The sequence below is a fragment of the Gossypium arboreum genome, chromosome 11 (genome assembly GCF_025698485.1).
Source record: "Gossypium arboreum isolate Shixiya-1 chromosome 11, ASM2569848v2, whole genome shotgun sequence".
Lineage (NCBI taxonomy): Eukaryota > Viridiplantae > Streptophyta > Magnoliopsida > Malvales > Malvaceae > Gossypium > Gossypium arboreum.
Window position 1 is genome coordinate 52857407 of NC_069080.1, and position 72089 is coordinate 52929495.

At 36.8% G+C, this 72089-nt stretch overlaps 2 protein-coding genes across 3 annotated transcripts; both read left to right on the forward strand.

Annotated features, from left to right (window-relative positions):
• The first annotated feature begins 9655 nt into the window (after window positions 1-9655).
• On the forward strand, window positions 9656-10228 carry LOC108485317 (uncharacterized). The gene is made up of 3 exons (XM_017789136.1): window positions 9656-9769; window positions 9881-9976; window positions 10058-10228. Exons 1-3 carry the CDS (start codon window positions 9656-9658, stop codon window positions 10226-10228), a joined length of 381 nt encoding a protein of 126 aa, XP_017644625.1.
• A 3467-nt stretch (window positions 10229-13695) lies between these two features.
• LOC108486473 (uncharacterized) lies at window positions 13696-18769 on the forward strand. Of its 2 annotated transcripts, none has more exons than XM_053021999.1 (8): window positions 13696-14104; window positions 14227-14396; window positions 14579-14805; window positions 14899-15110; window positions 15229-15331; window positions 15621-15991; window positions 16669-17170; window positions 17376-18769. In XM_053021999.1, exons 2-8 carry the CDS (start codon window positions 14363-14365, stop codon window positions 18522-18524), a joined length of 2598 nt encoding a protein of 865 aa, XP_052877959.1. In that variant the 5' UTR covers window positions 13696-14104; window positions 14227-14362; the 3' UTR covers window positions 18525-18769. The 2 variants fall into 2 exon arrangements, with proteins under 2 accessions (XP_052877959.1, XP_017646026.1); XM_017790537.2 differs by having other exon boundaries at window positions 13700-14170; window positions 14280-14396.
• Window positions 18770-72089: the final 53320 nt, after the last annotated feature.

Consider the following 72089-nt stretch of genomic DNA (forward strand, 5'->3'; position numbering starts at 1 on the left):
ATAAAATAATAGTCTAAAAATAAAAGGGCTCGAATATCACAAAGGATCTCTACCTACCCTAAGCTCTTCAATGATCCGCTCATTTCTCTTGTTTTTTTTATCCAACAAGCACTGGTGTTCCTGTTGTTCATAATTTTGAAAGCTGAGCCTCTAGTATTTTCATATTCTCTTGCATCTCAATGAAATTCTAGGAGCCATATTATGAGTTCTGAGAGGTTTGGTCAGCCGACGGGGCAATACCATTAGTATTTCCTTAGTGGGGTAAGGATAATACAATGGTGGTGGTAGGCACTGATTATATGTGGGATAGGCCTGTTGGTAGGCATGGGCATCTCGCGGAATACACGATGATGTTCTTAATGAAGGTGAGCGGTATTTTGGTTGTGTTGTAGTTGCTAACCAAGAATAGTGGGTAGATGAGTAACATGGGGAGGTTGTTGGGGTTATGTTTGGGTTTGATAAAGTTCTTAGTTATGATTTCATGAATGATAGTGAAAGAGTGAGCCATGGTGGTTCATTCCACGCTCATCATACCAATTATTGATATGAGTTATTGACATAAAGAAGACTGTGGTAGAGAGGAGTACCATTTCGCCTAAGCTTGACAGAAAGCTAGAGAAAATGAGGAGTAAAGATTTTGTATGGAGGAAGTAGAAGAAGCAGAAGGAAGCGATGATAGAGGAAGGAGAGAGGATCCTTGTACCCTTATGTATCCAAGCTTATGTAGTAGGTCACCCCTTGTCTCACAATGCCACATGGTAGAGAGTACAATGACCTGCTTGGTTGTGCGAGTTGGAAAAATGACAATGCCGTTTTAAGTCAGTTATTGTCATGGTGTGTATTGTGTGGTCTTTGATCTGCCATAATTTGATATGAGCAATTTAGATTTCTCGATATACGCAAAGAGATTATTCTCGAGCAAAATAGCATATTTTTCGTAATTTTGATGTAAGGACATGTTGGAGGTTGAAAACGAGTAAGAACGGTACAAAATGAGAGGGTATTGTGATATCCAAACCTTGGAATTATGATACCTCCAACAGAATTGAGATTGAAAACCACCATTCAGTGGTATCACGATATCCATCCTCCAAGAAAACCCTCAAGTTTGGAATTGTTTGAGGTATTGCGATATCCTCTTCATTGGTATCGCGAAATTGATATCATGTAGGAACAAAATTGCACAAAAAGGGTCGTCTTTGTCCACCTAAAGCACCAATCATTGAAGGCTCGTTCAAGGGTATTCTGGGCACACAAATGGGTCAAAATAGTTGCTATGTCAGCCAAACTTTGGCTGTGAGAGAAAGAGAGGTCACATTACCTTAGTTTAGGCTTAGTTTTCTTAGGTTTTCTTTTAACTTCTCTTCCTCTTTTTCTAACGTGTCTTATTTTTATTTCCTTAGCTATAGATTTTACATTTCCAGACAATTTTTTTTTGTTTTAGTTGTTTTTAGTGTTAGTTAAGTTAAGTATCATTGTAGCTTAGGTTTATTTGCTTTTTTAATCCTTATAACTTGGTTGTAAGACATTTTCATATTTAGTTTAATGTATTTCAGTTTCTTTTACTCTGCATTTGTTAAAGTTTGTTCCTTTTATGTTTATTGCTTTAGATTTTCTTGTTGAATGCTTTACGTTACATGCCTTTTAGATTTTCATGCATAAAAATCTCAACTTTTATATTTTTCTCAAGCTTTGCTTTAATGCAATCTTTGTTTTTCATTTTCATGATTGTTAATTTTATTTCCAGCATGAGTAGCTAAACCTTTAAGGGGATGGTTGATAGAGATATGGTCAACTGATTACTAAATCGTAATAAATTGGACTAATGTGAATGAACTTAAAAAGTTAGGATTAACGACACTAATAGAACATTTAGGCAAGTGAGACCAAGAGGAGATCTTGTTGGGCACCAATTCATTAGTCCCGAGTTAGCCGGTGAAATCAAGAGATAATCCGAATTAATTTGTCTAACTTGGTAAAATGGAGAACGAGAGGTAAAATGGAGCAATTTTAAGAGTTTAAGCGATTTGGATCCCTAGTTCAAAGAGTAGGGAACCACACTAATATCAACCAATCACCATTTGTTATTTAATTGTTAATTCTGTGACTTTTCATGTTTTACAATTTAGTCCTTACCAGTTAGATAGCAAAATAGATTAATTTATCTTGATTTCATGCTTTTCCATAATATATTTTTTTGTGATTATTTGGTTAGACTTTTATTTTACACGCATGTTATTTAGAAATTGTTCAATCCAAGATTCTCTTGAATTTGATCCTTGGAATACTCTAGTGTTCTATTGTAACACTACAAATATTATAACTGACCTATCATACTTGCAATAAAGCCTTGAATGTTATATTGTATTTTAATTCCCAAGTGTTGATTCTCATCTCTCTCTCGTCAATCGGGAGAGAGATAGTCAGTCTTGCAAATATCGTAGGTTGTCTTGCTTTGACATCTCTATCTTTAAAGTTGTATGGGATGTTTAAGCCTAAGTGGCTCTAGTGAGGGGTGTGCCAGAGAGCATTCATGGTCTAGTCCATTAATTTTATATAAAATTTATTATATTATAGAATGTACATTTAAAAGGATAATTTAAAGTGGAAATTTCCTTATAACATATATTTACACGTATTATAATCATGTATATGATTTGAGATCAATCTTGGATAATTTATTTTAGAAGTAATGATTTTGAAATATTATATTTGAATTAAGTATATATATTTTGTAGTTACAATTGTGATTATGTTTAATAAATTAAAAAAGGGGCTAAATTAACAATAGTAACTTGATTACTTTAGTATTTTTCTTTTCATTCAATTAGTAAATTTATTCATGAATTTAAAACAAAAAGCAAGTGATATAGTGAATTACAAAATCAAGCCATTCATATATCACTCATTAACAAAATGCAACAGCTAAGCATAAAAATATCAGAAGTAATACACCTTTTAAAGCAAAAAGAGTCTACAATTAAAGTAGCCTCCCAGAAGATAGAGATAAATTCAACCTTTTGAATGATGAAAACCATACTACCCACTTCGTTAAACACCTTCCAATGCTTCTAAGGTGAGTCAAGTAATAACTATAACCCCATCAAAATAGCCAAAAGATCATCAATGTTGCAATACAAACATCGCAATGGACCAAAGAATAGACCTCCCACAAGCCATTCAAATCTCACAATACTCCTCTATATAACTCAAAAAGCAATCTCTTTTCTCCATATTGAAACAAACTAAGATCAAACTAATTAGATATCTCCAAGCCTTCTATAACGCCCAGAAAAATATATTTTTGCTTTTGTGAATATTTGACACAAGTTTGTATTTGTTTCAATGGTTAAGTGTTTTGGGTGTGTGTGAAAGGTCTTGGGTTCAAGTCCCACCTTTGTTAATTTTATTATTTTTGGATCAAGCCTTATCCTTGATCAGTGGGCTTATATTAAATTGTCTAAATATCCGTATCAGAATGAGCCTGCTAGTTCGAGTGGTAAGGGTGTTGGTGTATTGAAAGTCTTGTGTTTGAATCCCTGCGTTAGCATGGGTATTTATTTTTGCCCAGTTGTTAGGCAAGTTTTGGTTGAGCTCAAATTTTGAGGGAGTTATCAGTTGTGGGTAAGTGGGAGAAAAATAAGGGATGTTGTTGACATATTGTGTGATTTCTCCTTTTTTTTAAAAATTTTTTTGAGTATTTTCCTCTTCTTCCAAAAAAGGTTTGACGTCAGTTTCTGTTCTCCCCCCACTTCCCTATCAATTTTGATTTCTGTTCCTTTTCATCTTATTCTTTTGTTCCTTTCAAATTTTTGGTTCACGTTCATTGTATTCGCGCGGTTTTGGTAAGTCTCTCAATTCTTTCATCGTAGTAGCGATATGCTTGTGGTTGGGAATCTAATTCTATGAATGGTTGCATAGGTAAATGCGGTGAATTAGTGGTTTTCGCCTCCACAGTTTAACTTTCATGTAGTTGTTTTGCGGTGATAAGTGTGGAACGTTGCTCGATTTAGTTTGTTAAGTTTGGTAAATCTTTTGCCAACAGAGCTTTCAAGATTCTATTTTTAGGTGTTGGTAGTCTCGGGAGCTTTTTTGCATCGAAACAATACCAGGTGTGCTCCTGAAATGCAGAAAAATGAGTTTTAGTGAAAGTCAAAAAACTATTCTGTCAACACCACACAGACGTGTGGCCGGCCATATGGATGGCTATGAGCGAGACACGACTGTGTGGTCAATGAAGGCATGGTCGTGGGCAGCACACGGCCATGTGGTGACATGAGTGTGGCAGTGTGGGTCATACGGGCTAAGCCAAGTTAGGCGTGTGGGTTTTCGGCCAAGCCATGTGGGCCACAAGGGTAAGGCCAAATCTTGGCTTGTGGGCCACACGGGTGTGTTGGCCCATAATTTTGAAATTTTCCCTAGGGTCACACGGGTCGCTCTAATCAACTATGGGCCTAATGTAAGGTCGGTAAGGGATATGTAAACCTATTTTAAATGCTATGATATTCTGTTAGACTGATCTAAGTAGGATACTAAATGTTTGCCTGACTGTACTGCCATATGTATATATGTTATTTATATAAAAGCATTTCGAGCATGTTTATACTAATAAATTTGTATCTCATTTTCTGTATTTGATTTGGGGTGGGATTTGTATATGACAAGGAAGTATTTTGTTCGGCGTTGAACGCCTATATTCTGGTAGCTTGGCTGCATATATCCTGATATGTGTCTTAATGACACAATGTGGTGTGTAGGGATGAATGAGTTTTCTCAACCCCAATGGTGTGATAGGATTGTCGAAGATGGTATGTAGAGGATGGTAGTAGGATTTATGCATATATGCTTCTAGATCTAATTCTGAATCTGAAACTGTATCTGTTTCTGACTGTGTTTGTAATTCTATATGTTTGCATGCTTAATTCAGTTGGGTTACACACTGAGTTTTCGTAAACTCACATCTGTTGTCTGTTTTGTCAGGTAAACAACAGACTTAGGCGGATCGGTGTGAAGGAGTCTCATGGTGACCACGAGTTTGTGAATTGACTTTAAATAATGGGTTTTTATTTAATTACGGATTATTTCTAAGAGTGTTGTAATTATTGGACTCTCTGGACTGTTTGAATTTTTATTTTGGTTTTGGTCATGTTTTAACTTTTATAGCAACGTTTGACTAAAATTACGGTTTTACGAAATGAAAAGTTTCTTTTTTCAAAAATACGAACTGGATTTCCAAAATATCAGTTTTAAAGACTTCCGCTGCAAATTATGTTTTGGGCAAATGAATTAATTAAATAATGTTTTCAGTAATAGTTATAAAACTTGGATAATTTATCAGAACAACATTATTTTCAAAACCCTTCCACGTAACACTCTCAGATTCGGCCATAACATCTAGGCCGGATTTGGAGTGTTACATTTAGTAGTATTAGAGCCAGGTTACAAAACTCGGGCTATGAATTTTAGGTTTCAAAATTATATTACGAAAAGAATATGTGTTCAAATATTTTTTGATAAATTGGGAAAATATGTGGTACAACGAGTCTCCGGCGTCGATCCTGTTAGTAATTCTAAATTTTTGTAGAAAACTTTGAAAACACTGTGGTTAGAACTTTCTGAAACAGTATTGAGTAGTTAGAGACTGAAACCTTTTGAAACAATTATGAACTTTTGATAATTTATGCATAAAACATTTGTTAATAAATACTGGAGGTGATGCATAAAATTTTATAATGTTGATTAAAGCCCAAAATTTACGATGAGCGTTTATAGAATATGCAGACATGGTATTCGAGGCTGTGGTAGGGACCGTAGGGGGTTCAAAGATGAGTCTTCCTCTCTAGGTAGTATGTCGCACTTAGATAAGAGTGAGACACCAGTTTCGCTCGCTACTGAGACTGGTTCTCAAAGTCGTTCGGCTAGGGACGACGCATTGTCTCAAGCTTTGCTGAGGATCTTGGAGAGGGTCGCTGGACCCCATTCTGGTGTTGGAGGCCGAGGGTCGGTAATTGAACGACTCTGGTCCAATGGTGCTAAATTACTTAGGAGTGTCACTAGAGTCGCCCCTAATGTGGCCGAGTATTAGTTGGAGGCCATCGAGAGGATCATGAATGATCTAGACTGTACTCTTGAGCAGAAACTGAAGGGTGTAGTCTCTTTGCTTTGCGATGAGGCTTATCAGTGGTGGTTGACAATTGAGAATGGTACTCAGCCTGATCGTTTGAATAGGAATTTTTTAAAACCATCTTTCAGAGTAAGTACGTGGGGGCGAGCTATGTGGATGCTCATAGGCGTGAGTTCATAAAGCTCATGCAAAGTGATAGATCTGTGGCTGAGTATGAGGCCAAGTTTCTAAGGCTGAGCCTCTACGCTCAAGGCATGGTGGCGTCTGAGTATGAGAGGTACGTCCGTTTTGAGGATGGTCTGAGGGATAACTTGAGGGTTTTAATTACTCTACAGAGAGAGTAGGAGTTCACAGTTTTGGTTGAGAAGGCAAAGATCGTCGAGGATGTTAAGTGCGTGGAGTGCCAGAATAGGGATCGAGAGAGGGGTAAGAACAAGAGGGAATCAGAGCCCTCTAGTTCTGTTTAGAGGCCTAAGAAAAAGGCCAGATCTGATGGGCCAGTTAGAGTAGGGGCTCCTGTTGCTCCTATTGGGATTCAGCTATGCGATAGTTGTGGTAGGCGCCATCTAGGCGAGTGTTGGAGGAGGATAGGGGCTTGTCTGAGGTATGGGTCATTGGAGCACCGTATTTGAGAATGTCCACAGAGGGCTGATCAGATGCAAGCTTCGAGACCAGGTTCTGCATAGCCTTAGAGGGCAGTTCGGCGGCCATCTGAGGGCTGTGGATAGGCTAGGGGTGGTAATGGTATGTGTCGTGGGGAGAGAGGATCGGGCAGAGGTACTGGTCAAACTGAGGTGAGGCAACCTGCACTGGTTTACACTACACTACACTGAGAGGATAGAGATGCTCCTGATATCATCATCGGTGCGTTCCTTATATTTGATATGCCTTATACTGCTTTGATAGACATAGGTTCTACTCACTCCTATATAGCTAGCACTGCATCTGAAAACTTAGGGGTTCTTGTTGAGAATACTACTAGTGAGGTTACTGTACTGAGTCTGATGGGGTAGCCTGTTCGGGTTAGTAAACTTTATAAAGATGTCCTGTTAGAGGTACAAGAGGCGATATTTCTAGCAGATCTGATGGAGCTTCCATTTGGGGAATTTAACTTGATCTTGGGGATGGATTGGTTGGTTAAGCATTGAGTTAGCTTGGATTGTACAACTAAGAAGGCCGTTCTGAGAACTGAGGATGATAATAAGGTAGTGGTGATCAGTGAGCACTGAGATTATCTGTCCAATGTGATCTTCGTGCTCGTGGTTGAGAAATTGGTTCGGAAAGGATGTGAGGCGTATTTGGCTTACCTCATTGATTCTGTTCTGAAAGACTCTTCTATTGGGGATATTAGAATAGTGAGGGACTTTCCGAATGTCTTTCTTGAGGAGTTATTAGGTTTACCTCCGAATCACGAAGTTGAGTTCAGAATTGAGCTTTTACTGAGTACAGCTCTGGTGTCTATTACTCTATATCGTATGGCACCGAAGGAGTTTACAGAACTTAAGGCTCAACTACAAGAGCTTTTGGATTGTGGCTTTATCCATCCTACTGTGTTTCTATGGGAAGTTTCAGTTTTGTTTGTTAAGAAGAAAGATGGGACCTGCGGATGTGCATCTATTATCGGTAGTTGAACAAGTTGACAGTAAAGAATAAATATTCGCTTTCAAAGATTGATGACTTGTTTGATCAGTTTTGAGGGGCGTTGGTGTTTTTGAAGATTGATATTTATTCTGGCTATCATCAGGTGAGGGTTAAGGAAAATGATGTTCATAAGACTGTATTTAGGACTCGTTATGGACATTACGAGCTCCTAGTTATGCCTTTAGGTCTAACGAATGTTCCGGCGGTATTCATGGATTTGATAAACTGAGTCTTTCATCTGTATTTGGATCAGTTTGTCGTAGTATTTATCAATGATATTCTGGTATACTCTAAGACTGAGGATGAACATGATGAGCATCTTAGAGTAGTGCTTCAGATTCTATGTGAGAAATAACTTTACGCTAAGTTGAGCAAGTGTGAGTTTTAGTTGCGTGAAGTGACTTTTCTTAGGCATGTGGTTTCTGCTGAGGGGATCCATATTAATCCGAGGAAGGTAGAGGTTGTGCTGGATTGGAAATAACCTAAGAACATATCTGAGATCCATAGTTTTCTAGGTTTAACAAGGTATTATCGGTGGTTTTTCGAGGGATTCTCTCTAATTGTAGCTCCTTTGACAAAGCTTCTGCGTAAGGGTGTTCTGTTTGTCTGGACGGATGTGCAACAATCGAGCTTCGAGAAGCTCAAGTCTATTCTGACTCAGGCTCCTATTTTGATACAGCCTGAATCTAATAAATAGTTTGTGGTCTACAGTGATGCATCGCATGTCAGTTTGGGATTTGTATTGATGCAATATGGAAAGGTTGTGGCTTATCCGACGCATGATTTTGAGCTGCCTGCAGGGATTTTTGCATTAAAAATCTGGGGGTACTATCTGTATGGTGAGAGGTGTATCATCTACACTGATCACAAGAGTCTTAAGTACCTCCTTACTCAGAAGGAGTTGAATCTTAGGCAGCGCTAATGGATTGAATTGCTCAAGGATTATGACTGCACGATAGAGTATCATTCTGGTAAGGCCAATGTGGTGGCCGATGAGCAATGACTGATCTGAGAACAATGTTCGTTCGCTTTAATTTGTTTGACGATGGGAGTCTGTTAACCGAGTTGCAAGTTAGGCCGACTTGGATTGATCAGATTTGAGATAAGCAGTTAAGGGATGAGTCTCTGGTTTTGCAGTTTCGTCAGGTTGAGAGTGGCAATACTTCTAACTTTGGGCTGAATAGCAAGGGAGTTCTGTGTTTTCAAGGTCAGATCTACGTGCCAAATGATTTTGATTTAAGGCGATCAATTCTGAGGGAGGCGCATAGTAGCCTTTATGCTATGCATCCTGGCAATAATAAGATGTATTGTGATCTTCGTAAGTTGTACTAGTTGCTGGGTTTGAAGCATGAGGTTGTGGATTTTGTTGCTCATTGTTGGACGTGCCAGTAAGTTAAAACTGAGCACCAGTTGCTTTCGGGTTTGCTCTAGCCTGTTAAGATTCCCTTATAGAAATGGAAACGAGTAACAATGGACTTCGTTAGTGGGTTGCCCTTAACACCCACTAAGAAGGATTCTGTTTGGGTCATCGTGGATCAATTGACCAAGTCTGCTTATTTCATTCCGATTCAGATGGACAATTCTCTACAGAAGTTAGCGAAACTCTACATTTCTGAGATCGTAAGACTACATGGCGTTCCAGTTTTGATTATTTCTGATAGAAATCCTTGTTTTACTTCTTGATTCTGGAAGAAATTGCATGAGGCTCTGGATTTGAGATTGGACTTCAGTACTGCGTTCCATCCTCAGACCGATGGTCAATCTGAGAGGGTAATTCAGATACTAGAGGATATGCTTCGGGGTTGTGTTATTAATTTCTGAGGAAGTTGAGAGGATTATCTGTCATTAGCTGAGTTTGCCTAAAATAACAGTTTCTAGTCTAGCATTTAGATGGCACCTTACGAGGCTTTATATGGATGTAAATGTCGTACTCCGCTCTATTGGATTGAGTTGGGTAAATGTCGGGTTTTGAGTCTTGAGTTGGTTTCTGAAACTGAAAACAAGGTTAGACAGATTCAGGATCGTCTGAAGGTGGCTTCTGATAGGCAAAAGTCTTATGCAGATCTAAAGAGGAGAGATATTGAGTACTCTGTGGGGGGCTTTGTGTTTCTCAAGGTTTCTCCATGGAAGGAAGTTCTAAGATTCGGTCGTAAGGGTAAGTTGAGCCCTAGGTTCATTGAGCCGTATCGGATTCTGAAACGTGTAGGACCGGTTGCTTATCAGTTGGAGCTACTTCCAGAGTTAGATTGTATTCACGATGTGTTTCACGTCTCGATGTTGAGACGGTATTAGTCTGATCCATCTCATGTTATCTCGGTTGAGGAGATTGAGGTCAGACCAGACTTGACTTTTGAGGAGAAGTCAGTTCATATTCTGGATCGTGGTGTTAATGTTTCGAGGAGGAAGTCCATACCGTTAATGAAGGTTCTGTGGCGAAATCATGGCACCGAGGAAGCCACATAGGAACTTGAGGACTCGATGCGTCAATAGTATCCTCATCTATTCTGATCAGGTAAATTTCGAGGTTAAAATTTCTTTTAGGGGGTAGAGTTGTAACGTCTTGAAAATATATTTTTGCTTCTGTGAATATCTGACACAAGTATGTATCTGCTTCAGTGGTTAAGTGTTCTGGGTATGTGTGAAAGATCTTGGGTTTAAGTCCCACCTTTGTTAATCTTATTATTTTTGGATCAAGCCTTATCCTTGATCAATTGACTTATATTAAATTGTCTAAATATCCGTATCAGAATGAGCCTGCTGGTTCGAGTGGTAAGGGTGTTGGTGTGTTGGAGGTCTTGTGTTTGAATCCATGTGTTAGCATGGGTATTTATTTTTGCTCGGTTGTTAGGCAGAGTTTTGGTTGAGCTCAAATTCTGAAGGAGTTATCAGTTATGGGTAAGTGGGAGAAACATAAGGGATATTGTTGACATATCTTGTGATTTCTCTTTCTTTTTGAAATTTTTGAGTATTTTCCTCTTCTTCCAAAAAGGATTTGACGTCGATTTCTGTTCTCCCTCCACTTCCCCATCAATTTCGATTTCTGTTCCTTTTCATCTTACCTTAATATTGGTTCTTTCGTTCCTTTCAAATTTTTGGTTCACGTTTATTGTATTCGCGCGGTTTTGGTAAGTCTCTTAATTCTTTCGTTGTAGTAGCGTTACGCTTGTGGTTGGGAATCTAATTCTATAAATGGTTGCGTAGGTGAAGGCGGTGAATCAGTAGTTTTTGCCTCAACGGTTTAACTTTCGTGTAGTCATTTTGCGGTGGTAAGTGTGGAACATTGCTCAGTTTAGTTTGTTAAGTTTGGTAAATAGTTTGCTTATAGGACTTTTGGGATTCTGTTTTTAGGTGCTGGTGGTCTTAGGAACGTTTTTGCATCGAAACGGTACCATGTGTGTTCCCGAAATGCAAAAAAACAAGTTTCGATAAAAGCCAAAAAATTGTTCTATCAACACCATAAGGACGTGTGGCCGGTTGTGTGGATGGCCGTGTGGTCAATGAAGGCATGGCCGTGCGCAGTACATAACCATATGGGCCACACGGGCTAGGCCAAGGTGGGCGTGTGGGTTTTAGGCCAATCCGAATAGGACACGAAGGTAAGGCCAAATCTGGGCGTGTGGGCCACACGGGCATGTGGGCCCATAATTCTGAAATTTTTCCTAGGATCACACGGGTCGCTCCGATCGACTATGGGCCTACTGTAGGGTCGGTAAGGGCTATGTAACCTATTTTGAATGCTATGATATTTTGTTAGACTGATCTAAGTAGGATACTAATGTTTGTCTGACTGTATTGCCATATGTATATCTGTTATTTATATAAAAACATGTCAAGCATGTTTAATCTGATAGATCTGTATCTGATTTTTTATATCTGATTTGGGGTGGGATTTGTATATGAGGAGGAAGTATTCTGTTTGGCGTTAAATGCCTATATTTTGGCAGCTTGGCTGCATATATTCTGATATGTGCCTTAATGACACAATGTGGTGTGTAGGATAGGTGGGTGTTCTTAACCCCACATGGTGTGATGGCATGGTCAGAGATGGTGTGTAGAGGATGGGGGTAGGATTTATGCATATCTGCTTCTCGATCTGATTCTGAATCTGAAACTGTATCTGTTTCTGGCTGTGTTTGTAATTTTGTATGTTTGCATGCTTAATTCGGCTAGGTTACGCACTGAGTTTTCGTAAACTCACATCTGTTATCTGTTTTGTTAGGTAATACATAGACTTAGGCGGATCGGTGCGATGGAGTCTCACGGTGACCACAAGTTTGTGAATTGACTTTAAATAATGGGTTTTTATTTAATTACGGATTATTTCTGGGAGTGTTGTAATTATTGGACTCTCTGGATTGTTTGAATTTTTATTTTGGTTTTGGTTATGTTTTAAATTTTAGAGTGACGTTTGATTAAAATTACGATTCTACGAAATCAAAGGTTTTTTTTCGAAAGTACGAACTGGATTTCCAAAATATAATAGTTTTAAAGATTTCCGCTGTAAATTATATTTTGGGTAAATGAATTAATTAAATAACGTTTTCACTAATAGTTATAAAATTTGGATGATTTATCGGAACAACACTGTTTTCAAAACTCTTCCATGTAACACTCTTTAATTCAACCATAACGTCTAGGCCGAGTTTGGAGTATTACACCTTTTATCAAAATTTATCAATTTCTTCATAGAAAATATAGTTTAGGTTAGCATATACAACCAATATTACTATTTGTTTGAAGAGTTGATTGATGAGAAAGAAACATTTAAAAACAATTTATTCAACAAATTCAGACACGAGAAAGAAAACAAAACAGATACAAAGGATTGGTATATACAAAAAATCTTACATAAGAAAGAAAACAAAGTATTGGTATACACAATATTAGAATTTAGCATGCCCTACAGTCCTTCCATTCTAACATGAGAAAGAAAACAAAACAATTTTTTTTGTTTGAACAGTGGTAGAAATCGGTGGACAAAATTGCTTATATAGGAAATTGAATACACAGTATATATTTAATGCATTTAATGCATTTTTCTAATTTGATTACAATTTTAAAAACAAATATTGAACTTTCAAATGCATAATGTGATTTTTGCTTGATTGAGTTATTCGTATTAGAGCATGATCAGATTATATTAAAAATTTTTGTATTGTGCTTCAATGCATAATTTAGGCAAATTACGACACGTATTTATTATGATTTTTTCATATAACATGAATTTTTCCTTAATTATTATGATTGAGTTTTTATATAAATATATAATCTAATAAAAATTTAACTATATTTATCTAGAATCGAATTAATAAAATTGTGACAATCGTCGCACATTTAACTTGGTAAAAGTAACTAAATAAGCTGTCGGCATAGATTCGGTTGATATTTGGGTAAGAAATAAAAAATAATAATTACTTATTTAACCATCTAACTTTAAAAAAATTTATTTTAACCTTTCATTTAATTTTTATCTCTTTTATCTTTTAAGTTTGTATTGTTTGTAAAAACAATAAAAATAGATAGAAAAATTAAAGTTTGTTAATTTTCTTGACATGACATACACGTGGTAAGTTTTAATTTTTAAAATTAAAAATTATAGAAAAATAAATTTTATATATTTTAACAATTTTAATTTTTTAAAAATAGAATTTTTTTGAATTTTAAATTTTTAAAATTAATTACGTATGTCGCACTCTACGTGTATGCTATATTAGCAAAATTAATAAATATGAATATTTTTTATCTATCTTAAAATGATTTAACAAATAATGTAAGTTTAAAGCTAAAATTTGAAAATTAAATAGAGGTTAAAATAAATTTTTAAAAGTTAGAAAACTAAATAAGTCTTTATACCTAAAAAAAAATAAACTGCTACTCCACCTTATGGGAAATAACTGCCATTCCCTCTTATACCGACTGCACCTAACGGTCATTTGAAGTTTGGTGGTTGAAGATCTAAACTTCCAGGAGAGAATAACACTGGAAAGAAGCATCACATTTGTTGAAAATGAAAGCTACTACAGAATGGTCCAAATAAAGTTGATCCTAATCATAGATAATTAGTTTTCTTATTCCACCTTCTCTTCAAATCTTCAACCTCCCCACCAATAATCACCTTGGTTTTTCAACCATGCTTTCTTTCGGCCCTTCGTTATTTCCTCTAATCTACTTACCACCACCATTACTCTCTGTCCCTTTCTATCCTATCACCTCGTTTTGCTCCTATGGAAAGGTTCAAATTCTTAAGGTTTTTCAGTTTCAGAACCCAGCTCGACTTCCTCCCTTCTTCCAACCCTGTTCGTGAGAATCTCATCAATGGGGCTACCACTGATACCAATGGTGAGCATCGGGATGGGTTCTTTTCGAATTTGGTTGACGGATTTCTCCGGCGTTTTAAGTCTGGAAGTAAGTTGTCGTCCCCTGTAAGGTCTAATAACTAGTTTAATTTGGTTTTCTGACAGTGTTTCTGAGAGGGGGTTTTTGTGATTTTTGGGTCTTTGTTTGAGATATTTAGAGAAGATTGATGGCGGTTCAAAGACAGAAGAAGAAGAGAAGGTTTATTCTTGGTTATATGCTTTGGCCAGATCAGAAATATACATGGCTTTTGAATATGTTCGATCCACAGAAAGAGGTTAGCTAGCTTTCTTTTCTCCTGATTTAGTTACCGTTGTTGATTGGAATAGAATTGAATCGATATGTCTGTTATCTGTTTGATGTTTTGAAAATGAGTAAATTAAGTAGCGTCCTTGATCAATTCACCAGCTTTTCTGGGGAATGGATATGCTTATTTTACTCAATTCTGTTTTTGAGTAGGCTTAAGCTTTACTGAAGCTGAGAAGAGATTGAAGGAAAATGGGCCAAATACTCCCCTTGAATACACATTTCCAAGCTCGTGGCATCTTCTGTGGAGCGCCTTCTTTCATCCTTTCAATATCATTCTTATTGTGTTGTCAGCACTCTCATACATAACCAGTGATAATCCAAATGGATGCATCATGCTTATATTGGTTTTCATTAGCGTCTCCCTTCGATTCTATCAGGTACTCGTTTTAAAATTTTCGATCGACTGAATTCTCTATGAATTCTGATTCAAACACAATTGTATGCAACTTTAAATTCTATGCACCAACCAGGAATATGGCAGTTCAAAAGCAGCCATGCAACTTTCAGAATATGTTAGATCTCCGGTTAAAGTTCAAAGATGTGCAGGGAGGGTGGTTCAGACAGAATTAATCGTTCAAGTTGATCAAAGAGATGTTGTTCCAGGAGACATTGTCATTTTCGAGCCTGGGGACCTTTTCCCTGGTGATGTGAGACTATTAACTTCGAAGCACCTTGTTGTAAGGTATACAGCTTCAAATCTTCCCTTTCTGTATCAGGGTTTGAAATTTCCCTTTATGACCTTTTCTTTTTGACTGGTAATCCGTGGAATCCCTTATTTTGCATTCTTGCTTCTTCAACAGTCAGTCCTCATTAACAGGAGAGTCATGGCCAACTGAAAAAACTGCTGATGCGAGAGAAGATAGAAGCACTCCGTTGCTAGAATTAAAGAATATTTGTTTCATGGTGGGTATAGTTGCTCCAATATTACTCTTTTGTTCCTTGTGGTAATAATCCTTCCGCAATTACAGAACCTAAGAGTCATGTAGGAAAAATATTATAATCAGGATTATGTTTTTCTCAAGTTATATTGTTAATGTATCATGCAATTCCTTTAGTCACTTGCATATTTGAATCTTAAGTATGGGAACTTCAGTGTAGCTAATATCCAACTGTTGTCTATTAGTATGTGTTTAGTCATAGACTATTACTACATAATACGCTGAGGTATATACCGTTACGATTAATATTTCAGGGGACAAATGTGGTATCAGGTACTGGAACTGGTTTAGTTGTCTCCACTGGATCCAAGACCTACATAAGTGCCGTGTTTTCAACTATTGGAAAGCACAAACCAGCGGATAGTTTTGAGAAGGGTATCCGGCATATATCGTACGTGCTTGTTGGTGTAATGCTTCTAGTAGTCACAATCATGATACTGGTAGAGTACTTTACCTTTTATGATTTGAGTGAGAGTACCCTTTTTGGGATCTCGGTTGCATGTGCCCTAACTCCTCAAATGCTTCCCCTCATCATCAACACAAGTCTTGCAAAGGGCGCACTTGCTATGGCGAGGGAGAGATGTATAGTGAAAAGCTTATCCGCCATTAGAGACATGGGATCCATGTAAGTCCAAAGTTTCTCCCTGAAATATAGGGCTGAAAGAATTAAATCATTGCATGTAGATCATTGTTTGAAGTGAATGGATATGAAGTTGGATAACTGACAGAAAATTGAGTTGATCATCAACAAAGATGCTAGATTTGAATAAATTGGAAAATTGCGAAAGACGACTATAATTAAAAGTACATAGAATTTAGTAATAATTTTGGATTCAAAAGCACCCTGAAAAACACAGGATGATAACATTAGTTTACCTGTAAATCAGGGTCAGAAACCTATGCTTGCTTCCACTCGTTTGAAATCTAAAACCAGGAGTTTTAGATATGGATCTACTTTGATTTTTAAGAAAGCACAATACCTCAGAAAAATGCACTCTGTTGTCAAAGACAAAGTTACTCAGACTTCAAATGATTGTTAAATAGGGCATGTATTTGGCATAGGTATACTAAATTTCTTTCCTATATTACGAAGATCATAAACCCATAACAATGTTTAAAATGTGGAAGACATGTTTTTGGCATGGATACTTTAAAAAAATTAAGGAGTTCAAGTAGCATAGATTAGCATGTGAGGAGTCCCAGCTCATGTTCTATGTTGTTGCATGCTAGGTTCATCAAGTTTTCCATTTTGAAAGTATAATGTTTTGGTACTTATACTTCTTTTGCTTTTTGATTTTGCAGGGATATTCTATGTATTGATAAAACTGGGACGCTAACCATGAACCGTGCAATCATGGTTAATCATCTGGATAGCTGGGGTGCTCCAAGAGAAAAGGTCTTACATTTTGCCTTCCTGAATTCTTACTTCAAGAGTGATCAGAAATATCCGCTAGATGATGCAATTCTGGCATTTGTGTACACAAACGGATACCGATTCCAACCATCCAAATGGAGAAAGACTGATGAAATCCCTTTTGATTTCATGAGAAGAAGAGTATCGGTTATTCTGGAAACAGAATCTAATCCAGAAGTCAGAAATATCCAACCCTTTTACAGATTCATAATAACCAAAGGAGCACTTGAAGATGTGCTCAAAGTTTGTTCTTATGTGGAGAATGTAGATATGGGTGAGATAACAGCTGTCTCAGCAGAACACCATCATAGGATCGTAAATGTGGTGGAAGAACTTAGAAATGAGGGATTAAGGATTATAGGAGTTGCAATAAAGAACCTGCAGCAAACAGTGAGTTCAAATATCCTCTAAACCATTACCTTTTCTCTTCCTGTATGGCTGTATCCCATTCTGTTCTACTTTTGTCATGCATGAATTTCAAGCCCCAAGCATCCTTGTATAACGGGACATGTATGCAAGAACAAACTTTCATTACTATTATAGAGAACCAATGCTTAAACCCCTGTAAGTAATACAGTTTTATGTCATGTTGCAGAAAATAAGTAAGCAAAACATGGAAAATGAAGATGATGTTGAATCAGACATGGTGTTCCTTGGTGTTATAGCATTCTTTGACCCACCAAAGGACTCAGCAAAGGAAGCTCTATGGCGATTGGCTGAAAAGGGAGTAAAAGCAAAAGTATTAACTGGTGATTCACTTTCTCTAGCAATAAAAATTTGCAAGGAAGTTGGCATCAGAACCACACATGTAACTACTGGACCAGAGCTGGAGCAACTGAACCAGGAAGCCTTTCACGAGAAAGTGAAAAAAGCTACAGTTCTGGCTCGGCTCACCCCTTCTCAGAAATTGAGAGTCGTGCAGTCGTTGCAGTCAGTAGGTAATCATGTTGTTGGGTTCTTGGGAGATGGAATAAATGACTCACTCGCATTGGATGCTGCTAATGTTGGTATATCAGTTGATTCAGCAGCATCAGTTGCAAAAGATTTGGCTGATATTATTTTACTTGAGAAAGACTTAAACGTGCTTGTGGCAGGGGTTGAGCAAGGCCGCCTGACATTCGGCAATACAATGAAATACATTAAATTGTCAGTTATTGCTAATCTGGGGAGCGTTATTTCACTCTTCATTGTAACTCTGGCACTCAGATTCGAGCCATTGACCCCAATTCAACTCCTTGTGCAGAACTTCTTGTATAGTGTGGGTCAGATTGCTATTCCATGGGACAGGATGGAAGAAGACTATGTCAAAATCCCACAAAAATGGTCTGTCAAAAGTTTGCCAATGTTCATATTATGGAATGGTCCTGTTTGCACTCTCTGTGATGTGGCCACTCTTTTGTTTGTTTGGTTTTATTACAGTTCTGGTGGGAAATTGGATGAATCTTTCTTCCGCTCTGCATATTTCATTCAAGGGCTTCTCATGCAGACTCTGATTTTCCACTTGATCCGTACGGAGAAAATTCCCTTCATCATGGAGATCGCTTCCTGGCCAGTACTTGCTTCAACAGTAGTGATTTCTGCCATCGGTATTGCAATACCCTTCTCAATAATTGGACATTTCATGGGATTCACTGACTTGCCACTCTCATATTTCGGCTTTCTGGTGGTGCTTTTCGTAGGGTATTTTACAGTTGGTCAAATAGTGAAGAGAGTATACATTATGGTGTACAAAAAATGGCTTTAGAGTTTAGATGTTGGGATGATTCAAGGCTTCCACAAAAAGAAGGCAAGGGAAGAAGAAATTTTTGTTCATTGTACATTATGCGGTGACAGTACATATATTGCCATTGTTTTGACGGGATTGAGTTGACTGTAATTTGAGGACTTCAGCACCTTAAACTGGTAAACAACATTGTTTTAAACCAAAATGAAGATGGGTTTAGATTGCTTTAGAACATTACTGAATTGGATATAATTGTTCCATTAAAATCACAGTGCTTTTGAGTTTCCAATAACATTCCACTCTTTTACCCATCACCTCAATCATAATCCAAATAAATAGTGTTAGTTAGCCGAGCTTGTTCTACTTGTGATCATTATCCCAATATCTAAACGGCCTTGCTATTGATATTTAAAGGTCCGGTTTTAAAGTCTTTTATTGATTTTCTAGTTTTTATGTGAAAAATTATGTTTATGGTCATGCATACGTGCTAAGGATACAATTTATTTTCGTAATTCGTGTCACATTAGATGATTCTTTAGTGCTTAACTCTTGTAAGTTGAGGATCCTCGTTAAAAATTCGTTAAAAATTCTTTAAGTTGTTGAAAATAAAAGAAAAGCAACTCAAAACTAAATAGAAATAAAACATCAGAAAAACCACATAAAACTAAAAGCACACAAAGTGTTTGAGTAAGTTCATTTAAAAGTATTCTATTACTCAAGAATGAATACAATGAATGAGATCATTAAAAAAACTTTTTATTTATAGTTGAGCTGATTCACATGATCCCCTAATATTACAAAATCAAATCTTATCAGATTACATATTTTCTAAGATTAGTTTCTTTATTTAACAATATAGTCTTAATTTTCTCTTAAGTGTTTCACTGGGCCATTAAGGCTTCAACTAAATGTGTTTCTTCACATGTTTTACGACTCGGACCAGTACAAGTAGGTTAAATGAAATTTATTTCATCAATTGACGTCAATGAGATGCTCTTTGCGTATTCTTAAGGGTCTCTGATTCGCACCCCACAACATATATACACAGAAGATTGTATGAAAGAGACTTATTTATTTGACATTATTAATCATTAAATATTTTAAAAGATATTTTTGATAATTAAATGGAAATTCAATTTTTTATATTGGGTGAGAAGTGTGTTAGACAAAACACGTTAGCGAACAAAAATAAATAATTAAAATAAACACATATAAAATAAAATATGAACATAATTATTTATAGTTAATTTATCAAATATGAAAATCAAATAAAATAATTGAAATAAAGGAGAATTGAGATTTTACGAAACATTGAGGCCTGTGAAATACAGTTTCCTTAAGACAGATTTAGCCGTTCCTACAGTACTTGAAGTAACATTGGTCGAAAGTCTCCCAGGATACAACAACATCAGTGGTCAAAGTAGTAGCATCTCTACCACGATCAATCGAACGAACAATACCTTTTTCTATCACCGGAATATTTAGAAAACACGAAAGATAGAAAAAGGAGATTTTTGAGAACAACAGAATTTTGGCAAGAGAATTCTTAAAGAGTATGAGAGTGTGCAGCAAAAAAACCCTTCAGAATCATGGCCTTTTATAGGCATGGAGAGTGTTGTAATTATGGAAAAATATCCCCAAAATTTGCTGAGGAAAATAAATTTGTGTTGGGCTAAAATATCCGTAGGCTCATTTTGGGCCTGACCGGTCCGGACATTTCGCGTCGCCCACGTTGTGCAGGTGCGCCTCAACCCCGTCGGGTTTGGACCTGTACCCCCCACGCGTGCGAGGTAAGATTACAAGCTTAGTTATTCAATTACCTTTTATTTTTCCTCAACAAATATTTCTAAGTAGCTTACTTTGAGCATCAATTTATCATTCATTACTCAACCATTTTGAGCATATGATATACCGTTGTAAAGGTCTCATGAATTAGATTATGAAACCATAAAATTATGATTTAACTCTTCACCTTTACCTATTGAGAATATGCTTCAAAATTCACATAAAATGCAATTTTTCCAACAAAGCATTCACACGGTTTGATATTAGATAATGATATGGTACATTAAGGAAACCTATATATGTGCTTAATAATATTTAAAATATAAAATTAAATAAATGAAACAGATCAAATAATAATCATTTATATTTTCATAGTATAAATTATTCCAACTATTTTATATGTATATTCAAAGTGATATAGAATTTAACATTGTTTAAAATAACATGAAAGTAAATGTAAAATTATAAAATGAAAACTTTCATGATACAAACTTTACATTTATTAACTAATCTAATTATATTTAATATTTAATTTTAAAAACATACCAAATTCACATCTAATTTTAACTCAAAACTCTAAAATTCTTAAATAATCAAATTACTCTGTAAACATACTCAATTAAATTCTCAAATATTAAAAATAATATATTTAATGAAAAACCTCATATAAGATTGAGCATCAGGAATCCAAAATTATTCAAAATTGAATAGTATTTGGATCCACCACCCAATAGTTTGAACATACAATATATTTAATAAATACAATAAATAATGTAATAGACTCTTGTTAATATTTAAAACTTTTAATTTTTTAGAATAAAACTTTAACTTAATTAATTATAAAATTAACTTAATTAACCATTCTATATTTATAGTTTACATCATGGTTTGATAAATTAATCTATAGGTTTGCTTTTTTTTAAATAATTTTTAGGGTATATAATAAAACTTGAAGGAAATGAAAATGACAGGATCAACATTTTTGTTAGACTCCTTTTTATGCAATTGACAGGAAAATAAGAGTGTTGGGTGGCAAGATTCTTTGCTTTCCCCTACTTTTCAACTTAGCCTAGCATTCGTAAAATAGAAAAGAAGAAAAGCTAGTCTACAGTAAAAAGCCCCCGTGAACTGTATTTTCCATGTTTGGCCCCTTTTATTTTTTTTCCTTTTTCCTTTTCTATTTTTTACATCCCTCTCTTAGGTTTTTCATTTTTATATCCATCTCTTAGATTCTATGGACAGATTTAAGTAGTCATCCTTGGTTTTTCATTTTTTATTGTAATTCTATATATTATTTATTAAATTGTGTGCCACCAAAAATTATTTCTTAGAATATTATTTTAACATACAATGGTATTGAGTTCAAGATGTCAAATCATCATATAAGTATGTGTCATACATATCATGAGAGAAATACTCCAAAGCGTAATATCTCGAAACCTTTAAAACATCGATTTCAAGTTCAACAGTTTGACCAGTAAATTCTTTTGGTTGGCTGAACCAACCTATTAAATATAATGGAAGTCACCAATCATGGGACTCAACTTCTTCCCCATAAATACCCTATTCGTTCTCTTTTCTTTCTCTCCAAAATCCTATTAAACTCTCTAAAAAACTTGTTGTTTTTTTACTTATTTTTGTGAAGAAATGATGAAATCAAGGTTTTAGGAAGAGCACATTGTCAAGTACTCCATTTGTATGGTGAAATTTTCAACTCGAATTTATAATTTTATAATTTTATAATTTTGCAAAAATATTTTTAAGATTTTTTAAATTTTAATTTATTTATTTTTGTGATTTTTTAACAGTAGGATGATTGAATTGTTAGTGTCAAAAATAATTTTAATTTCTTGAAGTCTGATGGGCGTATAGTAGAAGACTTTAAGAATGATGATTTATATTTGGCATCTACAATGACAAAGTATTTCACTTGCATTCTCGAGTTATTTGTTGCACTATTGGAAAGATAGAGGTTGAATTCCATTTCCTATATGCGAGGAAATGACTATTACACTCGAATATGTCACTTAAATAATTGGCCTTCCAAACGATGGGCACACAATAATCAAACCTAATAACATTGACATGGAGTATGTAACAGCCCATTTTTGGTGAGATCGGAACAGTAGTTTCAGGACCACAAATTCGAGCCAAAAAAATTATTTTATTTTTATTTTATGGTTGGCATCATGATAGGAAGGTCACATGAAAACTTTGATACGAAAATTTTACCGATTGTGTGTTTAATTAGGGAAAGGAATAAATTGCATAAAATGCAAAATGTGGGTTCTAATAGTTATAGGTATCAAATAGCTATGGAATCCAAAACTTGAGGTCCTTATATGGTAATTAAACCATTAAAGAGTAGTTAGTAGATATTTTAATGACTCAACCATGGAAAAATTAGAAAATGTTAGGGACTAAATTAGAAATCAATAAAATTAATAGATGATAATTAATTAAAAAAAATCATCTATTTTCATATGATCTTCCCCAATTTTTCTAGGGAAACCCTAGGAGAGAGGATGAAAACTTTTCAAGCTTAAAAAGGTATGAAATCAAGTCCCATTTTTAGTAATTTCTATATTTTTGGAATCGAGATAGTCTAATATTCTTATTTAAGGGATTTATTTGAAAAGTTTTCAAGGTATGAAATTTGGGTCATGGATGAATATGTTGAAAATTAGAAATTTATGGTAGAAAATGAAAAGTTATTCATAGATAAAACACCCCTAACCCGTATCCGTCGCCGGAATAGGGTTTCAGAGCATTACCGAAATTAATAGAATAATTACAAATAAATCATGCAAAAGTACTATTCATGTTCGGAAATAATCAACTTGTCCCTTAAATGGACCTTTGAGGCCCAATATGAATAGTAAAATCAAATCGGGACTAATTCGGAACTTTTGACAAATTTCTCGAAATTTCAAAATTTTTTTCAAAGTACAGGGCTCACATGCCCGTGTGGTCTAGGGATACGCCCGTGTGACCCTTAGACATGCTCGTGCTTCAGGCCATGTGGTTAATTTAATTTTCATAAATTAGGTGCAGTTTTCACACAGCCAAGTAACACATCCGTGTTCAAGGCCATGTCTCACACACAATTGAGACACATGCCCATGTGCTCAATTCTGAGCATTTTTTTTCTAATTTTTAAGATGCAGGGGACACACGGCTAGACCACACGCCTATATGCTAAGCTATGTGTCACACACGGTTAAGACACACGCCCGTGCGTTTATTGTATGGACAAAATAAAGCTATTTCCTAGCTTTATTTTTCACCCCTTTTAGCCTTGCATCTACACCAACGCTTATATACAATTTATTACATTCATCAACCACATTTTCATACCAATATTTAAGTCTTATACATGTCAATTTATACTCTTATTTATCTAGATACCATGCTCACATCTGTGCATATTGTATCAAATATGCTAATTTAATTCATTCATACACATCTCATTGTGATTTCTATTAATCAATCATTTTCAAACATATACAATGATATAGTCTTTTATACTTAAACACCAAAACATGCTCGTAACTAGCCATTCCAATAGCTAATCATTAACAGATATTTACATGCCATTCCTTGGCCAATTTAACCTATACATGCCATTATAACCACAGTTGTTTTACCTTATATATCAAATTGAACCAATGGATAGTGTGAGTGATCTCCGTCGAGCTTCCAATCCAACGAGCTTGCGATTTACTATAAAATTGGGGAAAATAAAACGGAGTAAACATATAATGCTTAGTAAGTCCATACAACTTGGTAACTAAATTACCAACTATTCATATTAAAGATAAACATGTAAATTCTCAATCAACCATTGGATCCCAAGCCCTAACACATATTCTCATCATCCTTGTTAGTAAATTATTTCATATAAATATCAAGAAACACATATATGAGCTCAAGCATATTCGGTTTCTCATACACATGTTTTTTCACATCATGTATTCATATAACATATAAATATAAATTATTTCCATATTTTTCGGGTACATTCCATAATAATTCATCTCTAGTTTTAGTATATTTCATGTAAGAACTTTGCTCATTATTCAACTGAAATGTTAATAATCGCACATATAGTACACTTGAGATGTACAAATCTATTCTCATAGATGAATGTATTCATCCAACAATTTTCCATGTTCATATATCATAATTTCATACTTTCATTTTTCATGTAGCATCATTTCCACGTACTTCAGGCAGATACATGTAAAAACCCAATTCTTTTCATGTCAGGATTTTACCTGTTGAATTATTGAAAATATCGATGGATGATCAAGTAATACACACAAAGTGTACTAATCAGTAAATTCGTCAATTCATATTCAGGGGTACCCATTAGGGCTCAGAAAGCATACTCTCAAGCCACATATTATATAACAGGATTATCAGACCAGGCTAAATCCTGTCTGTAACATATATTCTAAAAGCTTTGTCAGGATTACCAATCCAGGCTAAATCCTTTTTGTGACAAATGCTCTAAAGAGTTCAATTAGGATTACCAGTCCAGGCTAAATCCTAATTGTAACATATGCTCACGAGAGCTTGATCTAGATTACTCGTTCAGGTTAAATCCAATCTGTAATATATACTCGAGAGGCTTATATCAGGATTACCCGTCCGGGCTAAATCCTATATGTAATGAGGTCATTAGGATTACTCGTCCGAGCTAAATCCTGCCAGCAACAAATGCAGGACCTCATTCATTTCGGCAAATCGCATATCCATCGATTTTTCATTTATTCAAATGGAATTTGACATTTATCAAGAAATTTTTGGGTATGTGAAAAATCTCATATATTTATGCATTTATGCAATTCAAATGTTCACATTCAACTCAAGCATAAAAATACCATTTTTATCATTTACAACTTTTAAAGTATTGTCATTTATTTCAGACACTTTCATTTATCGGGCTATAACGAATGTGTGGTCTTTTCACATATTTGTGGCATTTATACAATTTACATACACAACATTCAATTCAAGCATATAAACATATACAATTTAGTTATACGAACTTACCTCTACAAATGTTCATATACATAAAATCTACTAATCCGACATTTTTCTTTTTTCCTCGTTTTAACTCCGAATTTAGTCTATCCGAATCTATGCAAGTACATTTAACATCAATTTGAATACAATTTAAACTCAATTCAATCCAATTTACATCTTAGGCAGAATTACCATTTTGCCCCTAAACTTTTAATTAATGACATTTCGTCCCTAGGCTCGGAAAATGAAATTTATGTAATTTACTCCTTATTCCAAGCCTAACCAAAATTTCAATATAAAATTTACAGCACATGTATTCTATAAAATTCAAAATTTTTCATGGAATTTTCCAAGTTTTCAATTTAGTCCCTAAATCAAGTTTCTATCAAAATTCACTTTGTAAAAGTTGTTTATCTATCAACAACCTTTCATTTTCGACCATTAATTTCAAAATTTCAGTATATTCATCCATGGAAAACTTTCTATACCTTGATAACTTTTCAAATTATCCCGGTTTAAAAAATATAAAAATTACCAAAAACGAGATTTGAATACTTACCTAATTTGGCCAAGAAAGCTTGTTTTCTCTTTTCTAGGGTTTCTATGGAATATTTTGGGAGGAATATGATATAAAATGATTTTTATTTCTATTTAATTATTTATCATCTTTTAATTTTATCATTTTCCAATTTAGTCCTTAGCCTTTTTCTAATTTTCCATGGATGAATCATCCAAAAATATCTACTAATTTTTCATTAATGGTCTAATTACCATATAAGGACTTCAATTTTTGAATTCCATAGCTATTTTATTCTTATAGCTACTAAAATTCAACTTTTTCCTTTTATGCGATTTGGTCCTTTTCACAAATAAGCACATAATCAATAAAATTTCTTTACAAAATTTTCACATAATATTATTATCATAATGTAGATCATAAAATAGTATTAAAATAATTTTTCTTTCCAGACCCAGATCTATGGTCCCGAAACCACTGTTCCGATTTTACCGAAAATGGGTTGTTACATAAACAACTTTTACAAAGCAATTTTTGATGAAAACTTGATTTAGGGACTAAAATGAAAAAGTGGTAAAATCCATGGAAAATTCTAAAATTTATGAAATGTATGTGCCGTAAATGTAGTATATAAATTTTGGCTAGGCTTGGAAAGAGGGTTAAATTTCATGAATTTCATTTTTTGAGCCTAGGGAAGAAATCAAAATTTTTGAAAATGATAGGGGCAAAATGATAATTTTGTCTAGGATATAATAAGATGAAAATGGATATGAAATGTGATAGATTAATAGTTGAATTTACCCAAATAGATCTGGAAAGACTAGCTACGGAACTAGATCGAGGAAAGCAAAAGGTTTCGAATTAGTTGAAATTCAAATATGAACCATTATCAAGGTAAGTTTGTGTAACTTAAATATGTATGTTAATATGCTTGAATGGAATTGTAAGATTATGTTGATATGTATGAGATGATATACATAATGAAATAGTCATAAGTTATGAAATATGGACAAATTGTCATGTTCCGTTTGAATGTTGAATTTCGATGGATTAAGGTGATTTCTTGAATACGAATAATACTATATATGATGCAGATAGAATTTAGCTCGGATGGGTAATTCTAATGTAAGCCCTCTTCAACTTATGTTATAGATTGGATTTAACCCAGACAGGTAATCCAAATTAAGCTCTCTAGAGCATATGCTACAGATAGGATTAAGCCTGGACAGGTAATCTTGCTATAAAAAGTGCGGCTCAAGAGTGTGCATTTTTATTATGTACCCTAATGGGTAGTTTTGCATATGAGTATATTACTTGAACATCCATCAAAATTTCAATAGTTCGACGGAAAAGACTCTTGAAGTGTGGAAAGGGGAAATTAATAGATGCTGTTAATGTGATGAGCTCATCTATGTTTACTTGATTCTTATATGAGGTTATGTGATTAACTTGTTTGATTAAACATTTGTGTTTAGGTAAACTCACCCAAAATAGGAAGTATGACTATGTATGCTTGTATTAATAAATATGATTGGTATGTTTATTTTCTGTTATACGAACTTACTAAGCATAAAATGCTTACTCCGTATATTTCTCCCTATTTTATAGTGCTCAAAAGCTCGCGAAGGTTGGAAGTCGGTCGGAGCAATCATCACACTATCTACTATCTCATTTTGGTATAAATAGAAATATCATTTTGATATAATGGCATATATAAGCTTATTTTGCCAATGATGGCCTATAATTGTTGTTTTGTAAACTAGCCATTGGAGTGGCTAGTGATGATATAACTTGGTTATCTTAAAAGTTATGTTTTGGTAATTACACAAATGCTTATAGTGTATTGGTTTGATGGAATTATGTTAGCATATAAGTTTATATCCATTGATGTATGAGAAAATACCACATGATTGGTGACTAATTTCATGTGAATATGATGTTGGATTGGTGGATATATGATTGTAAGTTTTGGTGCAGCAAAATAGTAAGTTTTGAGTGACAAATGAGGCTAAGAAATAGCTTTATTTTGTCCACACGGGTAGACACATGGGCGTGTGTCTTGGCATGTATGACACACGGCTCGTCCCATGGGCATGTGGTCTAGCAATATGTCCCTTGCATCTTAAAAATGAGAAATAGAATGCTCAAAACTGGGCACACGGTCAGAGACACGGGTGTGTCTCAGCCATGTGGTTGACATGGCCTTGAACGCGGGTGTGTTACATGGCCGTGTGAAAACTGCACCTAAATTGCGAAAATAAAATTCGCCACAAGGCCTAGCACACGAGAGTGTGACTTGGTCATGTGACTTCAATTTCTTCATGCCTTACAAGTCAGAGAGTTACACGGGTTAGGGACACGGGCATGTATAGTCATGTAATAGCCTGGTTGTGACCCTAGTCGGAATAGTGGTTTTGAGACCACGTAACTGATTTGAAAAATATTTTAATATTATTTTTTGTGTTTGTGATATGTGAAATTTTATCTGCGAAGTTTCGGTGATCTAATTTGTCCGTTTCTGTGCTTAATTATGAAAAAGGATTAAATCATGTAAAGTGTAAAAGCTGTGTGCTAGATGTTAAAGCACCTATTTGATTTGGCTTATTTAAGTGGGGGTCCTTGCATGTCAAATTTACCATATGTTTAAATGGTGGACAATTATGGACATGTTAGGTAAGTTTTAGTGATTTATAACTAAAGGGCATTGTGGCCATTAGCCTATTAAATAAATGTTAAATAAAACATAACATAAAAAAATGGCCATTTTTCATCTTTTATTGCCAAAAAAAAAAAAAAAAGAAAAGGAAACCATTGAAGCTTCAAGGTATTCAGCCATTGCATGAGTGAATAGGTTAGTTTATTTTGTTCGATTTTTGATAATTTCTACGTTTCTGTGATCGTTGCTTCGTGTTCTTCAAAACCCATGTCTGAATTTCTGTTTCTGTTGAAGATTATGAAAGGTGTCATTGATGATTATATGAGCTTTGTAATGTTTTTATATAGATTATGAAAGGTATATGTGAGATTATCATACTTTGTTCTTGAATTTTGATGGAATAGAGCTATTTGGACTAATTTATAAAAATGAGGTTTTGAAGGACTAAATTGTGATTTAAATATATTATTTGAGATTGTATGGAAGCTATGCATATTTGTTATTTTGTGAAAAATGGACTAAATTGTTAAAGTGTGAAAACGTAAGGGCTAAAATGCAAAGTGCCCTAAATATGTGTTCATGGATTATTTTGAATGAAATGAATGATTGAATGGTTTAATTTGAATTGTATTAGATCAAGAACAAAGAAAATCAGATTTAGATCGAGAGAAGTCCAAAATAGTTGAGTAGTCGACTCGTTTCCGTTTGAAATCTGTACGAGGTAAGTCAAATTATAATTATGTGTTAAACTGACTAAATTCTGCATATACAAACTGTAATCTGTATTGGATGGCCTTGAGTGCCTGATGAATGAATTCCGAGTAAATTCTGATAGTATGTTAGTATCTGAAAATCTCTGTAAGTATCTAAAGGAACGTTGACATTGATCCAAGATATCATGTAAGACTGTGTTTGGGACACAGGCCTCGATTTGAGATTTACGTGTAAGACCATGTCTGGGACATCGGCATCGTATCTGGTTTCGTGTAAGACCCTTTTTGGGACAGAGGCATTGATACTGAATTACATGTAAGACCACGTCCGGGACGTCGGCATTTTACACGTTTATGAATATTTGTATCGTTTCTGAACTATCTAATGATAGAGTACGAGATATGGAATGAATATATGAAATGTATAATCTATACATGTACGTTTGTATTCTACTAAATTTCTGAGTATAAAAGACTATGTTTCTGTGAAATAATAAATGCGAAGTATGTACGGAATCATGGAAATGAAACATGATATGTATACAAGCAAATAAGCATGGTTAGGCTCATGAATTACTTTGTGAAATGGCTATGAATTCTTGCTATTGACTTTTACTTTATTTGCTTTAATAGTTAGACTAATTGTATTTGGCTTACTAAGCTCTTTGTAGCTTAGTCTGTGTGATTTCTGTCTATTTTACAGTTATCATAGCTACCTAAGGCTCGGGGATAGTCGAGGATTGTCACCACACTATCTAACTCATTTTGGTACTTTTGAAAGTGTAAATACTTTATAGTATGGCGTGTATAGGCTAGAATGTTTATGTATTAATCTTTGATATGTATATATGATATTCCCAGAAAGTTGGCTAGCAAATGATATGTTTGTGCATAGTTTTGGTATTTTGTTGGTGATGCCAAATGGTGTATGCTTGTAATGTTTTATGATCTAATATGATTTGGTCTTTTTAAGCATGGAATTGGATAAAAATTTTGGCATGAATGTTGTTTTATATTGCTTGTAGGAATGACCCAAAAAGGGGTGGCAAGTTGGCTTAAACCAAGCTCAGATTGTGCCACACTGGTCGTGGAATCTGAGCGTGACATATGGCTGTGGGCTTAAGTCAGTAGCTAGCTAAGTATCATATGGCCATAGCACACGGGCGTGTCTATTGGCCGTGGTTGAGAGTTAGTATGTATGCTCTGTTTTGGCACAGTTGGATTACATGGGCATGTTTGGTGCCTATGTAAGGCACACGGCCTAGCCGCACTGGCGCGTGACCTCAACAGAATTGAAAAATTTTCTGAGTTCTGAAATTTATGAATGTGTTCAGTTTAGTCCCGATTGTCATTAAAATTATGTTTTAGGTCTCGTAGACCATCATAAGAGATTAATTGTCGATGATTGCCTATGTATTAATATTATATGATATCTGTGATTCTGTATTGATCTGAAATGTTTTGTCTGTTTGGTATTACCCCTTACCTATTCCGTCGATGGTTACGGGATAAAGATGTTACATACTATTAGTATTAGGGCTATGGTTTAGTCGGTTCTAGGACTACCATAGCATATGTGAGTCTAGTTATACATGCCATATATTTGAAACTATGATAGTGTGATGAATCCTGACATTGAAATGTGCTTTTATATAGCAAATGGATCCCGATAGAGCTGTAGCTGATGATGTTGAAAGTAATGCGTCTGCTCCCGTGCAAGGGATGGTGCAAGCTAATTCTCAACCTACTACGAGTACCCGTGATGGTGAGGCTAAACAAGCCTTCTATCAGATGATGAATGATTGGTTCACCCAGTATATTAGAACCAATCCGGCTGTACAACAACCTCTACCCCGGTTAATTTTCCTCAAACTCCTGTTATGCTACCAGTGAATCTGGTACAGATAAGTAGACTACCGGTTGGTAAGATTCGAAAATATGGGGCTGAAGAATTCCGTGCTACAATGAATGATGATGCTGAGAAAGCCGAATTTTGGTTGGAAAATACAATACGAGTGTTTAATGAAATGTCTCTGAATCCTGAAGAATGTGTAAAATGTGCCGTTTCACTTCTGAGAGATACAGCGTACCATTGGTGGAAAACTTTAATATCTGTGGTTCCGAGTGAACGAGTTGGGATTTCTTCCAAGCTAAATTTCAGAAGAAATACATTAGTTAGAGATTCATCGATCAGAAACGTAAAGAGTTTCTTGAGCTTAAACAAGGCAGTATGTCTGTTACTGAATACGAACGTGAATTTGTGAGATTGAGCCAGTATGTTTAGGAATGTGTATCAAAGGAAGAAATAATGTGCAAAAGGTTTGAAGATGGACTAAACGAAGATATCTGTCTGTTAGTTGGGATTTTGGAGATTAAAGAAATGGTAGTGCTCGTTGAGCGAGCTTGTAAAGTTGAAGAATTAAGTAAAGAGAAAAGAAAAGCTGATTCTGAAGCTAGAGATGTTAGAAAGAGATCTTCGAGTAGATCATTTCAGTCTGTGTCAAAGAAATTCCGGGATGATTATAGCCATTCAAAGGCTAATGTAGGACATTCCAACCGAGATAGAGTTAGACCGCATTCAAATTTCAGAGCTCCTGCTACTTCTATTGCAAGTATTGGAAATGTCCGATTTGAAAAACCTGAATGTAAACATTATGGTAAAAGACATCCAGGAAATTGTAGATTGAATGACCGAGCCTGTTTCCGATGTGGATTTCTGGACCACTTTGTAAGAGATTGTTCTGAACCTGCTGAGCAAGAGAATTTACAGAATCCGAGACTAAGCAACACCATAGCTAGAGGTAGACCTTCCAGAAATACGGGAAATGCAAATGTTGGTCAAAGAGCCACTAGGGATACTGTTGTTAGATCTGAGGCCAGTGCACCTTGTAGAGCCTATGCTATCTGAGCTCGTAAGGAAGCTTCGTCTCCTGACGTGATTACCGGTACTTTTACATTATATGATACTTCTGTGATTGCATTGATAGACCCTGGATCAACGCATTCTTATATCTGTATGAATTTAGTGCACAGTAAGACTTTGCCTGTAGAGTCTACTGAATTTGTAATTAGTGTATCGAACCCCTTAGGCAAAAGTGTTTTGGTTGATAAAGTCTGCAAGAATTGCCCGTTATTAATTCGAGATATCTGTTTTCCTGCTGACCTGATGCTTTTAGCTTTCGACAAATTTGATATAATTCTGGGAATGGACTGGTTAACTTTGCACGATGCTATTGTGAATTGTAAATGAAAAGTCATTGATTTAAGGTGTAAGGATGATGAGATAATTCGAATTGAGTCTAGTAATCTGAATGGACTACCAATTGTGATATCTGCAATGAAAGCATAGAAATATGTGAAGAAAGGTTGTGAAGCCTACTTAGCTTATTTGTTAGACTCGAAAGTGAATGATAAGAAAGTTGAATCAGTGCCTGTTGTCTGTGAATTCTTTGATGTATTTCCTGAAGAATTACCGGGTTTGCCTTCGATTCGAGAAGTTGAGTTTGGCATTAAATTAGTACTTGGTACTACTCCGATTTCGATAGCTCCGTATAAAATGGCTCCGACCGAATTAAAGGAATTAAAATCTTAGTTGCAAGAATTAACCGGTCGAGGATTTGCTAGATCGATCTTTTCACCATGGGGTGTTCCTATTCTATTTGTAAAAAAGAAAGATGGCAAAATGAGAATGTGTATTGATTACTGCCAGCTTAACGAAGTAACTGCAAAGAATAAATATCCTTTGCCCAGAATTGATGATTTATTCAATTAGTTGAAATGTGCTATTGTGTTTTTAAAGATAGATCTGAGATCGGGTTACTATCAGTTGCGAGTAAAGGACTTTGACATTCCGAAAACTGCTTTCAGAACGAGGTACGGGCATTATGAATTTTTAGTTATGCTTTTGGGATAACGAACACACCTGCTATCTTTATGGATTTGATGATTAGAATTTTCAGACCGTATCTAGATCAATTTGTTGTTGTATTCATTGGTGATATATTGATATATTCACATGATGAATCTGAGCATGCTGAACATCAGAGAATAGTATTACAGACTCTGCGAGATAAACAGTTGTATGCAAAGTTCAGTAAATGTGAATTCTGGTTGCGAGAAGTTGGTTTCTTGGGTCATATTGTGTCAGCCTCCAGTATTCGAGTTGATCTGAGCAAAATTTCTACTATTCTGGATTGGTAGCCTCTGAGAAATGTTTCTAAAGTCTGCAGTTTTCTGGGACTTACTGTTACTACAGACCATTTGTAAAAGATTTCTCTGTGATAGCAACTCCATTGACAAAGTTACTTCAGAAAGATGTGAAATTTGAATGGTCTGAGAAGTGTCAGAAAAGTTTTGATCGGTTAAAAGCTTTGTTAACTAAAGCTCCCATACTTGTGCAACCTGAATCAGGTAAAGAGTTTGTTGTTTATAGTGATGCTTCATTAAATGGACTTGGTTGTGTTCTAATGCAAGAAGGAAAAGTTGTTGCTTATGCTTCGAGACAGTTGAAGCCGCATGAAAAGAACTATCCAACTCATGACCTCGAGTTAGCTGCTATTGTATTTTCCTTGAAGATCTGGCGTCATTAGCTATTTGGTGAGAAATGTCACGTGTTTTCTGATCATAAAAGTCTGAAATATTTAATGACATAAAAAGATCTGAATCTGCGACAGAGGAGATGGTTAGAGTTATTAAAAGATTATGAACTTATTATTGATTATCATCTAGGGAAAGCAAATGTTGTTGCTGATGCTTTGAGTCATAAATCATTGTCTGCGTTATGTGCGATGAATGCTCATTTAGTTCTGTCTGATGGTGGTTCAGTTTTAGCTGAATTAAAAGCGAGACCTTTGTTCGTACAACAGATTATTGAAGCTTAGAAGATTGATAATGAGATTTTGGCTAAACAAACTTAGTGCGATGTAGAGACTGGTTTAGAATTTAGAGTTGATAAAGATAATTGTTTAAGATTTCGAGATTGAATTTGTATTCTGAGGAATCCAGAGTTAATTCAAATGATTCTGAGTGAAGCCCATAGTAGTTGGTTATCTGTGCATCCAGGTAGTATGAAAATTTATAATGATCTGAAGCAGCATTATTGGTGGTCCAGAATGAAAATAGATATCTCTGATTTTGTTTCTAAATGTTTGATCTGTCAGCAAGTTAAAGCTGAACATTAGGTGCCATCTGGGTTACTACAACCGATTATGATTCCGGAGTGGAAATGGGATCGAGTGACTATGGATTTTGTTTCTAGTTTGCCCCTGTCTCCGAGAAAGAAGACTCAATTTGGGTTGTAGTTGATCGTTTGACGAAATCAACTCATTTTATTCCAATTTGATTTGATTATTCGTTTGATAAATTGGTTGAATTATATATTTCTGATATCGTGAGACTGCATGGTGTACCATTGTCGATAGTGTCAGATAGAGACCTAAGATTTACATCGCGATTCTAGAAGAAATTGCATGATGCTGTGACACCCCGAATGTGACCCTAGTCGGAGAGTGGTTTCGGGACCACGAAACCGAGTCACAAGAATAATTAAGTGTTATATTCCGTGCTTATTGTATGTGGAATTGGTATGCGTAAATATTTCGTGTCTCGATTTTTATTAATTAGGTGCTAATTTATAAGAAAGGACTTAGTAGTGAACTTTGAAAGTACGATAGGGAAATATGTGATGACTAATTAAAGCATGCATGCAAAATAATGGACTTGCATGTCAAATTTCCCTTTTTTACAAGTGATGGCCGGCCATGACAAAGAGATATGGGCTAAACATGTCATGAAACATGTTTTGTTGGGCATTAGGGAGAAATCATAAACAAATAAGCATGGGTAAGAAAAGAATGAAAAAAAAATGTGTGTGAGAGAGTAGCATTCCCCCCATTGCCGTGCAACCAAGAAGAGAAAACAAAAAAATTTTTGTTCATCCTTTCTCATCTTTTTGGCCGAAAATCATAAGGAGGAAGAAAGGGATTTTTGCTCCATTTTTTGGTTTAGAAGAGAACTAGAAGGAGATTTGGCCATACTTGTACCAAGATTAAGGTATGTATGAGGTTGTGTTTGAAGTTTCATGCATGACTTGGTCACTAACTTGATGTGCATGTTAGCCATGGCTCAAATCTTTGTTATGCCATGGAAATGGTATTTGGGCAAAGTTGTTATGGTGATAAAGCCATTGCATGCTAAGTGTGAAGCTTGATGATGATGCATGCAATGATGGATTTTCTACTCATGAGTAAGATTTTGAGTTTTCTCTTTGTTTTATCATGATTAAAGTTGAAAAGGAGCATGATTGTCATATTCGGCCATGATGCATTCTTGAGCATGATTCATGCTTCTTGCATGTTAGTTAAAAAATTTGTGTTTTGGATGGCTATGGACACCTTGAAAATTCGGCCATGCTCATATATGCATATATATGATTGCACATTATGTTTGGTTATGAACTAAGTGATGAATATATTGATTTAAAGAAGAAAATGTGGAAGAATGCTTGTGAAATTGCAAGCACAATTCGGCCTAGCACACATATAAGTGCTTGATGCTATATTATAAGTTTTGGGCCACAATGTGCAAAGCATTAATTAGTAGATTGCATGCTGTTTTTGTGAGGTATTAAGTGCAAAATTGACCTCAACATGTACATGAATATTCGCCTTGGGTAGCCTATTGAAGGCCTTAGCATTTCCTTGATGCTCAAATAAATTGTATTGAATTGCTTGATGTAGTATAAAATGTGCATGACCATTGTGTATTCAAGCTAAAGAGTGGCCATATGACCATTTAAAATCCTTGTCATATTCGCCATAAGCAAGCACAATGAGGTTTTAATAAATTGAATTTGTTTGAATTAGCTCAAGAGCTAAGAGGGCCACAATTGGACAAGGGAAGGAAAAGGTGATCGAATAGCCGAAAAAAGCCGTTCGACAACATCCGAGGTAAGTCCTCAAGAAGTGACCTTACTTGAATTATGTGAGATGAAATATGGATGTGTATGATTATTGATTATGTGTGTATGAGTATTTGAATTCCACCGGGCTAAGTCCCAAGGCGAATATGCTAATGATTATAATTGTGTTTGAGCCTTAGTAACTGAAAATGAAATATGTATGTCCAATGATTATTGATGTATGTGTGCATGAGAAATTGAATGATATCCGGCTAAGCCCAAGACAGCTATGCTGGAAATTATATCCGGTTAAGACCGAAGGCAATTGTGCTAGTGGCTATATCCGGCTAAGGCCCAAGGCATTCGTATGAAGTTATTCTATCCGGGCTAAGACCAAGGCATTTGTGCACGTGATTAAATCCGGTTATATTCAAGAATCTTGGGCTGGAGGTGAGTGTTGGTTGCTGAAATGAATTTAATTAGTACACTCGGAAAGCCCAAAGGATAAGGTACGTTATATGTGCATTGGAAAGTCGACGTGTTTGAGCAACATTCGCTCAATCGACTAATGAATTTCAGTTATTGAATTGATTGATGCTTTGCGAACTTATATAATGATGAAGTATGAAGTAAGAATGTGTATTAATGAAATGATGCATTTGGCTATGTGAATGTATTGCTGTAAATTATAGTTCATTATATTCCTTGAGACTTACTAAGCATAAAAATGCTTACCCGTTGCTTTGGCTCTTAGTTTTCTAGATTTCGCTCGAGGCAATCGGATTTGGGATCGTTGAAGTCGAAGTCATCCACACTATCAAGCCTCCATTTTGGTATAAATTTTTGGTTGAACTTGAGATGGCATGTATAGGACTACCCCTTGTTTGTTAAATATGTTGTAATGTAAGTATGTACGGCCGTGCGAAAATGGCTCGAAAAGGGAAGCATGAACTTAGACTAATTGTGGGTTGTATATATATATTTTGTGTCATGATGTGGCTATGGCTTGGAAATGGGAATGTTGGTCATATGATCAGCCATTGGCATGGTTAAAATGATCATATATGAACCTATGTATGGTGAGGCTAGTTGAATCATGGAGACCCCCAAATAGGTAAGTCCTATCTTAAAACAGATGCTGCCAGCTGCAGTGGCATGAATGTGAAAAATCACCAAAATTCATAGGAATGGAATTAGATAGTGAATAAGCTATGTAAATGAACCTTGATGAGTCTATTTTCATATGGAAGAAACGAAACGGTCATAGGAGTTACAGGTTAAGAGATATTAAAGCTATTGTGAGACAGGGCCAGAATGGTTTCTGGGTTCCCTGTCGCAACTTTAAAATTCACTATAAATTATCCAAAATAATTAGGAGATATACCTTATATGTACAGATTCCATTTTGAGTCTAGTTTCATTAGAAACAAACGACACCAGCATTAAAGCCCTGTACAGAGAGATATTCAAGTTATACCGCGCGAAGGTCAGAGCAGTCGATCCCTGTAACAGGGGTAACTTTAACTAATAAACTGTACCAATTGGCCCGACCAAAATCCTAGAAATAAATCCATGGATGGATATATGAGTCTAAATTCAGGAAAATTTACGAAACCAGTTTCCGAGTTTTGAAACTCGAGATATGATTTTAAGGCGACAGTGACGCAGTTTTCCAGCCTGACTGGAAATGTCAAATTGGTGGGCAAAAACATGTGAACTTGGTTTGTTAACCCTCGGGTCCGACAACGGCGATGGTCTCGGGTTTGGGGTGTTACAATTTTATTGGTATCGAGCCACGGTTTAGTCGATTCTAGGACTACCGTGATGTGTTTGGGGTCTTGCTATACATGCCATTAAATGATGAATCGATAGTGTGATGAATTCGACAATTTGACTTCATGTTTGTTTATAGCAATGGATCCCGATCCCAACCGAGCGATAGTGATGATGTGGAGAGTGTGGCGCTGCTCCCGCGCAAGAAGGGACAGCGCGGCGGACTCTCAACCTATGGCCATAATCCTAATGACGAGGCTAGGCAAGCCTTTTATAGTGTGATGAACGAATGGTTTAATCAATACATTCGAACCAACACTACTGTTCCACCACCTCCATTCCCGATTTAATGCAACCCCGCACCTACAATACCTCCAGAATCGACCAAATAAGGTCGTAAGCCCCGATCGATAGGATTCAAAACATGGGGCCACTGAATTTAAGGCTACGGATGATGATGATGCCGAAGCGAGCTGAATTATGGTTAGATAACACTATCCGGTGCTTGATGAGCTATCCTGTACACCGATGAGTGCTTAAAGTGTACCATCTCCTTGCTACGCGAGTCCGCCTACTATTGGTGGAGTACTCGACTTGTGGTGCCTAGAGAACAAGTGACTTGGGAATTCTTTCTAACCGAGTTCAAAAAGTATATTAGTCGAGATTCATCGACCAAAAGTGGAGGGAATTCCTTGATCTTAAGCAAGGTTCTATGTCCGCTACCGACTTGAACGAAAGTTTGTGAGGCTTAGCAGACGCTGCGAGAATGCATTTCGTCCAAGCTATTATGTAAACGCCGAGGATGGGCTGAATGACGATATAAGGATGTTTGTTGGCATTCTCGAGATACGAGAGTTCGTAGTACTTGTTGAGCGAGCTTGTAAAGCCAAGAGCTTAGAAAGGAGAAACAAAAAAGCTGATGTGGGGATTGGAGAATTCGAAGAGGTCCTCGGAAAGTCTCTTCAACAAGCATCGAAGAGATTTCGAGATGATGCGAGCCGGTCTAGAGGCGTTTGGGCTTTTCTAGACGAGGACGCGATCGACCCCGTGACCACACGAGTCACCTCGATCGCGGTGGCGGAAATGATCGCCGAGAGAGGCGGAGTGTCCACATTGCGGCAAATGGCATTCGGGAGCTGTTGGTTTCGTGATCGCCTCGCTATAAGTGTGGATCGGCCGACCACTTTATGAAGGATTGCCCGAGGATGCATGAGCAGAATGCAAGCGAGTGCAAACCCGGGTGCTACCATCGCTCGAGGTAGACCACCTAGAAATATGGGCAATGTCGATTGGCGGTCGAGAGGATCTAGAGATGCTACCATCGATCTCGAGGCTCGTGCTCTGCTAGGACTTATGCCATACGCGCACGCCGAGGATCTTGCCTCTCTAGATGTTATTACCGGTACTTTCACTCTTTTCAATACAAATGTAATTGCTTTGATTGACCACGGTTCTACTCATTCATATATATGTTAAACCTTAGCATCCAAGAAGACTTTGCCCATTGAGTCTCATCGAGTTTGTAATTCGGTGTCAAACCCCTTGGGTCATTACGTGCTTGTTAACAAAGTGTGCAAGAAAAGTCCCTAGTGTTCCGAGGTTCTTGTTTTCCGGCGGACTTAATGCTTTTGCCATTCGATGAGTTCGATGTTATTCTTGGTTTGGATTGGTTGACCATGCACGATGCGGTTGTAAATTGCAAGAGCAAGACTATCGATTTGAGGTGCGCGAATAATGAAATAATTCGGGTTGAGTCCACGGACTTAAAGGGTTGCCACCGTAATATCGCCGATGTTGGCCCGAAATATGTAAGAAAAGTGCAAGCGTACCTTGCGTGACGCTTCGATGACAAGGAATCGAGAAGAAACCCGAATCTGTGCCCGTGGTTTGTGAATACCGGATGTTTTCCCAAGAATTGCGGGTTTACCACTGTTCGGAATTAGAATTTGGCATCGAATTGGTACCGGTACCACTCCAATTCGATAGCTCCGTATCGTATGGCACCAACGGAATTAAAGGAGTTGAAAGTTCAGTTGCAAGAATTGGTGGATAGAGGTTTTGCTCGCCGAAGTTTTTCGCCTTGGGGCTTGCGGTCTTTGTTCGTGAAGAAGAAGGATGGAACCATGCGATTGTGCATCGACTATCGTCGACTTAACAAAGCGACGATAAAGAACAAGTATCCGTTGCCACGTATTGATGACTTGTTCGATCAAGCGAAGGGAGCCTCGGTGTTCTCGAAAATAGATTTGAGATCGGGCTACTATCAATTGCGAATCCGAGATTGAGACGTGCCCAAAGGCGCCTTGAGCGAGATATGGTCACTATGAGTTCTGGTGATGCCGTTTGGGCTCACTAATGCCCTCGCGGTATTTATGGATTTAATGAATCGAATCTTTAGACCATATTTGGATCGATTAGTAGTCGTGTTCATTGATGACATCTTGGTCTATTCAAGAAATGAGACCGAACATTTGAACACTGCGGTTAGTCTTGCAAATTTTACGGACAAGCAATTATATGCTAAGTTCAAGAAGTGTGAGTTCGGTTAGAGAGGTTAGCTTCTTGGGTCATGTGGTATCGCCGGGTATTCGAGTCGATTCGAATAAAATTTCAGCTATACTAAATTGGAAGCCTCCAGAAATATTCTCGAGGTTGAAGCTTTTTGGGGCTTTAGGTTATTACCGACGTTTTGTAAAGGGTTCTCAACGATAGCCACGCCGATGACGGCTACTCCAAAAGGATGTTAAGTTCGAATGGACGGAGAAATGCCAAAAAGCTTCGATCAACTGAAAACTTATTTGTTGAAGCCCCAATTCTAGTGCAACCCGAGTCCAACAAGGAGTTTGTTATCTATAGCGACGCCTCTCTACTTGGGTTAGGTTGCGTATTAATGCAAGAAGGTCGAGTTGTGGCCTATCGTCGAGGCAATTAAAGCCACATGAGAAAAATTATCCGACTCATGATCTCGAATTGGCCGCCATCGTATTCGCCTTTAAAGATTTGGCGACATTACTTATTTGGTGAAAGGTGCCATGTATACTCGGATCACAAAAGTCTCAAATATTTGATGACCCAAAGAGACTTAAATCTGCGACAAAGACGTTGGCTTGAGTGTTAAAGGATTATGAATCGATCATTGATTATCACGGGAAAGGCGAATGTGGTTGCGGATGCCTTGAGTCGTAAATCGTTATTCACTTTACGAGCGATGAATGTGCACTTGTCCGTCCGATCCGACGGTGTGTTAGTGGCTGAATTGAAAGCCAAACCACTATTGACACACCAAATTCGAGAAGCTCGGAAAGTGGACGACGAGTTGGTTGCAAAAGCGGCTGCGTGTGTTCGAACAAGGACTCGGAGTTTCAAATCGACGATGACGATTGTTTGAGGTTCAAAAGTCGTCTGTGTGTCCCAAGGAATTGAACTCATTTCGATAATTCGAATGAAGCCCATTGTAGCCAAATGGCAATCCACCCGGAGTACGAAGATGTACAATGATTTGAAACGTCGATTTTGGTGGCATGGTATGAAGCGAGACATCTCCGACTTTGTTTCAAGATGTTTAATATGTCAACAAGTGAAAGCGGAACATCGGTGCCTTGAGATTACTTGACCAATCACGATACCCGAGTGGAAATGGGATCGAGTCACAATGGACTTTGTATCCGGACCGCCATTGTCGCAAGTAAGAAGGATGCGATTTGGGTCGTGGTAGATCGATTGACTAAGTCGGCCCACTTTGTCCCCGTGACGCACGGATTTTCAATGGACAAATTAGCGGAATTGTACGTTTCTCGATTGTGAAATTACACGGGTGCCTATTTCTATCGTGTCGGATAGAGATCCGAGATTTACCTCGCGGTTTTGGAAAAAGTTGCAAGAAGCTTTGGGTACCAAGTTGCATTTCAAGACCGCCTTTCACCCCCAAACCGATGGTCAATCCGGCGGGTAATTCGAGATACTTGAGGATATGTTAAGATGTTGCGTCCTCGAGTTTAGTGGTTCATGGGAAGCGGTATTTGCCGTTGATTGAATTCGCTACAACAACGACTTTCAATCGAGCATTAAGATGGCACCTTACGAGGCTTTGTACGAGGCGTAAATGCCGTACACCATTGTTTTGACCGAGCTTGGTGAAAGCAAGATTTTCGGTGGATTTGATTAGGGATGCTGAATGAAAGTGAAAGTAATCCGTGAAAGTTTGAAGATAGCCTTCGATCGTCGAAGTCGTGCGCGGATATGAAGCGTAAGGATATCGAGTATCGTGGGTGATAAAGTGTTTCTCAAGGTATCGCCTTGGAAAAAGATACTCGTGTTCTACCGTAAGGGCAAGTTGAGCCCGAGGTTCATTGGGCCATATGAGATATCGAGCGAGTCGGTCCGGTGGCATATCGTTTGATTTTGCCCCGAACTCAAAAGGTTCACGATGTCTTCCACGTGTCGATGCTTGACGTTATAGATCCGATCCAACGCACGTGATTAGTCCATCGAAATTGAAATTCAAGCTAATATGAGTTATGAGGAAGAACCAATTCGTATCCTATCACGAGAAGTGAAAGAGTTGCGAAACAAGCGGGTTCCGCTAGTGAAAGTGTTATGGCTCAAGCACGGGATAGAAGAAGCTACTTGGGAGACCGAGAACTCTATGAGAGAGCAATATCCGAACCTATTTACCGGTAAGCTTTTCGGGGACGAAAATCTCTTAAGTGGGGGAGAGTTGTGACACCCCGAATGTGACCCTAGTCGGAGAGTGGTTTCGGGACCACGAAACCGAGTCACAAGAATAATTAAGTGTTATATTCCGTGCTTATTGTATGTGGAATTGGTATGCGTAAATATTTCGTGTCTCGATTTTTATTAATTAGGTGCTAATTTATAAGAAAGGACTTAGTAGTGAACTTTGAAAGTACGATAGGAAATATGTGATGACTAATTAAAGCATGCATGCAAAATAATGGACTTGCATGTCAAATTTCCCTTTTTACAAGTGATGGCGGCCATGACAAAGAGATATGGGCTAAACATGTCATGAAACATGTTTTGTTGGGCATTAGGGAGAAATCATAAACAAATAAGCATGGGTAAGAAAAGAATGAAAAAAAAATGTGTGAGAGAGTAGCATTCCCCCATTGCCGTGCAACCAAGAAGAGAAAACAAAAAATTTTTGTTCATCCTTTCTCATCTTTTGGCGAAAATCATAAGGAGGAAGAAAGGGATTTTTGCTCCATTTTTGGTTTAGAAGAGAACTAGAAGGAGATTTGGCCATACTTGTACCAAGATTAAGGTATGTATGAGGTTGTGTTTGAAGTTTCATGCATGACTTGGTCACTAACTTGATGTGCATGTTAGCCATGGCTCAAATCTTTGTTATGCCATGGAAATGGTATTTGGGCAAAGTTGTTATGGTGATAAAGCCATTGCATGCTAAGTGTGAAGCTTGATGATGATGCATGCAATGATGGATTTTCTACTCATGAGTAAGATTTTGAGTTTTCTCTTTGTTTTATCATGATTAAAGTTGAAAAGGAGCATGATTGTCATATTTGGCCATGATGCATTCTTGAGCATGATTCATGCTTCTTGCATGTTAGTTAAAATTTGTGTTTTGGATGGCTATGGACACCTTGAAAATTCGCCATGCTCATATATGCATATATATGATTGCACATTATGTTTGGTTATGAACTAAGTGATGAATATATTGATTTAAAGAAGAAAATGTGGAAGAATGCTTGTGAAATTGCAAGCACAATTCGCCTAGCACACATATAAGTGCTTGATGCTATATTATAAGTTTTGGGCCACAATGTGCAAAGCATTAATTAGTAGATTGCATGCTGTTTTTGTGAGGTATTAAGTGCAAAATTGACCTCAACATGTACATGAATATTCGCCTTGGGTAGCCTATTGAAGGCCTTAGCATTTCCTTGATGCTCAAATAAATTGTATTGAATTGCTTGATGTAGTATAAAATGTGCATGACCATTGTGTATTCAAGCTAAAGAGTGGCCATATGACCATTTAAAATCCTTGTCATATTCGCCATAAGCAAGCACAATGAGGTTTTAATAAATTGAATTTGTTTGAATTAGCTCAAGAGCTAAGAGGGCCACAATTGGACAAGGGAAGGAAAAGGTGATCGAATAGCGAAAAAAGCCGTTCGACAACATCCGAGGTAAGTCCTCAAGAAGTGACCTTACTTGAATTATGTGAGATGAAATATGGATGTGTATGATTATTGATTATGTGTGTATGAGTATTTGAATTCCACCGGGCTAAGTCCCGAAGGCGAATATGCTAATGATTATAATTGTGTTTGAGCCTTAGTAACTGAAAATGAAATATGTATGTCCAATGATTATTGATGTATGTGTGCATGAGAAATTGAATGATATCCGGCTAAGCTCAAGACAGCTATGTTGAAATTATATCCGGTTAAGACCGAAGGCAATTGTGCTAGTGGCTATATCCGGGCTAAGGCCCAAGGCATTCGTATGAAGTTATTCTATCCGGGCTAAGACCAAGGCATTTGTGCACGTGATTAAATCCGTTATATTCAAGAATCTTGGGCTGGAGGTGAGTGTTGGTTGCTGAAATGAATTTAATTAGTACACTCGGAAAGCCCAAAGGATAAGGTACGTTATATGTGCATTGGAAAGTCGACGTGTTTGAGCAACATTCGCTCAATCGACTAATGAATTTCAGTTATTGAATTGATTGATGCTTTGCGAACTTATATAATGATGAAGTATGAAGTAAGAATGTGTATTAATGAAATGATGCATTTGGCTATGTGAATGTATTGCTGTAAATTATAGTTCATTATATTCCTTGAGACTTACTAAGCATAAAAATGCTTACCCGTTGCTTTGGCTCTTAGTTTTCTAGATTTCGCCGAGGCAATCGGATTTGGGATCGTTGAAGTCGAAGTCATCCACACTATCAAGCCTCCATTTTGGTATAAATTTTGGTTGAACTTGAGATGGCATGTATAGGACTACCCTTGTTTGTTAAATATGTTGTAATGTAAGTATGTACGGCCGTGCGAAAATGGCTCGAAAAGGGAAGCATGAACTTAGACTAATTGTGGGTTGTATGTATATATTTTGTGTCATGATGTGGCTATGGCTTGAAATGGGAATGTTGGTCATATGATCAGCCATTGGCATGGTTAAAATGATCATATATGAACCTATGTATGGTGAGGCTAGTTGAATCATGGAGACCCCAAATAGGTAAGTCCTATCTTAAAACAGATGCTGCCAGCTGCAGTGGCATGAATGTGAAAAATCACCAAAATTCATAGGAATGGAATTAGATAGTGAATAAGCTATGTAAATGAACCTTGATGAGTCTATTTTCATATGGAAGAAACGAAACGGTCATAGGAGTTACAGGTTAAGAGATATTAAAGCTATTGTGAGACAGGGCCAGAATGGTTTCTGGGTTCCCTGTCGCAACTTTAAAAATTCACTATAAATTATCAAAAAATAATTAGGAGATATACCTTATATGTACAGATTCCATTTTGAGTCTAGTTTCATTAGAAACAAATGACACCAGCATTAAAGCCCTGTACAGAGAGATATTCAAGTTATACCGCGCGAAGTTCAGAGCAGTCGATCCCTGTAACAGGGGTAACTTTAACTAATAAACTGTACCAATTGGCCCGACCAAAAATCCTAGAAATAAATCCATGGATGGATATATGAGTCTAAATTCAGGGAAAATTTACAAAACCAGTTTCCGAGTTTTGAAACTCGAGATATGATTTTTAAGGCGACAGTGACGCAGTTTTCCAGCCTGACTGGAAATGTCAAATTGGTGGGCAAAAACATGTGAACTTGGTTTGTTAACCCTCGGGTCCGACACCGGCGATGGTCTCGGGTTTGGGGTGTTACAGATGCTCTGGGTACTAAATTGCATTTTAGCACTGCTTTTCATCCGTAGACAGATGGTCAATCTGAATAGATTATTCAGATACTCGAGGATATGTTGAAATGTTGTATTCTTGAGTTTGAAGGTACGTGGGAGCAGCATCTACCTTTGATTGAATTCGCTTATAATAATAGCTTTCAATCAAGCATTAAAATGGCATCGTACGAAGCCTTATACGGTAGAAAGTGTAGAACTCATTATCTTTGTGCGAGCTCGATGAGAATAAGATTTATGGTATTGATCTGATAAAAGAAATAGAACAGAAAGTGAAAGTAATCCGAGATAGTCTGAAAGCTACTTCTGATCGTCAGAAATCTTATACGGATTTAAAACGAAAAGATATCGAATTTGAGATTGATGATAAAGTGTTTCTGAAAGTATCTCCGTGGAAGAAACTGTTCCGATTTGGTAAAAAGGGCAAGTTGTATCGAGGTTCATTGGACCGTATGAAATCATTGATCGAGTTGGGCCAGTTGCTTATAAATTGAAACTATCATTTGAGTTAGAAAAGATACATAACGTGTTTCATGTATCGATGCTTTGACGATACAGATCCGATCCTTCGCATGTAATTTCACCGTCTGAAATTGAAAATCAGTCTGATATGACTTAAGAAGAAATGCCCATTCGTATTTTAGCTCACGATGTTAAAAAATTACGAAATAAGAAAATTCTGTTAGTCACAGTGATGTTGTAACACCCCGTACCCGAGTCCGTTACCGGAGTCGAACACAAGGTGCACACAGACTTAACTTAATTATTTTCACAGACCATTTAAAAATTTCCAAACAAGCTGGTTACTGCATCACTGTCGCCTTAAAAATCATATCTTGAGTTTCAAAGCTCGGAAATCAGTTTTGTAATTTTTCCCTGAAACTAGACTCATATGTCCATCTACATATTTTTTTTTATAATTTTTGATCAGGCCAATTAGTACAGTTTATTAGTTAAAGTCTTCCCTATTACAGGGATCGACTACTCTGACATTCGCGGATCACGACTTGGATATCTCCCTGTACAGGGCTTCAATACTGATGCCGTTAGTTTCTATAGAAACTAGACTCAAAGAGGAATCTATACATATATGGAATCACTCCTAATTATCTCTGGTTAATTTATAGTGAATTTCCAAAGTCGGAACAGGGGATCCAGAAACCGTTCTGCCCCTGTTCCACGAGAACTTTAATATCTCTTAACATATAACTCATATGACCGTTTCGTTTCTTCCATATGAAAGTAGATTCATCAAGGTTCATTTAAATAATTTATTCCCCATTTAATTCCATTCTTACAAATTTTAGTGATTTTTCAATCCACACCACTGCTACTGTCAGCATCTGTTTTCAAGGTAAACTTTACCTATTTCGTGGTTTCCATGGACCAACTAGAGTTTTGTCATACATAGGTCCACATATAATCATATTTAGCCATTCCAATGGCTGATCATTTGCCCAACACTTCCATTCCAGTCCATAGTCACATCATGAAACCATACATATATACATAAACACAAATGGTCTAATGCCATACTCCACTTCTACGAGCCATTTTCGCATGGCCGTACACATACATCACAAAAAGTACTTGAAAAACAACAAAGGGTAGTCCTATACATGCCATTTCAAAGCTCAACCAAAATTGTACCAAAAAGGGGGCTTTGATAGTGTGGGAGACTTCGACTTCCAAAATCCCGAGTCCGATAGCTGACGAGCCAAAATCTATAAAACAAAGAAACAAAGAAACGGAGTAAGCAATTTATGCTTAGTAAGTTTTGAGCGAAGAATTTAAGCACAACAGAGGTATAGCATTCATATAACTAAACGGATAATTCCGTATATACATACTTTCAAACCATTTCTACTTTACATTCCAACCCCTATGTTCATACATAAGGGATCATCTTAGCCAAATACCGGAAGCTCATTACTCAACTGAGCGAATATTATTCGAAGGAACTCAACTATTCCAATGCACATACGAACATACCTCATTGCTGGAATTTTTCAAGCGTATTAATTGGGATTTTTACAGCAAGATCGTTCATTTCCGAATCACGTACCTTCAGAATTTAACCGGATATAGCGACTCGCTCGATTGTCTTCGGGACGTTGCCCGGTTATAGTGATTCGCACAATTGCCTTCGGGAATTAGCCCGGATTTAGTAACTCACACGAATGCCTTCGGGACTTAACCCGGTTTTGGTAACTCACACAAATGCCTTCGGGACTTAACCCGATTTTGGTAACTCGCACAAATGCCTTCGAATTGACCGGATTTAGTCACTTAGCACAAAAGCCTTGGGACTTAGCCCGGACACCATTCGAATAAACATGCACATTTAACACTAAATCATGACACATTCAGATTTCATTTTCATTAGCAAAACTCAAATACAATACACTTATCACTCTTGCACATTTCGGTTCAATATCCACACACAAAGAGCATGATTTCGATTTACTTGAGACATGATCTAATCAAATCATAATTTAAGCTCTATTACTCAAGAACTTACCTCGGATGTTGTCGAATGATTCCGATGGCTATTCGACCACTTTTGCCTTCCCTTTATCGGATTTAGCTCCCCTTTGCTCTTGAGCTTAATTTAACAAATAAATTGATTTAATCATTTGAGCATCGAAAGAGGAATTCAAGGTACTTAGCCCACATATTTTCATTAGACATTAAAGTCACATATGTACGGAAATCATGAATCAAACTCAACACATTAGTTAGTACTCTCCTTAGGCGAATTTTCTAAGCCAAGAATAGGCATCAATATGCTTGCCTCTAACCGAATGCATGCACACCAATCCCCCTCATGTGGCCGAATATGCATGTCCATGTTGAGGCCAATTATACACTTAATACCATACATAAACGGCATACATTTTACTCACTAACGCATTCCATATTGTAACTCAATACGCATCAATCATTTACTTCATAACCAAACATCATCATATGTAAATATATACCTTGAGATAGTATATATGTCATACCAATACATCATGTGCAAACATATATATATATATATATATATATATGCTAGAGCCGAATCTCAAAGTTGATTATAACTAAACATGAACATAAATCCAAAACACAAATCTTACCTACCATGCAATAAGCATAAATTATACTTATGGATGTACCATGGCGAATACATCACAACACCATACCATTTCGATTTTGGTCATGGTTAAACAAGGAACTTAATGTCTCACTCAAAAATGCTAAAAAGAAAGTCCAAGAGCCATCAATCCACCATCACATGTATCATTAGCAAGCTTCATATTTAACATGCAATGGCATTAACACAACATCCACCTTGGCCGAATACCATCCCCATGACATAGCAAGGATTTGAACCATGGCTTATAAGAACATCAAGTTAGCAACCAAAAACATGCATGAATCTCATGGCACAACATCAAACATACCTTAATCTTGATACAAGTATGGCCAAACCTCTTCCTAATCCTCTTCCAAACCAAACATGAAGCAAAAACTCCCTTCTTCTTCCTTAGAATTTTCGGCCAAGAGAGAATGAAAAGGATGAACAAAATTTTTTTTTTCTCTTTTCTTCAACTCATGGCAAGGGGGGGGAAACACTCACCATTCTTTTTTTTTTTCTTCCCTTTCATTATTCAATTCCCATGCTCATTATTTTATTTTTTCTTACATACACCATTGTCACAACATGTTTTATGACATGTTTTTGCCCATAATCCTTGTCATGGCGGCCACTAGCTATTAGGGGGAAATTTGACATGCAAGTCCTCCTTTTGATTACATGTACTATTAGGTCCTTATAGATTAGCCTATCACATTTCAAAAGTGTCACACAAGTCCTAATAATCGAATTCACATGCAATCGACTAAATCAAGCTTGAAATTTTCACACATTCATAAATACATATTATAGACAATAAATATTACGTTCAAACATTTCGGTGACTTCGGTTTAGCGGTCCCAAAACCACTTCCGACTAGGGTCAATTTTGGGCTGTCACACTCTCCCCCACTTAAGAAATTTTTGTCCCCGAAAATCTTACTGGTAAATAGGTTTGGGTATCGCTCTTTCATAGAGTTCTCGGGTTCCCAAGTAGCTTCTTCCATCCCGTGTTTGAGCCATAACACTTTTACTAACGGAACCCTTTTGTTTCGCAACTCCTTCACTTCACGAGCTAGGATACGAATCGGTTCTTCTTCATAACTCATATCGGCTTGAATTTCGACCTCTGATGGACTAATTATGTGCGATGGATCAGATCTATAGCGTCGAAGCATCGAAACATGAAAGCTCGTGAATCTTCTCAAGTTCAGGAGGCAAAATCAATCGATAAGCAACTGGACCAACTCGTTCGGAGACTTCATATGGCCCGATGAACCTCGGACTCAATTTGCCTTTACGGCTAAATCTGAGTATCTTTTTCCAAGGCGAAACTTTAAGAAACACTTTAGCTCCCACCTGATACTCAATGTCTTTTCGTTTCAAATCCGCGTACGATTTTTGACGATCTGCGGCTGTCTTTAGACTTTCACGGATTACTTTTACTTTACATTCAAAGCATCTTTAATCAAGTCCACTCGAAAATTTTACTTTCACCGAGCTCGGTCCAAAACAATGGTGTACGGCATTTACGACCATACAAAGCCTCGTAAGGTGCCATCTTAATACTTGATTGAAAACTATTGTTGTAAGCGAATTCAATCAAAGGTAAATACCGTTCCCATGAACCACTGAACTCGAGGATGCAACATCTCAACTTATCCTCAAGTATCTGAATTATCCGCTCGAATTGACCATCGATTTGTGGATGAAAAACGGTGCTAAAATGCAGCTTGGTACCCAAAGCTTCTTGCAATTTCTTCCAAAATCGCGAGGTGAATCTCGGATCTCTATCCGACACAACAGAAATCGGTACCCCGTGTAATCTCACAATCTGAGAAACGTACAATTCAGCGAGTTTATCCAATGAAAAATCCGTACGCACGGGGATAAAGTGAACCGACTTAGTCAGTCTATCAACAACAACCCAAATCGCATCCTTCTTACTTGCGGACAATGGTAGTCCGGACACAAAGTCCATTGTGACTTGATCCCATTTCCACTCGGGTATCTTGATCGGCTGAAGTAATCTTGAAGGCACTTGATGTTCCGCTTTCACTTGTTGACATATTAAACATCTCGAAACAAAGTCGGAGATGTCTCGTTTCATACCATGCCACCAAAACTGACGTTTCAAATCGTTGTACATCTTCGTACTCCCCAGGTGAATTGACATTCGGCTACAATAGGCTTCGTTCAGAATCATCGAAATGAGTTCCGAATTCTTTGGAACACACAAACGACTTCTGAACCTCAAACAATCATCATCATCAATTTGAAACTCCGATTCCTTGTTCAGAACACACTCAGCCCGTTTTGCAAACAATTCATCATCGACTTTCTGAGCTTTACGAATTTGATGAATCAATAATGGTTTGGCTTTTAATTCAGCTACTAACTCATTGTCGGGTAGAACAGACAAGTGTACATTCATCGCTCGCAAAGCAAACAGTGATTTCCGGCTTAAGGCGTCCGCAACCACATTAGCCTTTCCCGGGTGATAATCAATGACCAGCTCATAATCTTTCAACAACTCAAGCCAACGCCTTTGTCGTAGATTCAAGTCTCTTTGAGTCATCAAATATTTGAGACTTTTGTGATCCGAAAATACATGGCACTTCTCACCAAATAAGTAATGTCGCCATATTTTCAAGGCGAATACGATGGCAGCTAATTCGAGATCATGGGTCGGATAATTTTTCTCATGTGGCTTTAATTGTCTCGACGCATAGGCCACAACTCGACCCTCTTGCATCAATACGCAACCTAACCCAAGTAGGGAGGCGTCACTATAGATGACAAACTCTTTGCCAGATTCGTTTGCACTAAAATTGAGCTTCCGTCAAATAAGTTTTCAGTTGATCAAAACTTTTCTGACATTTTTCCGTCCATTGGAACTTAACATCTTTTTGAAGTAGCTTCATCATGGGTGTGGCTATCATCGAGAATCCTTTTACAAACCGTCGGTAGTAACCGGCAAGTCCCAAAAAGCTCCGAACCTCAGTAATATTTCTCGGAGGCTTCCAGTTAAGTATGGCTGAAATTTTGCTCGGGTCGACTCGAATACCCGATGTAGATACCACATGACCCAAGAAGCTAACCTCTCTTAACCAGAACTCACACTTGCTGAACTTAGCATATAACTGCTTATCCCGTAAAATTTGCAACACTAATCTCAGGTGTTCAGCATGTTCGGTCTCATCTCTTGAATAGACTAAGATGTCATCAATGAACACAACTACGAACCGGTCCAAATATCGTCTCAAGATCCGATTCATCAAATCCATAAATACATGAGGGCATTAGTGAGCCCGAACGGCATCACTAAGAACTCGTAGTGACCGTATTCACGTTCGAAAGCGTTTTGGGTACATTCAATCTCGAATCAGAATCGATAATAACCCGATCTCAAATCTATCTTTGAAAACACCGAGGCTCCCTTTAGTTGATCAAACAAATCATCAATACGTGATAACGGATATTTATTCTTTATCGTCACTTTATTCGGTGATGATAGTCAATGCACAACCTCATGGTTCCGTCCTTCTTTTCACAAACAATCTGGTGCACCCCAAGGTGAGAAACTTGGTCGAGCGAAACCTCTATCCGTCAATTCTTGCAACCGAGCTTTCAACTCCTTTAACTCGGTTGGTGCCATACGACACGGAGCTATCGAAATTGGCGTAGTCCCCAAGACAAGCTCAATACCAAACTCTATCTCCGAACAGTGGCAAACCCGGTAATTCTTGGGAAAAACATCCGGTATTCACAAACCACGCGCATGATTCGGTTTTATTTCTAACTCCTTATCATCAAGTACATACGCAAGGTATGCTTCGCACCCTTTCTTACATATTTCGGGCCAACATTGATGATATTACGGTGGCAACCCTTTAAGTCCATAGACTCAACTCGGATCATCTCGTTATTTGCGCACCTCAAATCCATAGTCTTGCTTTTGCAATTCACAACCGCATCATGCACGATCAACCAATCTAAACCGAGGATAATATCAAATTCGTCAAACGGCAACAAAGACATCAAGTCACGGAAAACGAAACCTCAATTACTAGGGGCATTTCTTACACACTTTGTCGACAAGCACGAACGACCCAAGGATTTGACACCGAATTACGAACTCGAGAGACTCAATAGGTAAAGTCTTCTTTGGATGCTAAGGTTTTGCATATATAAGAATGAGTAGAACCAGGTCAATCAAAGCAATCACATTAGTATCAAAGAGAGTGAAAGTCTTGGTAATAACATCTGGCGAGGAAGTATCCTCACGCGCGCGTATGGCATAAGCCCTAGCAGAGCGCCGAGCCTTGGATCTGGTCGTAGCATCTCTAGATCCTCTCGACCACCACTAGCATTGCCCGTATTTCTAGAGGGTCTACCTCGAGCGATGGTAGCGCCGGTTTCCCACTCGATCTACATTCATTCGAGACAACCTTGGGCAATCTTTAATGAAGTGGTCAACGATCCGCACTTGTAACAGAGCGGTCACGGAATCTACAACTTCGAATGCCATTTGCCACAATCTCGACACTCGATTCGTCTCGACGTTTATTCCCAACATGGCGCGATCAAGTGCCTCGTGTACCCATTGGGGTCGATCACGATCTCGTCTAAAAGGCCGAAGTGCCTCTAGACCGCCCACATCATCACAAAATTTCTTCGATGCTGTTGAAGAGACTTTCCGAGGATCTTTACGAAACTCTCGGTTCCCACATCCACTTTTTGTTTTTCTTTTCTAAGCTCTTGACTTTACAAGCTCGCTCGACAAGTACAACGAACTCTCATATTTCAAGAATGCCAACGAACATTTTTATATCTTCATTCAGCCCATCCTCGAAGCGTTTACATGATAGCCTCGGACGAAATACATTCCGGCGTATCTACTAAGTCTAACAAATTTTCGCTCGAATCGAATCGACATAGAACCTTGCTTAAGCTCAAGAAATTCCTTCCGCTTTTGATCAACAAATCTCGATCGATATACTTTTTCCGAAACTCGGTTTGGAAAAACTCCCAAGTTACTTGCTCTCGGGGCTGTGAAGTCGAGTACTTCACCAATAGTAGGCGTAATCGTAGCAAGGAGATAGTACACTTTAGGCATTCATCGGTGTACAAGATAGCTCATCGAAAGTGCGGATAGTGTTGTCCAACCAAAATTCAGCTTGCTCGGTATCGTCGCTATCCGTAGCTTTAAATTCAGTAGCCCCATGTTTTCGGATTCTATCAACTGGGGGCTTATTTGACCTTATTTGGTCAGTTACCGGAGGTATTTTAGGTGCGGGGTGGTATTTGTCGGGAATGGAGGTTGTGGAACAGCCGTATTAGTTCGAATGTATTGGTTGAACCAATCATTCATCATGCTATAAAAAGCTTGCCTAGCCTCATCATTCGGATTACTAGCATTAGGTTGAGAGTCCGCCGGCGCTACACTCTCAAGATCATCAGCTACCGCTCGGTCGTGATCGGGATCCATTACTATAAATAAACACATTTGCAAATGTCAGAAATCACCACACTATCAAATAATCACATAAAATGACATGTATAGCTAGACCCAAACGCATTACGGTAGTCCTAGAATCGACTAAACCATAGCTCTGATACCAATAAAATTGTAACACCCTGTACCCGAGTCCGTTACCGGAGTCGAACACAAGGTGCACACAGACTTAATTATTTTCATAGTCCATTTAAAAATTTCCAGACAAGTTGGTTACTGCATCACTGTCGCCTTAAAAATCATATCTTGAGTTTCAAAGCTCGGAAATCAGTTTTGTAATTTTTCCCTGAAACTAGACTCATATGTCCATCTACATATTGTTTTCTAGAATTTTTGGTCGGGCCAATTAGTACAGTTTATTAGTTAAAGTCTCCCCTGTTACAGGGATTGACTACTCTGACCTTCGCACATCATGACTTGGATATCTCCCTGTACAGGGCTTCAATACTGATGCCATTTGTTTCTATAGAAACTAGACTCAAAGAGGAATCTATACATATATGGAATCACTCCTAATTATCTCTGGTTAATTTATAGTGAATTTCCGAAGTCGGAACAGGGGATCCAGAAACCGTTCTGGCCTTGTTCCACGAGAACTTTAATATCTCTTAACATATAACTCATATGACCGTTTCGTTTCTTCCATATGAAAGTAGATTCATCAAGGTTAATTTACATAATTTATTCCCCATTTAATTCCATTCCTACAAATTTTAGTGAGTTTTCAAATCCACACCACTGCTGCTGTCAGCATCTGTTTTCAAGGTAAACTTTACCTATTTCGTGGTTTCCATGGACCAACTAGAGTTTTGTCATACATAGGTCCACATATAATCATATTTAGCCATTCCAATGGCTGATCATTTGCCCAACACTTCCATTCCAGTCCATAGTCACATCATGAAACCATACATATATACATAAACACAAATGGTCTAATGCCATACTCCACTTCTACGAGCCATTTTCGCATGGCCGTACACACATACATCACAAAAAGTACTTGAAAAACAACAAAGGGTAGTCCTATACATGCCATTTCAAAGCTCAACCAAAATTGTACCAAAAGGGGCTTTGATAGTGTGGGAGACTTGACTTCCAAAATCCGAGTCCGATGGTGACGAGCCAAAATCTATAAAACAAAGAAACAAAGAAACGGAGTAAGCAATTTATGCTTAGTAAGTTTTGAGCAAAGAATTTAAGCACAACAAAGGTATAGCATTCATATAACTAAAGCGGATAATTCCGTATATACATACTTTCAAATCATTTCTACTTTACATTCCAACCCCTATGTTCATACATAAGGGATCATCTTAGCCAAATACCGGAAGCTCATTACTCAACCGGCGAATATTATTGAAGGAACTCAACTATTCCAATGCACATACGAACATACCTCATTGCTGGAATTTTTCAAGCGTATTAATTGGGATTTTTACAGCAAGATCATTCATTTTGAATCACGTACCTTGAATTTAACCGGATATAGCGACTCGCTCGATTGTCTGAGGCGTGTGCGGTTATAGTGATTCGCACAATTGCCTTTGAATTAGCCTGATTTAGTAACTCGCACGAATGCCTTGGGACTTAACCCGGTTTTGGTAACTCGCACAAATGCCTTGGGACTTAACCCGGTTTTGGTAACTCGCACAAATGCCTTGAATTGACCCGGATTTAGTCACTTAGCACAAAAGCTTTGGGACTTAGCCGGACACCATTCGAATAAACATGCACATTTAACACTAAATCATGACACATTCAGTATTTCATTTTCATTAGCAAAACTCAAATACAATACACTTATCACTCTTGCACATTTCGGTTCAATATCCACACACAAAGAGCATGATTTGATTTACTTGGGACATGATCTAATCAAATCATAATTTAAGCTCTATTACTCAAGAACTTACCTCGGATGTTGTCGAATGATTCCGATGGCTATTCGACCACTTTTTCCTTCCCTTTATCGGATTTAGCTCCCTTTGCTCTTGAGCTTAATTTAACAAATAAATTGATTTAATCATTTGAGCATCGAAGAGGAATTCAAGGTACTTAGCCCACATATTTTCATTAGACATTAAAGTCACATATGTACGAAATCATGAATCAAACTCAACACATTAGTTAGTACTCTCCTTAGGCGAATTTTCTAAGCCAAGAATAGGCATCAATATGCTTGCCTCTAACCGAATGCATGCACACCAATCCCCCTCATGTGGCCGAATATGCATGTCCATGTTGAGGCCAATTATACATAATACCATACATAAGCGGCATACATTTTACTCACTAACGCATTCCATATTGTAACTCAATACGCATCAATCATTTACTTCATAACCGAAACATCATCATATGTAAATATATACCTTGAGATAGTATATATGTCATACCAATACATCATGTGCAAACATATATATATATATATATATGCTAGAGTCGAATCTCAAAGTTGATTATAACTAAACATGAACATAAATCCAAAACACAAATCTTACCTACCATGCAATAAGCATAAATTATACTTATGGATGTACCATGGCCGAATACATCACAACACCATACCATTTCGATTTTGGTCATGGTTAAACAAGGAACTTAATGTCTCACTCAAAAATGCTAAAAAGAAAGTCCAAGAGCCATCAATCCACCATCACATGTATCATTAGCAAGCTTCATATTTAACATGCAATGGCATTAACACAACATCCACCTTGGCCGAATACCATCCCCATGACATAGCAAGGATTTGAACCATGGCTAATAAGAACATCAAGTTAGCAACCAAAAACATGCATGAATCTCATGGCACAACATCAAACATACCTTAATCTTGATACAAGTATGGCCAAACCTCTTCCTAATCCTCTTCCAAACGAAACATGAAGCAAAAACTCCCTCCTTCTTCCTTAGAATTTTCGGCCAAGAGAGAATGAAAAGGATGAACAAATTTTTTTTTCTCTTTTCTTCAACTCACGGCAAGGGGGGGGAGGAAACACTCACCATTTTCTTTTTTTTTTCTTCCCTTTCATTATTCAATTCCCATGCTCATTATTTTATTTTTTTCTTACATACACCATTGTCACAACATGTTTTATGACATGTTTTTGCCCATAATCCCTTGTCATGGCCGGCCACTAGCTATTAGGGGGGGAATTTGACTTGCAAGTCCTCCCTTTTGATTACATGCACTATTAGGTCCTTATAGATTAGCCTATCACATTTCAAAAGTGTCACACAAGTCCTAATAACTGAATTCACATGCAATTGACTAAATCGAAGCTTGAAATTTTCACACATTCATAAATACATATTATAGACAATAAATATTATGCTCAAACATTTCAGTGACTCGGTTTAGCGGTCCCAAAACCACTTCCCGACTAGGGTCAATTTTGGGCTGTCACAGATGTGGCATCAACATGGTATTAAAGAGGCTACGTGGGAGTCAGAAGATGCTATGAGATAGCAATATCCAAATCTGTTTAACGGTAAGAATTTTGGGGACGAAAACCCCTAAGGGGGAGAATTGTAACAGTCCGGTTGTGACCCTAGTCAGAATAGTGGTTTCGATACCACGTAACCGATTTTGAAAAATATTTTAATATTATTTTTTGTGTCTGTTATATGTGAAATTTTATCTACGAAGTTTCGGTGATCTAATTTGTCCGTTTCTGTGCTTAATTATGAAAAAGGATTAAATCGTGTAAAGTGTAAAAGCTGTGTGCTAGATGTTAAAGCACCTATTTGATTTGGCTTATTTAAGTGGGGGTCCTTGCATGTCATATTTACCATATGTTTAAATGGTGGACAATTATGGACATGTTAGGTAAGTTTTAATGATTTATAACTAAAGGGCATTCTGGTCATTAGCCTATTAAATATACGTTAAATAAAACATAACATAAAAAAAATAGCCATTTCTCATATTGTATTGCCGAAAATTAAAAGAAAAGGAAACCATTAAAGCTTCAAGGTATTCGGCCATTGCATGAGTGAATAGGTTAGTTTATTTTGTTCGGTTTTTGATAATTTCTACGTTTCTGTGATCGTTGCTTCGTGTTCTTCAAAACCCATGTCTGGATTTCTGTTTCTCTTGAAGATTATGAAAGGTGCCATTGATGATTATATGAGCTTTGTAATGTTTTTATATAGATTATGAAAGATATATGTGAGATTATCATACTTTGTTCTTGAATTTTTGATGGAATAGAGTTATTTGGACTAATTTGTGAAAATAAGGTTTTCAAGGACTAAATTGTGATTTAAATATGTTATTTGGGATTGTATGGAAGCTATGCATATTCGTCCAAGCTATAGTCTTGGTGAATTTTTGCATATTTATTATTTTGTGAAAAATGAACTAAATTGTTAAAGTGTGAAAATGTAAGGGCTAAAATGCAAAATGCCCTAAATATGTGTTCATGGATTATTTTGAATGAAATGAATGATTGAATGGTTGAATTTTATTTGTATTAGATCAAGAACAAATAAAATCAGATTTATATCGAGGGAAGTCCAAAATAGTTGAGTAGTCGACTCGCTTCCGTTCGAAATCTGTACGAGGTAAGTCAAATTATAATTATGTGTTAAATTGACTAAATTCTGCGTATACAAATTGCAATCTGTATTGGATGGACTTGAGTGCCTGATGAATGAATTCCAAGTAAATTCTGATAGTATGTTAGTATTTGAAAATCTCTGTAAGTATCTAAAGGAACGTTGACATTGATTCGAGATATCGTGTAAGACCGTGTCTGGGACACAAGCCTTGATTTGAGATTTACGTGTAAGACCATGTCTGAGACATTGACATCGTATCTAAATTCGTGTAAGACCCTGTTTGGGACAAAGGCATCAATACTGAATTACATATAAGACCATGTCCGGGACGTCGGCATTGTACGCGTTTATGAATATTTATATTGTTTCTGAACTATCTGATGATAGAGTACGAGATATGGGAATGAATATATGAAATGTATAATCTATACAAGTACATTTGTATTGTACTAAATTTCTAAATATAAAAGACTATGTTTCTGTGAAATAATGAATGCGAAGTATTTATGGAATCATGGAAATGAAACATGATATGTATACAAGCAAATGAGCATGGTTAGGTTCATGAATTACTTTGTGAAATGGCTATGAATTCTTGCTATTGACTTTTACTTTATATGCTTTAATAGTTAGACTAATTATATTTGGCTTACTAAGCTCTTTGTAGCTTACTCTGTGTGATTTCTGTCTATTTTACAATTACCGTAGCTACTGAAGGCTCGAGGATAGTCGAAGATTGTCACCACACTATCGAACTCATTTTGGTACTTTTGAAAGTGTAAATCTTTTATAGTATGGATGTATAGGCTAGAATGTTTATTTATTATGCTTTGATATGTATATATGATATGCCAAGAAAGTTGGCTAGCAAATGATATGTTTGTGCATAGTTTTGGTATTTGGTTGGCGATGCCAAATGGTGTATGCTTGTAATGTTTTATGATCTAATATAATTCGGTCATTTTAAGCATGGAATTGGCTGAAAATTTTGGCATGAATGTTGTTTTATATTGCTTGTAGGAATGACCCAAAAAGAGGTGGGAAGTTCGCTTAAAACAAGCTTGTATTGTGCCATACGGTCAGAGAACATGGGCGTGTCATATGGCCGTGGGCTTAAGTCAGTAGCTAGCTAAGTATCACACAGGGTGTCTGTTGGCCGTGGTTGAGAGTCAGTATGTATGCTCTGTTTTTGCACGGTTGGATTACATAGATGTGTTTGGTGCCCGTGTAAGGCACACGACCTAGTCGCACGAGCGTGTGACCTCAACAAAATTGAAAAATTTTCTGAGTTCTGAAATTTATGAATGTGTTCCTGATTGTCCTTAAAAGTATGTTTTAGGTCTCGTAGACCATCATAAGAGATGAATTGTCGATAATTGCCTATGTATTAATATTATGTTATATCTGTGATTCTGTATTGATCTGAAAGGTTTTGTCTGTCTGGTAATACCCTTACCTATTCTGGCGACGGTTATGGGATAGAGGTGTTACAAGTCACGTGGCCCAACCACACAGGCGTGTGGGTACAGTTCATAAGCAAACCTTTAAAATTTTGAAGAAAACTTTATGAGATCCCGATTGAATGCTGATTTATTTCTAATGTTCGTATTGGGCTTCGAGGGTCCATTTAAGGGACGTTATGGTTGATATCGGAAAATGTTTAGTATCTAGTATAAATTATCTGTGAATGTTTTGTAAAATCTGGTAATACTTTGTAACCTTATTCTGACGACGGATACGGGTTAAGGGTGTTACATTTAGTGTTATCAGAGCTACAGTTTAGTCGATTCTCGGACAAACGTAGCAAGTAAGAGCCTAGCTATACATGCCATTATATAAATTATGATAGTGTGATATCTCTTGACCACTTTTAAATGTATTTTCATATAGTAATGTCTTCCAACCAAGCTAGAGCCGAGACTGAGGAAGTTGAGAGCGCTACTCAAACTTTCATGCAATGAGCTGTATCTAGTGGTAGTAGAAGTCCTGTATCTGAGGGCTGAAGTGAGGCGACAAAAATAGCTTTTTTTGAGTTAATGGATGAATGGTTTAGTGAATATATGAGAACAAACCCTGTTGTTCAACGACCTCCCCAACCTGCTTCACAACATGATGAAACATCGTAGGATGCTAGACCTATTAGAATTGGTAAGGCTCTAGTAGACAAAATCAGAAAACATGGGGTTGATGAATTTAGGGCTACAGTCGACGACGATCACAAGAGAGCCGAGTTCTAGCTGGAAAATACTATTCGGGTTCTAGATGAATTATCATGTACACCAACTGAATGTTTGAAATGTGCGGTATATTTGTTGAAAGACACAGCCTACAATTGGTGGAAAAGCATATCTTCTGTGGTACCAAGGAAAAATATTACATGAGAATTTTTCCAAACAGAGTTTAAAAAGAAGTATATTAGTCAAAGATTCCTGGACCAGAAAAAAGAAGGAATTTCTAAAGCTCAAACAGGAAATATGACAGTGTCCGAGTATGAATGAGAATTTGTTAGATTGAGGAAGCATGTTAGTAAATTGGTTCAGACTGAAGCCGAAATGTGCAAACAATTTCAAGAAGGGCTAAACGAAGATATCAAGCTGTTGATTGGAATTTTAGAATTAAGAGAATTCATGGTGTTGGCTGCACTAGCACACAAGGCTGATGAATTAAGCAAAGAAAAGCGGCAAGTGAAAGGGAAGCTCGGGTTACGAGCAAAAGATTTATGAACAAGACGCAATTATCTACTTCAAAAAAATCAAAGAATTATCATGAGCGTTTTGCTACATCAAGGGAGTATTTGGGAAAGGAACGAAGTTCCAAACGCACCAACTCGAGGTCTTCGTCTCCCTTAACAACCAGTGTTGGGAGTGTTGGAAACCCCAAACCACGATGAAATGTCTATAATAAATTGCATTTCGAAGAGTGCCGGATAAGAAGTGAGGCTTTCTTTAAGTGTGGTTCTCTCGACCATTTTCTTAAAGATTGCCCAAAAGGGTTGAGAAAGACATTGAATAGACCCCGAAGTCGAGTAATCCTGTCTTGAAGGGTAGACCACCACGGTATTCTGAAAATGTTAGTGGCAGTAGTATTGCTACAAAAGATTCAATAGCTAAATCTGAGGCTCGAGCTCTGACAAGAACCTATGCAATACGTGCAAGGGAAGATACTTCGGAACCAGATGTTATCACTGGTATATTCTCTCTACTTGATACTGACATTATTGCTTTGATTTATCCTGGTTTTACGCATTCATATATATGCACAAAATTTGTGTGTGTTAAAAATATGATTGTTGAATTCACCGAATTTTTGGTTAAAGTTTTGAACCCCTTCGGTTAGCATGTTATGGTGGATAAAATTTGTAAAAATTGCCCATTGATGATAGAGGGTTACTGTTTTCTGACGAATTTGATGTTGTTACCTTTTGATGAATTTGATGTAATATTGAGAATGGATTGATTAAACCAACATGACGCAGTGGTAAATTGTAAGCATAAATACATTGTATTGAAGTGTCAGAATGGTGAGTTACTTTGAGTTAAATCTGAGAAACTAGATGGATTGTTTAATGTGATTTCAGTAATATCAACACAGAAATATATTAAAAAGGGGTATGAGGCTTATCTTGCTATTATACTGGATACCAAAGTATCAGAGTTGAAAATCCAGTTGGTGCCAATTGTCTACAAGTTTTTTGAGGTATTTCCAAAATAACTACCTGATTTACCTCCAGCTAGAGAGGTGGAATTTTCCATAGATCTTGTGCTATGGACGACCCCAATATCTATAAAACCATATAAAATGGCTCCCGCTGAATTGAAAGATCTGTAGGTACAGTTGCAAGAGTTGATTGATAGAGGATTTGCCTGACCCAGCTTTTCACCATGGGGTGCACCAGTATTGTTTGTAAAAAAGAAAGATGGACCATTGAGATTATACATCAAGTACAGAAAACTTAATAAAGTCACAGTACCCGTTGCCTCGTATGGATAACTTGTTTGATCAATTAAAAGTTGTCACTGTATTTTCAAAAATTGACCTATGATCTGGTTACTATCAACTACGAGTGAAAGAATCAGATGTGCCGAAGACAGTTTTCAGAACCAAATATGGGCATTATGGGTTTTTGGTGATGCCATTCAGATTAACAAATGCCTCGGTAGTATGTATGGATTTAATAAATAGAATTTTCAGACCATACCTGACAGGTTTGTGGTTGCCTTTATTAATGATATTTTGGTTTACTCTCAAGATGTGAATGAGTATGCTGAGCATCTGAGAATTGTATTGCAAACTCTGCGTAAGAAATAACTGTATGCTAAATTCAGTAAATATGAATTTTGGCTACGGGATGTTATTTTCCTTAGACATGATGCATTTGCAGAGGGGTTTCCTTAGACATGTTGCGTTTACAGAGGGTATTTGGGTGGATCTAAACAAAATTTCAGCTATTGTAAGTTGGAAGGCACCGAAAAATGTTTCAGAAGTTAGAATTTTTCTGGGACTAGTAGGATGTTTCGGAGATTTGTTAAAGGGTTTTCAATGATAGCTTCTTCGATAACTGGATTGTTGCAAAAACAAGTGAAATTCGAGTGGACTGATAAATGCCAGTAGAGTTTTGATAGATTGAAAGCTTTATTGAAGGAAGTGCCCGTATTAGTCCAACTTGAATCGGGTAAGGAATTTATAGTCTATAGCGATGCCTCATTGAATGGTTTGGGATGTGTATTGATGCAAGATGGTAAAATAGTGGCTTATGCATCTAGGCAGCTAAAACTGCATGAAAGAAATTACCCGATACATGATCTTGAATTAGTAGCAAAAACATTGAAAATATAGCGATTTTATCTTTTTGGTGAAAAATGTCACATCTTTATAGATCACAAAAGTTTGAAGTATTTAATGACACAAAAAGAACTAAATTTGAGACAACGTAGGTGGTTGGAATTATTGAAAGATTATGATCTCGTTATTGATTACCATCCGGGAAAAGCAAATGTAGTGGTGGGTGCCTTGAGTTGAAAATCTTTATTTACCTTGCGCGCATTGAACATCTAGTTGTCTTTATCTGATGATGGTTCAATAATAGCTGAGTTAAAAGTTAGATCGATGTTTTTGTAACAGATCTCCAAAGCTCAGAAAAATGATAGTAAGTTGCAAGCAAAACAGATACAAAGTGAATTGACTCCTGACTCAGAATTCCAGGTCAGGCTCGATGGTTGTTTGTTATTCAGAGGCAGAGTATGTGTATTGAAAAGTTTAGAACTAGTACAGAAGACTTTGAATGAAGCTCATAATGGTAACATGTCTACCATCTTTGTTGTATAAGATGTATAACAATCTGAAAAAGATATACTGGAGGCCAGGAATGAAATGGGATATTTTTGAATTTGTATCAAAGTGTTTGATATGTCAGCAAGTGAAGGTTGAACACCAAGTACCTTCGGGGTTATTGCAGCCAATTACAATACAGGAATGAAAATGGGAAAGAGTTACCATGGAATTTGTAATGGGATTACCTTTATCACCGAAAAAGAAAGATGTCGTCTGGGTAATTGTCGATCATTTAATGAAGTCTGTACACTTGTAACATCCCGAATTAGGGCCTAGTCAGAATAGTAGTTTCGAGACCACAAATCCGATGTAACAAAATTTATTTTTATTATATTTTTATGGTCTACGATTTCACGGAATGATTTCGTGAAAATTTCGTTCGAAAATTTCGACGTTTGGGCACTCAATTTGGTCAAAAGGACTAAATTGTAAAAAGTGCAAAAGTTGAGTTCTACATGTTAGAGGTGTCAAATTGTTATGAAATTTTAAATGGGAGGTCCTTAAATGGTAATTATACCATTATTTAATTTTTGGACAAAAATAGACATGAAATGGGTGTAACAAAATATTTTTAAGTTAGGGGCATTTTGGTAAACTAATAATTAAATGAATTAAAAAGCCAATATAGCCAAAATTTGGTCATCTTCTCCATGCACCAGCCGAAACCCCATGGAAGCCATGGTTAAGGTTTGGTTCAAGCTTCCAAGCTCATTTGTAAGTGATCCCGAGCCCCGTTTTTAAAGTTCTTTACATTTTTGAAATCCCAGTAACATGTTCTAGCTATTTCTACCATTATTTTGAGCTAGGGTTTATGTTTAAAAATTTACCCATAAGTAATATGCATGCATTTTGATGTCTAATGGTAGAAAATGAGTGTTGGGTGTTTAATAAACGACTTTTAGCAAGCGGTTTTCGATGAAAACGTCCGAAAGGACCATTTTGTAAAAGTTGTAAAATTGGTCATAAATGGGTGATTTAGTGGAAGTTGGAGGCTGTCATAGTTATGAAAAATGATCAGCATGTCATAAAACATAAGAAAATAGGATGAAGTTTAATTTCCGAGCATTGAGGAAAAAGTGCAAATATGCAAAAGTTTAGGGGTCGAAATGCAAATTTGTAAAAATATGATTTTTGGACCCTATGAATAATGTGACTAATTAGTAGGCTAAATGTGATATTATAGATCAAGGAAAACAAGATTCGGACTTAGAACAAGGTTGAACAAGGTTAAGCACAAACTCGAAATAAATAGTTGTACTCAAAACCGAGGTAAGTTCATATGTCAATGATAATGCAATGATATTATTATTGTTCATACTTGAACTTAAATTGATGTGTTAACATTGGGTGATGGATATTTATTTAGTTTATATGAAGATTATATATTGTAACAAATGCCAAATTATAATTATATGTAATACCATGTTTATCTTATGGACTAATGTCTAAATAAACATGGAAATGTGTTGAATTAGATGTACATGGCATGAGCAGCTATGCATAATGAGATACTTGATGAAAAGAGAAAAATCTCGGCTGAATAAAAAGGAAAATTCGATGGATAAACCATGGCTTACATGACTTGAGATCTTGCATGTGTTGCAGAAAAGGATATAGTCCGGACGGGTAATCCGTTGATCTCTAATATAGAAAGGATCTAGCCCGGGCAGGTGTTCCTTAAGTGGTCGAGCCTCCTGAAGAATATGTGTAAACTGATTTAGCCCAGATGGGTAATCTGATTAGGGCCTGAATTTAGCCTGGACTGGTAATTCAGATCCGATCTCATTGAGAGTGCTTGTCATTACAAGGGATTTAGCCTGGACTGGTAATCCTTCCGTAAGATGTGAGGTTCGTGGGAGTGCGCATATGAAATGATAACTTGTATGAATTGACGGTGAATGGGATATCCATCGAGATTCTGGAAAACTCAACGAGATTAATATGAGAAATGAAATAAAAGGCTCTTGCCATGATACATAATGTATGTTATTTGATAATATTATGATGCATGTGAGTTGTCATGTTTGGACGAGTGCGATGCTAAATGATAGCACAGGTAAGTACTCGAAACCCATGAATACGTCCTTGACATGTGAAATGAAATGGACATATGACGATGGTGCAAATGAATGAATGATATTTATGAGAATAATTTCTATGACAAATTGAAATGGTTATTATCTTGTTGCACTAAGACAGATTTGGTATAGCAGCATTGGTTCGACTTTGAAAATCCACTAAAAATTGTGGAAATTGAATTAAAGACTGAATAAAATATGATTCTAGTTTCACATAAAGGAAACGGTGTAAGCAAAAGAATTTTGTATCATGAGATATTTGAATTCTTCTGAGACAGAGTCGAAGTGATTCTAGACTCCCCTGTCTCAACTTTTGGAAAATCACTAGAAATTGTACAAGAATAATTATGAGTTAAAATTCATATGAATGAAATCCTTAATGAGTCTAATTTTAGGAGAAAGATACAGAAACATTATCCGAGTCTCGTACTAGGAGATAAATAAATTTTAGTGAAGAAAGGTCAAAGTTGTCAAACAGAGAAATAGGGGAGACTTTGAATAATAAACTGTACTTATTGGCTAAACCAAAAATTCTAAAAATTTTATGATAAGAAGAGATATGAGTATAGTTTCTGGGAAAATTAACAGATATTAATTTTGAATTCTGTAGCTTGAGTTATAAATAATTTATCGACTATAACTCGAGCAGACAACTTGACTAGAATATGAATAAAAGCATAATTATAGTTGTTTTACCTAAGGAAACATGTTATTATAAAGCTTATTATTTTCATATGGACTTAATAAGCATAAAGCTTACTCCCCCTTTCCATTTCTTTTAGTTTTGACTGGTCAGCTCGGGGTTGGAGATCGTCAGAGGCAGCGTCACACTGTCAAGCCTTTACCCTTGGAGTATTGACATGTATATGTTAAACGTGTTCAAGTGAGTGGCATGTATAGGGACTTAGTTTTTCTATGATTGATGTCGTTGTGATTACCCAAATGTATTCGCTTATAATGATTTGTTGTATGTAGCCATGAGATATGGCTTATAATGATTTTGGATTGTAAGCCTATTCATTCATGATATATGTAAATGTCTCGTGATGTGGGTATGTGATTATGCTTGCCCACTATGTATAAGAAGTATATAACATGTATACATGGTGAATGCCTTAGGACCATTTGAGGTGGTCAGGGCTATGGAATAAATGTGTGATATGGTAGTAAGTTGATAATACCCTGAACATGGATGTTTAATTTATAAGTTTGTAAACATAGTATAATGGTATAAGGAGTAAAAAGGGGTGACTTAAGGCTTGGAAAATAGCCTATTAAGGTCCACATGGTTGGACACACGGGAGTGTGTCTAGGCCGTGTGTGACACACGGTTCCTTTCCATGGGTGTGTGCTATGGCCGTGTGTCCCCTGCATTTAAAATTTTGAGTTAGTATAGGACACGGGTCGGTCACACGGGCGTGTCCCATAGCCATGTTCCAAAGTCAGTATTGAACACGGACAGGTAGCATGGGCGTATGCCATGGCCATGTTTAAAAGTCAGTGTTGCCCACGGGTTAAGGGCATGGGCGTGCCCCAAGCCACACGGGCTTGTGAGTCCACACGGTCTACCTACACGGGCGTGTGGCACTCAAAAGCTAGAAATTTATTAAGTTGCCCAAAGTTTACCGAATGTTTTCGGTTTTGTCTCGAACTGCCTTAATGTAAGTTATAGGCCTCGATGGCCTGTTTAAGGGACGATAGCATATGTTCTAAAAGTTTTAATTTTGGGCTAAATTTAGTGACCCGATTTTGTATGTTTATGAATGTTTAAGTCTGGTAACACCTCGAGCCCTATCCCGGTGTTGGATACGGGTGAGGGGTGTTACAACATTTATTCCAGTACGTATGAATTCTTCATTGGATAGATTGGCTGAATTATATGTTTCTAAAATTGTAAGACTACATGGAGTTCCAATTTCTATTATTTCAGCTATAGATCCTCAGTTTAAATCCCGATTTTGGAGAAAGTTGCAAGAAGCTCTGGGCACTCGTTTATACTTTAGTACTGCATTCCATCCTCAAACAGATGGACAATCTGAACGTGTGATATAGATTTTAGAAGACATGCTTCGGTGTTGTGTACTTGAATTTGGAGGTAATTAGAAAAAATACTTGCCTTTGATTGAATTTGCTTGCGATAACAATTATCAGTCCAGTATTAAAATGACACCGTATGAAGCTCTATATGATTGCAAATGTATAATTCTATTGTATTGGACAGAGTTAAGTGAGAAAAAGATACATGGTGTTGACTTGATCCGGGAGACCGAAGAAAAGGTGAAGATAATTAGAGACAGTTTGAAAGTGGCCTCAGACCGTCAAAAGTCTTATGCTGATTTAAAGTAGAAAGAGATAGAATTTCAGGTTGGTGATAAAGTATTCTTAAAAGTGTCACCTTGGAAGAAGGTTCTATGATTTGACCATAAAGGAAAACTGAGTCCACAGTTCATCGGGCCATATGAGATCGCTGAAAGAATTGGGCCTGCTGCATATCGGTTAGCATTACCACCGGAGCTTAATAGAACTTATAATGTGTTTCATGTGTCCATGCTACAACGATATCGATCAGACCCTTCACACATTATTACCCCAACAGAAGTTGAGATTCTGCCTGATATGACTTATAATGAATAACCGATTAAAATACTGGCATTTGAGACGAAAGAGCTAAGAAATAAAAAGGTGGCATTGGTAAAAGTTCTCTGGCAATGGCATGGATTAGAGGAAGCTACCTGGGAGCTTGAGGGTACCATGAGGAAGCAATACCCTAATCTCTTTTCTGGTAAGAATTTTCGAGGATGAAAATTTTTAAGGGGGAGAGTTGTAACAACCTATTTTCGATGAGATCGAACCAGTGGTTTCTGGACCACAAATCTGAGCCAAAAAAATAAAAAAATATTTTATTTTTATTTTATGGTTGGCATCATGATAGGAAGGTCACATGAAAACTTTGATACGAAAATTTTACCGATTGTGTGTTTAATTAGGGAAATGACTAAATTGCATAAAATGCAAAAGTTGGGTTCTAGTAGCTATAGGTATCAAATATCTATGGAATTCAAAACCTGAGGTCTTTATATAGTAATTAAACCATTGAAGAGTAGTTAGTAGATGTTTTAATAACTCACCCATAGAAAAATTAGAAAAGGTTAGGGACTAAATTGGAAATCAAAAAAATTAATAGATGATAATAAATTAAAAAGAAAAATATCATCTATTTTCATATCATCTTCCCTGATTTTTCTATGGAAACCCTAGGAGAGAGAAAGAAAACTTTTCAAGCTTAAAAAGGTATGAAATCAAGTCTCGTTTTTAGTAATTTCTATATTTTTGGAATCGAAATTGTATAATCTTCCTATTTAGGGGATTTATTTGAAAAGTTATCAAGGTATGAAATTTGGTTCATGGATAAATATGTTGAAAATTAGAAATTTATGGTAGAAAACGAAAAGTTATTCATAGATAAACAACTTTTACAGAGAAATTTTCGATGAAAACTTGATTTAGGGACTAAAATGAAAAATGGTAAAACCCATGGAAAATTCTAAAATTTGTGAAATGTATGTGCCATAAATATAGTATATAAATTTCGGCTAGGCTTGAAAAAAGAGTTAAATTTCATGAATTTCATGTTCCGAGCCTAGGGACAAAATCAAAATATTTGAAAAAGATAGGGGCAAAATGATAATTTTGCCTAGGATGTAGTAGGATACAAATGCATATGAAATGTGATAGATTAATAGTTAAATTTACCCATATAGATCTGGAAAGACCAAGTATGGAACTAGATCGAGGAAAGCAAAAGGTTTCGGATTAGTTGAAGTTCAAATACGAACCTTTATCAAGGTAAGTTCATGTAACTTAAATATGTATGTTAATATGCTTGAATGGAATTGTATGATTATGTTGATATGTATGAGATGATATACATAATGAAATAGTCATAAGTTATGAAATATGGACAAATTGTCATGTTCCGATCGAATGTTGAATTTCGATGGATTAAGGTGATTTCTTGAATACGAATAATACTGCATATGATGCAAATAGAATTTAGCCCGGACGGGTAATTCTAATTTAAGCCCTCTTAAGCTTATGTTATAGATTGGATTTAACCCAGACGGGTAATCGAAATTAAGCTCTTTAAAGCATATGCTATGGATAGGATTTAGCCTAGACTGGTAATCCTGCTGTAAAATGTGCGGCTCAAGAGTGTGCCTTTTTGTTTTGTACCCTAATGGTTACTTTTTCTCATGAGTATATTACTCGAACATCCATCGAAATTTCAATAGTTCGACGGAAAAGACTCTTGAAGTTTGGAAAGGGGATATTAATGGATGCTGGTAATGTGATGAGCTTATCTATGTTTACTTGATTCTTATATGAGGTTATGTGGTTAACTTGTGTGATTAAGTGTTTGTGTTTAGGTAGACTCACCCAAAATTTATTGGAAGTATGACTATGTATGCTTGTATTGATAAATATTATTCGTAAGTTTATTTTCTGTTATACGAACTTACTAAGCATAAAATGCTTACTCCGTTTAATTCTCCTTGTTTTATAGTGCTCAAAAGCTCGCAAAGGTTGGAAGTCAGTTGGAGCAATCATCACTCTATCCACTATCTCATTTTAGTATAAATAGAAATCTCATTTTGGTATAATGGCATGTATAAGCTTATTTGGCCAATGATGGCTTGTAACTGTTGTTTTGTAAACTAGCCATTGGAATGGCTAGTGATGATATAACTTGGTTATCTTAAAATTTATGTTTTGGTAATTACACAAATGCTTATTGTGTGTTGGTTTGATGGAATTATGTTAGCATATAAGTTTATATCCCTTGATGCATGAGAAAATACCACATGATTGATGACTAATTTTATGTGAATATGGTGTTGGATTGGTGGATATATGCTTGTGAGTTTCGTTAAAGGAAAATAGGAAGTTTTGGGTGACAAATGAGGCTAGGAAATGGCTTTATTTTGTCCACACAGGTAGACACAAAGGCGTGTGTCTTAACCGTGTTTGACACACGGCTCGTCCCATGAGCTTGTGGTCTAGCCATGTGTCCCCTGCATCTTAAAAATGAGAAATAGAATACTCAAAACTGGGCACACAGGTAGAGACACAGGCTTGTGTCTCAGCCGTCTAGTTGACACGACCTTGAATACGGGCGTGTTACACGGCAGTGTGAAAACCATACCTAAATTTCAAAATTAAAATTCACCATACGGCCTAGCACACGGGTGTGTGACTTGGCCGTGTGACTTCAATTTTTTCATGCCTTATAAGTTAGAAAGTTACACGGGTTAGGGACACGAGCGTGTGTAGTCACATGGCCTGACCACATGGGCGTGTCCCTAGACCACACATGCATGTGGGTATGGTTCATAAGTAAACCTTTAAAATTTTGAAGAAAATTTTATGAGATCCCGATTGAGTCTCGATTCGTTTCTAATATTCGTATGGGGCCTCGAGTGTCCATCTAAGGGACGTTATGGTTGATATGGGAAAATGTTTAGTATTTAGTATAAGTTATCTGTGAATGTTTTTGTAAACTTCGGTAATACTCCGTAACCCTGTTCTGACATGAATACGGGTTTAGGGTGTTGCAAAGTATGAGTGCCATGGATTATTGGGAGTCATCTTATTTTAGGAGAAACTAAA

Excerpts from the sequence above, each read along its gene's own strand:
- LOC108485317 (XM_017789136.1), top strand. The coding sequence starts at position 9,656 with ATGGCACCTTACGAGGCTTTATATGGATGTAAATGTCGTACTCCGCTC. Across the intron at positions 9,770-9,880 it reads TTTCTGAAACTGAAAACAAG|GTTTCTCCATGGAAGGAAGT; the intron begins GTTAGACAGATT and ends GTGTTTCTCAAG. Across the intron at positions 9,977-10,057 it reads TTCTGAAACGTGTAGGACCG|TCTGATCCATCTCATGTTAT; the intron begins GTTGCTTATCAG and ends AGACGGTATTAG.
- LOC108486473 (XM_017790537.2), top strand. The coding sequence starts at position 13,990 with ATGGAAAGGTTCAAATTCTTAAGGTTTTTCAGTTTCAGAACCCAGCTC. Across the intron at positions 14,806-14,898 it reads TCTCCCTTCGATTCTATCAG|GAATATGGCAGTTCAAAAGC; the intron begins GTACTCGTTTTA and ends TGCACCAACCAG. Across the intron at positions 17,171-17,375 it reads TAAAGAACCTGCAGCAAACA|AAAATAAGTAAGCAAAACAT; the intron begins GTGAGTTCAAAT and ends GTCATGTTGCAG.